Here is a 72,089-nt window from a genome sequence, read left to right as displayed (position 1 = left end):
CGGAAATAATACTGGAAGGCACCCCGTGCAATCGAACTATCTCCCTTATATACAACTGCGTCAGCTTCTCTAAGGACCACTTGATGTTGACAGACAAGAAATGCGCACACTTGGTCAACCGATCAACAATCACCCAGATAGCATCACTATTCCTAGATGACCTAGGCAACCCCACGATGAAATCCATAGTAATGCTATCCCATTTCCACTCGGGAGTCTCAATCTGTTGCATTAACCCACTAGGCTTTTGATGTTCAACCTTTGCCTTCTGACAGGTTAAACAGGCCGCCACATACTCAGCTATCTCTCTCTTCATACCAGACCACCAGAAAGTCTTCTTGAGGTCTTGGTACATCTTAGTCATACCTGGATGTATGCTAAGTTTGCTCTTGTGACCTTCCTCTAGCACAGCTCTCCTTAGCTCAGCATCCTGAGGTAGGCAAATCCTGCCTCTGAACCTTAAGATCCCATCCTCTCCCAGCTCAAAGCCTACAGCTTTATCGGTACCCAACATCCCAAGAAGCTTCACCAGTTCGGTGTCTTGCAACTGCTTAAGTCCAACTTGCCTCAAGAACTCATTAGTTATGGTAACTGCCCCACAACTAATGTGATCCTGAGCTAACTCCACACAGAGATTCAAATCTCTGAACTTCTCAACCAACTCCAGCTCTCTAATCATCATACTTGTCATGTGGATGGATTTCCTACTCAGCGCATCTGCCACCACATTGGCCTTGCCTGGATGATACATCAACTGAAAATCAAAATCCTTCAGAAACTCCATCCATCGCCTCTGTCTCATGTTCAGCTCCTTCTGATCAAACAGATACTTCAGACTTTTGTGATCACTGAAGACACTGAATCGAGCTCCATACAAGTAATGCCTCCAAGTCTTTAAGGCAAACACCACAGCTGCTAACTCCAGATCATGAGTGGGATAGTTCCTCTCATGAGTCTTCAGTTGCCTTGAAGCATACGCCACCACTTTCCCGTTTTGCATCAACACACACCCCAGACCCTGATGAGAAGCATCACAGTACACATCAAAAGGCTCACCAGAATTCGGTAACACCAACACAGGAGAAGTAGTCAACCTTCTCTTCAACTCCTCAAAGCTCCGTTCACAGGCATCTGTCCAAATAAACGGCTGCTCCTTCCTCGTCAACTGGGTCAGAGGCGCTACTATCCTAGAGAACCCTTCAATGAACCTCCGATAGTAACCCGCTAAGCCCACAAAGCTCCGTATATCCGTGACAGTCCTCGGGCGTTCCCACTGCAATACCGACTCCACCTTAGCCGGATCAACAGCAATCCCCTTAGCTGAAATCACGTGGCCCAAGAACTTCACCTCATCCAACCAGAACTCACATTTTGAAAGCTTAGCATACAATTGCTTCTCTTTCAAAATCTCCAACACTGTCCTCAAGTGCTCTCCATGTTCCTCCGGGGTCCTTGAATAAACTAAGATATCATCAATAAACACTACCACGAATTTATCCAAGAACGGCCGGAAGATTCTGTTCATGTAGTCCATGAACACAGCGGGGGCGTTGGTCACACCGAACGGCATCACAACATATTCATAGTGACCATACCTAGTCCTGAAAGCAGTCTTCGGTATGTCACCCTCCTTCACCCTAATCTGGTGATATCCTGACCTCAAGTCAATCTTAGAAAACACCGTCGCGCCCCTCAATTGATCCATTAAGTCATCTATCCGGGGAAGTGGATATTTGTTCTTAATGGTCAATTTGTTCAGCTGCCTGTAATCAACACACAGTCGACTACCCCCATCCTTCTTCTTTACCAACAACACAGGAGCACCCCACGGCGAAACACTCGGTCGCACCAACTGCTTTTCCAATAAGTCCTCCAACTGATCTTTCAGCTCAGCCAGCTCAGCAGGAGCCATCCTATAGGGAGCTACTGACACTGGTCCCGCACTTGGAACCAGGTCAATGCTGAACTCCATCTCCCTAACAGGAGGCAACCCAGGCACCTCGTCAGGGAACACCTCGGCATACTCCTTCACCACATCGATACCAGCTAAGATCCTCTCGGTCTCCACACTCGTGGTAGCAAGCAGAAGACAGCACTCTGCCCCATCCCTCAGCAAGGACTCAGCTTGAACAGCTGAGATCAACAGCTCATCCTCCTCTTGAGGGAAGATTAACCGCCTATTGGCACAGTCTATAAGGATGCGATTGGCAGACAACCAATCCATCCCTAAGATTATGTCAATATCCACCAAAGGTAAACAAATCAAGTTCACCTTGTACTTCTTCTCATCCACCACAACTGGACAACCCACGCACAATTCAGAAGCAATCACAGAAGTAGAAGCGGGCGTCGACACAAGTAGTCTCAACCCCATCTCACACACAGGCACACCCAACAAAGCAGCACATGCATATGATATAAATGAATGCGTAGCACCAGAGTCAAATAGAATCATCACATCCTTACCAGCGGCCTTGCCCTTCCCCTTCACAAGATCAGAAGAAGTCGAAGCCTCAGCACCCGTCAAAGCAAATACCCTACCAGCAGTAGTAGGTCTGTCACCCCTCTGTGTATCAGCTCTCTGTGCACCACTCCTCTGAGTATCAGCCCTCTGTACATTACTCCTCTGAGTGCTCCTCTCTGGTCTATCCCCCGTAGGACAATTTGCCGATTCGTGGCCCATCTGATGACATCTGAAGCAACGGTTCTCCGTGTGCGGACAGTCCCTGATAAAGTGGGGCCCAGCACACCTGAAACATCTCAGAGTGGCACCTCCACTCTGTCTATCTCCACTAGCAGCACTGAAAGATTGCCTATAAACAGAACCCCCTCGCTGTGGTTGGGGCCTGTCATATGGTTTCCTCTGACTCTCACCCTTCTTGGACCCATATGGTCCCCCAATAGTCCTTACAGTACGGTTGCAACCTTCCAACTGCTCAACCACCTTCGCCTTCTCCACTAAGGCTGGGAACTCCGTGATGGCCATAGGCACCACCATCCTCTTCAGCTCATATCTCAATCCATCTGCAAATTTCCTGCATTTCCAAGCCTCAGGCATAACCTGCGAATAAAAACGGGCCAGGTGCTCGAATTTTATCGCATACTCAGAAACTGTCATCCCACCCTGATGCAGTCGCATAAATTCAACCTCCTTGGCGTGCCTTACACTGTCAGGAAAGTATTTCTCCATGAACATTGTCCTGAAACATTCCCAGTCAACGGTAACTCCTCTAGCAACAAGCATCTGATAGGTGCCTCTCCACCAATGCTCAGCCTCTCCCACAAGCATGTACACAGCATATGCTAACCTCCTCTCTGGAGGACATCCCAGTACAGTAAAGATCTTCTCCAATTCACGGATCCAGCGGTCAGCTACCTCTGAATCCCCATCTCCAGTAAACTGCGGAGGGTTACACTTTCGGAACTCAGCAAGATCCCGGCTCTCCTGTGACCCTGCAGGTCTTGCTGCACTAACTGCAGCTCTCTCAACCTCCATCCTAGCAAAATAGGTATTTTGTTGTTGCATAGCCATGGCCAACATCTCGAGGGCACGGGCTATCTGCTCATTTGTCCTAGTCATCTTCTACAAAGATAACAACTTCTTTAGTAAACAGTAACTAAGCCACACAAAATCAATAGCACAACAAATCACCACAACAATTTCAGCACAGCAGACATCACAGCAAAACAACACAGCACAGAGCTAACACAGCAAAAAGCCTAAAGGAACTACCCCCAAAGAGTGTCCACTAGACTCTAACTGCTCTGATACCATTAAGTGTAACGACCCGGCTGGTCTCTACACACGGTATAGCACACTAAAACACCAGACAGATAGAACAAGTATATAAATACAGGATCTAGAATATATAAATATACAAGATTCCAGTCTGACTAGAGTTAAAGTGTACCAAGGAAAATTACAACCAAATGCTACTATCCCAAGTAGCTACAAGCAAAATATCCACACAAGCAAATTAGCTCCAAAGTCCGCCGGAGACTCATCCCAAGACGCCCACCTATTTCTGCTCTGCTCCCATACATAGTATGATCATCGCAGTTCCAACCACATGGAAAACATGCAAGGGTAAGCTAGTATTTTAAAAATCAAAACATACTAGCAAAGGATTAGCAATGTAAATAAATTCATCGTTATAATTATCAACACATCTGCACAGCTTATATTGCTCAACAACATCAGCACCATAATGCGGTTATATCAACACTGCTTAGTAGCAGCAACAGCACCACTCTAGTGGCTATAACAACACCGACTTAGCGGCAACAACAACACCACTCTAGTGGCTATAACAACACCGACTTAGCGGCAACAACAGCACCACTCTAGTGGCTATAACAACACCGACTTAGCGGCAACAACAGCACCACTCTAGTGGCTATAACAACACCGACTTAGCGGCAACAACAGCACCACAATAGTGGCTATAACAACACCGACATAGCGGCTATAACAGCAGCAACAACACCACCTCAAGTGGGTATAATCAGCATACAGCTCAGCATTATATAGTACAGCAAATCAGCATACAACACAGCTAAGTAGTATTCAACACAACTTACTACTCATAACTCAGTTCAACATCTTTATAGTACAATACTGTTAAAAATCAACATATAATTCAGCTCGACTCAACAACAAAATTTGACACAGTTCAAAAATATTCATTTATTATTAATCATCAAACAATTAATAATTTCAAAAACTAACTTCCCTTACTTGGATAATCCTGAACCAAAACTCGGGCAGAACCTCCTCCTCTCTCTTCCTTAGATAGGAACCGAAATTTGAGCAGAACCTCCTCCTCTTTCTCCTCTTTTCTTTATTCTGACAGAACCACCTCTACCGGATTTCTCTTCCTCTTTCTCCTCCTTTCCTTTCCTCCCTCTTTCTCTAAGGATTTTCTCTTCCCAAGGTATGAATTTTCGTAACTCCCCAAGCCCCTATTTATAGCAATTCTGGCTCACCTACCCGGTACGGCCGTTCCAAAAATCGGAACGCCCGTTCTGGGCTCGAAAAATCTACGCAAATTTTTGAACTGGAACGGCCCGTTCCAAATCCGGAACGGCCCGTTCCCAATTTCCAGCAGAACGGCCCGTACTCCTTTTGAAACGGCCTGTTCTCCCTTTAGAACGACCCGTTTCACAATCAGAACGGCCCGTTCTCCTTGTCGGAACGGCCGTTCTGAGCCCGTTCTCACTCAAGATTTTTAGTTAAAATTTAAAGCTTGGAACGGCCCGTTTTGCTTTTGGAACGGCCCGTTCCAAGTTACCAAAATACCCTTCAAACTTTTTGAAAATTGCGAAAATGCCATCAATAATTACAATAATACCCCTATACCTTTATAAAATTCACGAAAATGCCATTTTAATAATAAATAATAATAATAAATAAAAAATAAGGTATTACACATAAGTTTTTTCTTTAATCAAATACAACACATCTTTCTAGTGAATTCATTCACAAAAGTCATGAAATATTTATTACCTCTCAATAATGGAGTCTCAATCGGGCCATATACATCTAAATGGGCACTTCTAATGGTTGTTTTGCATGAAAAGTTGTGTAAGACTTGAAAGCTTTCCCTAGTTTCTTACTCATAAGACATCATTCACAAACTTGTTCTAATGGTTTAATGGAAGGCATCCTAATCATCATCTACTTCACTCCAAGTTGATTCAGACTTTTAAAATTTGAGTGTCCAAATTTGTAATGCCACAACCACCTTTCATCCTTAGTATTTGTGGTTAACAAACATTGCACCTTTGATGCATTCAAATTCGCTTAGAAGATTTTTTTCTTGTAAAAAGAAGTCTTTAACATCAATCTTTGCTTCAAATCAAATATCTTTATATGATTTTCCTTCATATTCATTAAGAAGTCATTCTCTAACAAATGTTCCAAACTGAGTAAATTAGTCTTCATTGATGGTACATCCAAGACATTAGTCACATATGCAAATTTTTCATCCTTCCTCTTGATCACAACCTTTCTTATTCCTTAACTTTTACTATAATGGTATTGTTATATGCAAATTTCACTTTATTCCTGACACTTGCATCAAAATCAAGTAACCAATCTCGATGCTCTGTCATATAATTTGAATGACTTGTGTCAAGATACCAAGACTTAAAGTTATCATCATCAAAATTTGTGGTTACCATAAACAACACTTGATTAGAATCTAACCATTTGTCTTGAGAAAGATATGCTTTACCATTAGGCTTTCCCTTTCTTTCTTTCCCACTTTTGTATTTTTTTCGCAAAATCCCCCATAAAATTGTAACACTGAATTTTATTCTTATCAAACTTATTATTTCCCTAATTTCTTTGACCTATATTACCCCCTCATCTATTTTTAAATTTGACTTGATTATGTTTAATTTGACATTGATCTTGATTATTTGATGAGTCACCATCTCCACCACTCTTGCCACCTTTCCAAATGTCTTTTCCTTTCTTGTTCTAGCCACCTGCACCTTTCTTCTTGTAGTTGGTTTGAGGTAGCAATATTTTTTCTTGAATCTTTTCACTATTTCTCCTCTTATTTAGCATATATTTATGAGCTTTAAGGGAATTATGCAACTCTTTTACCTTCATCGTCTCAAGATCTTTGGATTCCTAGATTGCCACCATAGTATTATTAAAACGAGGAGTCAAAGTTTTGAACACCTTATCTATAATCTGTTGATTTGTAAACTTCTTATTACAAGATTTCATTGAATTAGCCAGGGCTTGAATTCAATTGAAATAATCAATTGTGGACTCTTGTTCATTCATAAACAACAATTTACATTGCCTTCGAAGAGATTGAAACTTCACAAGCTTTATGCAAAATATCCCAAGGTTCTTTTGTTAAACTAGATGAGCAAATTTTCTCAAAATTTGCAAAATCCACACATTGATGGATCATGAAGAGAGCTTCACATTCTTCCTTCTTGGACTCTCTTTAAGTTGTCTATTGCACCTCTATAGCACTTTATTCCACTTTTGAATCTTGTTCCTCAAAATTTCCAACACTTCTTGGAAATGAAAAATGACACTCATCTTCACACACCATTGCTCGAAGTGTTTGCCATAAAAAAACTAGTAAGTTGACAAGGAAAGACTTATAAGAAGGAGCCATGATTCACTCTTCCAACATTATGTAAGAAAGTAGAAGTATCCATACACAGATAGTAGAAACTCACATAAGAAAGGGTTTCTCTAGTAGTAGAACGCCTTGCAACCTAGTGGATTTCACATGTACCACCCATATATCCCTTGTAATCAACAAGCTCTTAATACTAATTTGTTGGGAATGACACACATATACTTACACAACAAAAATAAGAACAAATAACAGAGAGTAAAAACTAATTATAGAAAAATTTTATTCTCATTCTTGTATATTACACATGACTACTCATCCCTTATATATAGCAATAATATAAACACATTTATAGAATACATTTATAGATGATACAAATATATAATACTAACATACTAAGATATATAGATAATACCTACAAATTATACCATCAAATTATATATATAGATTAAACATGCGGATAATACATTGAATTCCACTAAGCAAAAATAACAAATGGCTGAAAATTAAGCTATCCACTTCAGCCACGAATTAAAGCATATTTTTAACAACAATTACACTTCTGATACACACAAAAAACATGACAATAAAAATATTATTGAAAAAAAACTAATTTTAATTCTACATATCCACGAGCCAATTATTAGTACCTAATTAATATCTTGTCCATTTGTTGTTCTTCATCTAATCATCCACCATATTGGTAGTGTTTGTTTTCTAATTGATCGATCAATTGATGCAACATCTTTTTATACTTGTTCGTCATATGATCAAATATCATCCCTTTTGAAAGTCTAAGTTTCCCATATAATTGTTTAGGCGTTTCATATAAGTAGAGATGTTTCTCATCTGGACCATTGTGGTTTGAACTTAAATTTCCAAATGAACGTGAAGGGACAATATGCATAATCCTGCCCGGAGGATAAAGAGGATGTTTACCCGAGTTGTCTAACGTTGAAATTGCACCAACTTTTTCTTCATTATGAACAACACGATTCTCTTCTGTGATTTCTTTGGTTGTGGCTTCTTTTTTTTCCTGAACATTCATGTTAAGTGTAATATCTTGACTCTCCAATTCAAGCTTCTCCAATAGCTTCAACAACTCTTCTCCAGATATGACTTGTTCATCATCTTCATCAAATGCGTCATCATCATAGTCAGATTCATCACTAGAAAAATTAGATTCGTCTTCATTACTTGATTTAGAGTTTGACGATGAGACAATATTCTCATGTTGGGACCAATGTAATATCGAGTGAACTCTTTTTTTATGCTTCATCAACCGCTGTAGACATTATTAAGAAGAATCAATATCAACATAGGATAATTAATATATATATATATATATATATATATATATATATATATATAATGTGAGAAATCCCTATTCAAAAAAATGATATATAATTATAAAAATAGCCAGAACTATAGCATTAATTTATCAAGATCGATGGTCAATTATTCACTCATATTTTATTAACTGCACAAGCAAACTTTTGTTAGAGTTTAGTGAAACTAACATAGAAGACCGTATTCCCATAGAGCGTTGACTACTTTTTGAAATAACATGAATAGAAAGCAAATTAAAAAAAAAATTAAATGTTTATAATCCCTTAAATTTAGGATTAGTTTATTTTTGTCTTTCAAATTTAAAAATAAATATCTTTTTTTTTTTTCAATTCTTGTTGCTGAATCTAACACAAAATTCATCTTGTCAGAATTTTTTTTACCCTTTTTAATGATCAAAGATAGTTCTGATCAGAGAATAGTAAATTTGAGTCTAACTCAATATTACAAAATTAACTTATAAGATGAGAATTACTCTTCACTTATATATTATTTTATTACTTTATCTTTAGTCGATGTGGAACTTAGATTTTTCTCGATATCATCTTAATATATATGTTGTATTTTGAATGTCGGAAGAAAATAAGGAAAAAAAAGAATTTAAGAATTTAAATGGAAGGAAAAAACTTTGAATTTTTATTTTGTTTTTGAACCGACGAAAAAAAAATAATTATCTGTCTTTTTCTTTTTCCTATTTAATTATTTTGTTTTCCAAGATCCAAACATACTAATAATGTGGACACATATATACAAGGGAACTTGAAGCTACCTTGGCGCCACTGGTTACTGCATGATTTGCAATTGCTTTAGCACCAGATACAAGTGGTAAGTGAGATTCAATGGCAGTTATAGCTCTATGAGCAGCATTTAGCAATGCTTTGTGCTTAATCTTAACCTGTAATTATTCAGTCAATATTATGCAGTGAGTCAGTGACCTAATAAAATTTAACTCGAGCAAAAAAACGAAACATTTTCTAACAAAAAGCATCTTCAGAAATTAGAAATTATATTTACTTAAATTAATATTTTCCAAACTATCTTAAGTTGGGAGAACTATAGTTGGAGCACCTCAGAAATGAAATCACTAATGGAAGAAGCTGATAATGTAGGCACTATGTCAGAATCATTTATAACAGAAATGATAAAGGGCTTCCCAAATTCTGCCAACTCCAATGATACACAAGCAGCTGCAAAAATTACAATTATAAAACTAAGACTTAGAAATAATATTGATCATCAAAATTGGGCCGGGGAAAGGACTTTGCAATATGAAATAATTTATATCTTTTCAACGTAGTTACCCAAAATTAAGACTACAAATTATAATTTTGTTATTAAATTAAAGTTAATATAGTTTTAAGTACATGCCTGGGCCAAACGTGACACAAGTGCAGGTAGAGAGTTCTCGTGTTTCTCTAAGCCTATATGTCAACAGTGCAGCGGTACCACCACCAAGCGAGTGTCCAACGATCTATGGAAATTAAGATTATTATAATTATAATATGTAATGTAAAAATGAAATATTGGATAGCAATTATTACATGATTAGATAAAATGAAAGTTGAAGCAAGAATATGGCATTCAAAGTGAAAACATAGGAATAAAGATATGGAATGAAAAAGGGAATACAATAGTTTTAATTTTTTATAAGTGCATGTTTTTGTAGAAATTTGTCTGATTCAAAGCTAATAAGAAACTAAGTAATAATTAAGAATATATAACCTTGACTTTATAGTCGGGGTAATCACGAAGAGCACGAAGTAGTATAGAAGTGCAATGCTGTTCAATCCAATCAGCTGCAGCAACCATGCCACAGTGTGCTTGTCCTGAAATTGTGTTCCTCGTAACCTCACCATCATGACTGATACTGCAAATGAATTTATGTTGGAAGGGAACAGGAGCACCCATTGCATCTGTCAGTGTGTCTTCTAAGCTTTGAGTTCCACGGATGAACACGAACAAACATTTTGATTCTCTATCACGTACAACTGTGAAAGCCGGCACTAGAATCTGACAAATTATTATTTTCAGTTAATCAACCTACATATCAAACATGACACCAATTCGGACACCCAATATAACTAATGTTCAAAATATATCCAACACAATATATATACACACATTTAAGCTTTACAATTTTTATACGGTAATAATCTTCGCAAGATGAATTATATTTTTTAACAGTTAAAATATATAATTTTTACAAAAAATAGGTCTCACAAAAGATTAAAAAAATATTATCAATATTGCAATATTTGTAAATTAATTAATTTTTTTTAAAAATATTTAGGTTCAAATATTTTTTTAGTTCTTACAATTTACTAAATTTATTTTTTCGTCGTTATAATTTAAAATAAGTCTTTTTAGTTTATATAATTATCTTTCAATATTTTTTAATCTTTATACTTGTATATAGATATTTATATTTTTTTAACCATTTTAGTCATTATTATTAATTTTTTTTTATAAAATTGTCTCTTTTGTATTGACGTAATAAATGTATTAATTAATTCAATTTTATATATTTGATATCACATTTGTTTTGTTAGAATTAGTTTAAATTAAATTATTCATACTTTATATCTCTTTTTAATTCTTATTTGCTATGTTCATTGTGAAGACATTATTTTTCTTACTCTCACACAATTAAATAATTTTATTACGTAAATACAAAACAACAGATAACATTAAAAAAAAATAACAATAGCGGCTAAAATAATTAAAAAACTATAAATATAAAGATTAAAAAAATTATCTTAAATTATAAGGATTAAAAAAATAAATATAAAAACTTTTTTTTTTAACTATAAAAATTAAAAAATAAAATAAATAAAATTAAAAAATTAAAAAAATACTTTAACCAAGTATTTATAATAGATGTTTATATAGCTAAAAACATATATATGAACTCACTTATATGTTCAAAATAAATAAATAAATAAAAATTTAATTATACCACAACAAAAGAATATTGGGTATATATATCCATGTTGGAAAGGGTACAAGAAGTAAAGATTAGATGCATGAAGTGAAATTTTGATTGTTAATGAAGGAAAAAAATTATAATAAGGCAAGTTAATTACCTCACAATTCTCCCTGAGAAGGACATCCTCCTCAACGAATCCAGCATCGGATAATCTGGAATGATACCTTTTTTTGCTAAAAAGCATGGTCCGTGTCAAGCATCTTTTAAGCTCATATAAGTCCTTTAACATGTCGGGGTCTTTTAGTTGCAGACAATCACTTCTTTCACCACATTCCATGGGAACTGTTTTCTTACCCTGCAAGCGTCACACTGAATATATAAGAAGAAGAAAAATAAATTTAAAGAAGAGAATTAAATTAAATATTAATAGGTGATGGATGACCTTGTCCATGATGGCATAAAGGATGGCTCTGGACAAGTCCCAGAGGTGCCATTTGCCGAGTGTCTCGGAGTAAACGAATATCATGGCCTTCGCTAACGTCAGCACTAAGCCCATCAAATTTTGGGGTGGTACTGCTGGCCTCTGCTCAACCTTCTTGGCAACCCCCTTAACCACTCTCGACAATATCATTTTTACAACTTTCAAATGCAAGGAAAGAACAAAGGTAGATTATCGGGTTCAAGTTCGAAGGAGAGTGTGTGACCTTCTGAACCCAGAAGCTTGCTTTTATAATCACTATAGACTGCAAATAAATAAATAAATAATTCTACAATTCATTAAATAAAGACGTATGCAGGTTAAGATTGATGATGTCATACAAAGGAATAATAATAAATAAATAAATAAACAATGTTACAAAAATATGCTTTTTGTAACACGTGGAGAATTAAAAATTACAAGAGCAGGGAGGTACTAACTTTTTTTAATTAGAGTAAAATTTAATGACTAATAATGCATTCTACTAAAATTTATTTAAGAGACTAATACATATTTAAGGAACTAATACACAATTCTTATCTAGATAATTATATTATATTTATTAATTATATATGTCATATTTTATTAGTTGGACCATTGGAAAGTACTAACTAGTTTAGTTGTAGATTTTTGTTCTTTTTATCAGCAAAACAATTAAGCATATGTTATAATATGAAGGGTGCAAGGATACCTAAATATAATCATCCACAAAATACACATTTCTTTGAGTTCACCTTTGTCTTTAACCGCCCTGAAATTTTGACTAAATCATTTATTCTAATTTAAATATGATATTTTAACTTAATATATCAATAAGCGTAATTAAATAGCTGAATAAAAAATGTAAGATATATTTTATAATACGTATATATATTTAAATAAATAATATCACTGATGTTATGGTATATAAAATATTATCTATTAAATAAAATGACTTTATTATTAATATATCATTGTTCAAAACAAAATATTTTATCAAAGAACCTAGGACATAAAATCATATTGGAATGACTTGATGGATATTTTGAGCTCATCCTATAAAACACATCACATCTTATTTTAAAATTAGTTTAATTATTTTTTTATATGTATAATTTCATAAATTTTTATAGTAAAAAATGTTTCATTATAATCTTATACATATTTTGTTAGAAATTTTGAGAACTAATAATAGAAATAAAAATTAAATTTTGTTAAATTTTATCACATTGATTTTTGTTGTAAGAAGATCTTTTTCTGCCCAGTCTTCCTATATAGTTGATGTTTCAGTCTGCCAACTGCCAAGCAGTAAATTAGTGGCTGAGAGCTCCCAAGTCCAAGCACAAGGACGCAATTATCGGCAAAACAAAGACCAAAAGGCTTTGTTGGCAATCCTTATTATAAATAAATGAAAGTCTTCAATTTAGACTTTTCATTTGTTTGAACTGGTCTCGCTCATCACAGTTACAGGATAATCATTTTAGTCCTTATTATAAATATTTAGGATGTCCGTGGACTCCTTCCATTTGTTTTTTTTTAATTGTAAATAAATGTACATTGATGTGTACATTACAAAACTTGTCTTGAGAGGTAGATGCGGTCATATCACATGACGTGGTTCACATTACGTCAATCTTATCCAATGAAATTATTATATATATATATATATATAAAGAGTTAATCACCTATACACTATGTGTAAAATTTTTTACACAGACAACTAATCATATCTTTTAAAATTACTTATTTTATTATTATTTCATTAAACAAACAACTGATATGATACTATTAAAAGATATGATTGGTTATCAGTGAAAAAATTTTACACTAGTAATATATAAGTGATTAACTCATATATATATATATATATATATATATATATATATATATATATATATATATATATAAAGAGAGATCTACTTACTGAAAAAAAATTGATAGACTTATTTGGTTTAATAATCTAATGTTCTATATAAATTTTAACAATTCAATCATTTAGTTATAAATTTTTAATGCATAAATCAAGTTTACAAATTTTTTAAAAAAATAAAAATTATATAATACTTTATTTTATAAATTTAAATTGATAGATAATCATAAAAATATTTTATATGTTGATTTGCATCTATATAAGGAGATATCATATAATTTTCAATATTTTTAAAAATTTGCATACTTGATCTATATATTAAAAATTTTTAATTTACTAGTTACACTACAAGAAAAATGACTTATGCCTACACACAAAAAATGTAACTAAAAATCTAAATTCCATAGATAAAAGTATCATGGACTTTGACCTACACACATTGAAGTTATCAACTTTGAGGGGACATATAGCTACAACTAATAGCCTATCACTATAAGTTTTACCTATAGACATAATTTTACCTACAACTACATTTGACTGTCACTATAAGAGCTACCTACAATTTGTATGCGTGGGTAAAAGTCATTGACTTATATTTACACTCCCTACTATAGGTAAATACCATTAAGTTGTACTTACATGTTATGACCGTAGGTAAAAGTCATTAACTTATTCTTACATTCTCTGACTATAGGTAAAAGTATTTTTTATTTTATTTATTATTATTACTATTATTATTATTATTATTATTATTGTACCTATATATATATATATAATATCTCTTATAGAGAATATGTGTACTCTATACGAAGTGTAGTTCAAATTTTATTATTATCTTGTATACAAAAAATGACATTAAAATATAAAAAAAAGTCAAATTTCATTAACTGATATATTGATATATCTAATTTAATATTTTGTTCTTGCTTAAATTTCATTAAATAATAAAAACTATATATACAAAACATAAAAACAAAGGAAAAGATAAGTAAATGACTTAACAAAAGTTGTTTTTTGATTATATTAAAATAACATGAAAATTTTTACTTATTCACATACTACATACTGAGTGAAAACTTGGAGAGCTAGAAGGGTTCGGCACATTCACTATCAAGCATTCTGCATTGCACTTAGCAATATTATCATTATCTGGTTCTTGGCTTACAGATGTAAAACTGCGATCAGATATATAGCCATTGACTTTACCCCTAGAAAATGTTGTAAGGGCCTCTAAGGGATAAAAAAGTGCCATGACTAGGGTATTTGCCAAATCTTTGATTTTGACTATCCTTAAGATGCAACAAAGTAAGTAGAGAGAAGTGACAACACCACTTTGCATGTCCTGGATTAATGTGCTACTAAACATTAATAAGAACACACTGTATAATATTAAATCAAAATCCATCCAAGAAAGATCTTTTAGAGATCCTTGAACAGATGCAAATTAGATCACAGTGAACATAGAAACCAGAAAATGAAGTTTCATACATTAACATCCAGTAATCTCAGGGAAGGAAGAAGAATTGGAAAATCCAGAAGCATCAGAATGCTGTCTGTTATTAGCCTCCCAACATCAGGAATTCCAGCAGAGATAACGTCACTAAAGTAATACAGGTTATCCTCAATTTCATCTACAGCAGCAATAATTGCAGAGGTTGAATCTGGACCTGGATTTCTGTCTCAGTAACAATAATTTCTCTATCAGGAAAAAAGGAAATCTGAAGTTAATATACTAAAGAGAAAAGAAGCAATGATGTCTTACTTCAGTGTCTCAGAGACCAGTCTATTTAAATCCATACATTGATTCCTAAAGAATGAAACCAGGTTTGAGAAGTAATCAGTGTGAGGTGCGCTGGCTATATATCTATTAACACATTCATCCCCAACTGAAAATTGCACAGACAATTGTCAGAAAATTTAGTATTTTGCATCGTAATATAACTGAGTTCAGGAAAGAAACTTGGAGGGAGAAAGGCCACATAAAACAGTAAATCTTAGTATCTTACCATGATAAACATTAAGGGTCACAGTACGGACAGCAGTACGAACCATGCTCTCCTCATGAAAGGCAAAGCGCATTGCTTCAACATAGATCTTTAAAATTTGATATAAAACATAAATTATAAAATGTAGTAAGTTTAAGTAGACTTACTCTTAATGTAATTTTTTTTTTATAAAGATAGGAAAGATTATAAAGATAGTCGCAATGAAAATTGAACCTATATAATGTAATTTTCATGCTTGTAAGTAGACTTACTCTTAATGTAATTGAATATCTCTTTTATATATATATATATATATAATCAATTAATTGGTGTATTAAAAATATTTTTAGTATAAATTTTTTAAGAGATTCTTAAGACAAATTTTTAGAGAAATATTTTTAAAAAAATTATGACAGATTTTAAGATATAATTCATGTATTTGTAAAGAGGTGAAGGATAGAACAAGACAGTTCTTTTTCAAAAATTAGAGTTCTTTATCATCTTTAATAATTTAACAATATAAACATTAATTTTATGAATTATTAAAAATTAGTATGTTTAATAGAAGCTCAAGAGGTCGAATATTTGGAGTGGAATTAATCTTCAATGCTATATATGCATAAGTCAAACTGGATCTAGTAGTGCAGTTGCAATGCTAGCACCCACTCTTAAAAGGAGTGTTTGTAAGAGGATTTGAGGAGATGATAGTGCGTGTGAAAGTAGATAGTTATACTTTGGGTGCATTAAACTTATTAAAGGGATTTTATGTGACCAAGATAATTCTCGCATGCATGTCGATGTGCGAGAAAAGAAAAAAGTGTCTCTGTATTTAATCTCTTGATTTTTAATGTTTATTTTATTATTTCTTTATCATCGTTATTGGTTGCTTAATTTGCACTTGTATTTTGTCTCATACATTCAAGAGAAACGTTCCTCAACCACGAGGAGCATTATGCTGGTTGAGTTTTTAATATTGGATCTATATATATTTTGCTTTATTGACTTACTTTAGGTAACCAAACTAGATCTCACACACATATATATAAAATAATCCGATAGGTGAATCAAGTTATTAATTTTTAATTCTATTAAAATATAGTTACCCCCACCACCAAAAAAATTGTCAACTTTAATTTTTAATTTTTAAATAAAAATAGACATTTTAAATTAATTTATATTCACATTTCAATTTTATTTAACGATTTAAAAATAAATTTAGTAAAATTAATTACATTAAACCCTAAATCAAACATATAATTAATAATATTGCATTGATTTCTAGATTGTCAAGTGATGAATGAAACTATCTATCTTAAATAATAATTAAGAACAAGAAAGTGAAGTTTAACTTATTATTTATTTTAATAATGGTGACAACTCTCCTTGTGTAACACTATACATTTTTGTTTTATTTCAATAATTGTGAGTTGAGGTGTTTTGGGTGTCTTATGTTGAGAAGCTCTAAGAATTAAGGAATTCTCATAAGTTTAGATTGTTTTGAGGGTTTTTCGTGACAGAGGTGCAGTCAATCTTGAGAGAGAAAAGATATATAAAATTTCTTCTAAGGATTGAATTTCTTAAACTCATTTTCTCAAGAGCCTTAGAGAGTGAATAGAATGAGAAATTCTAGGAATAGGAGGTGAATTTTCTTTCTCTTGATTTTTGCAAGGAATCTTTGATCCTTCCCCTATTGATCTTGAGTGTAATGTTGGTCATTTGAAGCCCCTAGAGTTGAGAATCAGAGTTAGTGTGGAGCTTCAATAACAGCTTAGTTTGTCTTTCTTCCCTTTTCCAATTCTCCTTGGTTTGGAGATCTTTAGAGGTAAAGGAAGTTAGAAACATCTTCTTGATGATTTGTATGACTTGCATTTTGTTTGATTGTCATCAAATCTGGTTGCATTAATTATTTTTAGATTTTACTATGGAAGAGTTGCGGTTGGAATGTTTGAACAATGTTGAAAATGATGTTGGGGGATTTTACCAAGTTAGTTGGTTGCATGTGGTGAATTTTGTGTAGTATGAGTTGTTGATGATGTATAAGTGCAATAGATTATATTTCATGCCGGTTTCTTGATTTTTAGGTGAAGATTGGGTCAATTTGTGAGTTTATTATGTGCAGAACTCACGACGTTCCTTTTAGGCATCAAGTGCGGCCTCAACTTGAAGGTCTTTGTCTTGCTCACGTCGGGCGCATGATTTATGGCATTAGACATGAGGAGAGAGAATCATCTCAGGTTGAAATCACGTAAGTAAGATTTGAATGACACTAGGCGTGAAGTGAGAAAATTGTCTCGAGTTAGATTAATGTCGGGCACTAAAGAAGTGACATCGAGCATGATGAAAGAGAATCATCTTAGGTTGGTTTGGGGTTGAGGTGGGGCCTTTCCACGCTAAACATGAAGACCTAGGGTTCTCTACCTAATCCATGTTGGGTGTGAGTTGTATGGCGTCGGGTGAGGTCAAGACAGAGAGCTCCTTGCCTCAATGGTGTCGAACGTAGGTTGGATAATGTTAGGCATGGGTTAACTTGTAATGATGAGTTGTTTGCATGATTAAATGGTAAACTTGGATAGGTTAGGTGAATCTATTGCATGTTGTGTGTTGATTGGTAATGCATGTTCTATGTATATTGATTTGAGATAATATATATAGATGATTGTATGGTTGAATTTGTGAGATGCATTAGTATGTTGTAAATTCAATAATGGTGTTACATCTATATATATCCATTGACCTAAGGTAATATGTATATAGATGATGATTCTTGAGATGTTGATGTTGAGAATTCTACAAGGATTAAAGCATGTTGATTGACTTAGGACTAGAAGACATGTTGTTTTGGAAAGTTGGATATCTCATAGTGTAAATATTGGTGTGGCATTCTGGGAGGCCAATTATTGAAAAATCCTTCCTAAGTAAGTGATAGATCTCGGAATGAGTCTCCTAAAGATTCTTAGTCAATATTGGAGTAAAGTATAAAGTTGAGGATTACAACCATTAACTAATTATTGCAAAGGTGCATGGTATCGCGATGATAGTTAGTGGGTTAATTCCATAAGTGACTTGATTAATGAATGTCAATGTCGTGGTGGACTCACATCCAACCTATATTGTACCTGACGGTGGTACTAGACTTTCCTAATTTAGATGACAACATTTGAGAAATCATGTGGTAAGGATGAACATCCCAATTTAGCTATCGATCTAGTAGCCATGTAAAGCATGAAAACGATTGATTGATTCGATAGAATTAAGACACTTGGACTGCTCATCTTGGTGTAGGAGATCTTCGTAGATGAATGCATAACAACACATTAGTAGAGGTTTATGTATATGATGTAGTGTTGTTTTGTGTTGTTCATATGCTTGGTTGAGGATGTTGTTGAATGGCATTAATGCTGTGATATATGAATGTTCATATGTGTTGAATTGATTACTTTTGTAAGGTGTTGAATGCCAAGTTGAAGTGTTGAGTTGTAGACCATGGTGTAATTTTGTTGTATGACTTACACGTTGAGATTATTGATAGTATAAATGCATTTTTCTTCTATACTTATATAGTTATTTCTTTTGAAATTTAGTTTATCCTTACTTATTTTTTTAGTTGTTGGATTGTGACTATATTAATCCTATACTAATTATTTTTCGCTACTAATTAGTGATTTATAAATAAAATGATCATGGAAAATTATTACACCTTATATTTTATATTATTTTTATCAATATTTTTTTCCTTAATAATTATCTATTATATATGAAACTAATTTCCTACATATCTCATATATTTAACCTTCAATTACTATGAATCACTTTAACCTTTCTCTTCTTTGTCATTTATCAATTGTAAGGACGGAATATTTTTTTCATTAGTTAATTATTATAACGTCATCATTAATTAAGCTATGTTTAGTTAAAAAGAAAATGGAAGAAAGAAAAAGGATAGGAGGGAAAAAAATAATTTATTATTTTGTAAAAATATATCTTTGTTAAAAGATTAATTATAACATCTCATTTATTACTTGAGATTATTTATAACAATTTATATATATGTTTTCTTTTCTTTCACATCTTACACAATCAAAAGAGCAAAGACAAATTTTAACTTTCTTAATTTTCATTTTTTTTCTTGTCAAACTAACCAAAATAATTTTGTCTCACTTTTCAATATCTTTCTTTGTTTTTCCTTCATTTCACTTCTCTCCCAGACCAAACAATATGATTGATTTAATCCTCTCATGCAAATCAAGAATTAATAATGCGATATTTGTTAAATATTTTAAAATTCAAAATAAAAGGCTATAAAATAAAATTTTAAAAAATTATTAGGAACATTTAGCTTAGAAATTCGTTCCAATTTTTTAAAAAAATTATATGTCAATTGTTTATTTATGAGAAGAAAAAAAGAATAAAGTCGCTGCATGTAACTTTTTTTTTTTTATCAAGAGTAAATTTATATGAATATATATTATCAATTAACTGAAATTACTATTGATAAAATAATGATTATAAAATAATTAAATTTATCATACATAGTTTAGTTATTTACATTGTGTACATACTATTTACTTTTCAAAAAGCTTTTTATTATAAAAAAAGTTCTATTTTCTTAAAAAAAAACTTTTCTCTAAATATATTTAGTGCAAATTTCCTTCTTTTTTTTTTAAGCAAACAAAAAGAAAAGCACATAGATGAGAGTAGTTGGTTGCATTTGGCATGATTTGCCAGCTATGGTCCACTTTAATTTCTAATCCTGCATCATTTTATTTTAATAAACTTACTAAAACAATGTAAAGTCTCGTCAACTTTAATAATCCTCCATGTCGTCTTTTCATTTATTGAAACGACCACTTCTAAATTTCTAATCAGACAACAAAATGTAAAGTCGCCTCAACTTTAACAATGTCGCATACTCTTTCATAGCTTTATCATCCTACATTTTTTTTTCCCTTACAAATCAACACCAGAATAATATACACTTAAAATTCTTTTCTATTTATATAAAACATACTCACTTTTAAATAAAAATCCTTACTCTTACAATTTTTTTATTTAAATAAATAACACTTTTATTTAAATATATTTTCTTTCAATATCTATAGTTACTTTGTGAGAATTAATAAACTTAAAATAAAGAAGTTGATTTCGGGGAAAAAAAATCTGGAGGTGATAACTGCGAAAGATTCATCTGTAAAACTTACTTTTAATTATAATAACAATAACAATTTTCATCCAACTTTAATTGTTATAAATTAACATTTAAATACGGATTTATTTCAATATTCTATATTTTACATAGCTTCTAGACATGGTTTACTCAAATTGCTTTAAAAAAATTACTAAAAATATTTATTATTTGCTGCTCAATTAATTAAATAATGAAAATTACAGACAAAGTTATTCTTAAATGAAAAATGTTTCATTTACATTTTTTTCACTCCTTTGCATTCTCTTTATAAAATGTTACATCACGTGATTCACGTGGAAATAAGAAAAGAGCAAAATTAAAAAATATATATTATTTTGCAAATGGGTACAAATGTGAATATATAAATAACTAAGAAAACAATATTAGTTACACCAAAAACAAATATTAGCGTTTCCATCTACCACCAACTTGTTCATTTTTTATATACACCAACTTGGCAACTTGTTCCTTTTAAATAATAGCCTTTGCTTCTCTTTTTTTTTTTTTTAAATTATTTTTATTTGTTTTAAACAGGTAACTTGTTTTGTATTGGGTTGATTTGAAAATCCTCATGCAAATTAAGAATTCCTGGGTTAGTGAAACAGAGTGGTTGAAATTGGGTTGATCTATAATACAAGAAAACAGCTATCATTTACATTATAGCAGTTATATAGACATGTATAATTTGTCTTTTAATCGAATTATAAAGGTCTCGTCAACGTTAACAATCATGCATTATTTGTGAATTAATAAGTGGTTCACTGGTACTGCCACGAAAGTCTACGATACTCGTCGCTAAATAAATATTATTTTCTATGTTATTCAGTAAATAAATGTTATTTTAATATGTTAATGATATTTTATTTAAAATTATAAAATAATAGATAAACCATTGTAACAATATTTATGATTTGTGATAATATTTAATCATTTGTTAAATTTAAATACCAAGACGAGAGAATGACATAATTAATTTTGTTGGTTATGACTTGACAAAGAATAGAGCGATGAAAATCTAACAAACAATCTTTAATATTTGATGTCTTTCCTCTTAAATTTCAAATCTTAGTTAAAAAAAATTGAACTAAGTACTACTTTGATGATTTGTTGATATAGTGATAATTTATTTACAATAATGTTTATTTATAATTTTCTAATTAATATTTCTTAGTGAGATTATTGCGCGGTTACTGCAGCAGGGTTTTTTTTTATTTTTATTTTTTATTACCCAATGGTCGAACCATTTGGTTCACATCCTCGTGCTAGAATTCACCTAATTTTTTGAACTTTTAATTTTTTTTTCATAGTCCAACAATATATATAAAAGAAACAACAATTACAAATGAATAAAATTCACTCATGTTATTGAAAAGTAAAAATAGAAGAATATTGCATTGAGAAAATGATTTATCTTAAAAGCAAATTCTATGTAACATTTCTAAAACTTGATATTTGGTTTGCTCTTCAAAGGTTTAACATTGGAATGTTTTTTATGAAATTTTTTTTTGGCATGTTTAGAGCTGTCCATTCAATGTTAGAAGCACATCGGAGATTAATAAATAATATCAACAAAAAAGAGAAGAAGAAAAATTATACAAATAATTAATATTGAAATAAAAATGGATAATTGATCATATAACCTCTAAAATCAACTTATGTAATTATCAACTTCGGAAGTTTTTTTCTTCTTCTCCGAAATCAACTTCTTTATTAAGTTTACTCTCATGTAAGTAAACATAAAAAAGTTTACTCTCACATAGTTACATAATAACTACATATAATTGAATATAACCTCTAAAATTAATGACAACTCTACTAACTTGGGTTCACGTGAGCAATAAAAAACTCACATCACTTAACCAAATAATATTAATTTAAAAAAAATATTTATCTATTAAAGAAGGTTATTTTCGTATTCAACAAAGAATATTTAGTAATGAAAAAAATTAATAAGAACTCTACAAATTAATTAAAAATATATATCACAAATTAGTGCATTTAATTTATATTGTTATAGACTATAAATGCTTCAACTCGAAGAATCAATCAAAATACATTCAAATTTTAAATAAAAAAAAATTCAAATTTTCATAATCAATTTTGAGAGATCTGTAATTGATATCAACGTGATTGAAAAAATACCATGATGGTAAAGCTTTTGTGAGCTGTACGTATCCATGGCTTTCATAGACAGAAAAAATATATTCATGAATTTGGTAATATTCATGACAGATGAAAACTATTTTGCTCTTGTTCAGCATGCTGGGTGATTCAAATAACATAATTAGTCATGGTTGGTTCTTCTAATCTTCTATTCCTGAAACTCCATAATTCCATTCAGATTATTGGGACACTTTGGGACATTGGGCTGAACGACTAACAAGTCCCAAATTCTAAGTTTGTTGTTCTACACACAAAAAATAAATTCAAAGCTAACAATATAGCACAGATGCACTACGAGTTAGTGATTTCAATTCATTGCATTTTGGTTGTAAAAGGTATAAATAGATGGAGGAAATATTTGTATAGGAGACACACAATGCATCAACACTATATGCTTTTTAGCAACTTTATTGTTGGCGCTAAAATATTTAGGGCCTTCCTTTTAACTTTGGGTCATATGATAATGGGGCCAACTCTCACTCGTCCTAGATTCATTCTTAATTTTAGGCTCACATAGCCATATTACACCACACTTGTTACACATGAGATACCAACCAAAAGTTTGTACATAAATATCTTTTAACTGTAAGGTGTAATTATGTCATAATCTAACATAAAAAAATTAATTATTTAGTTTAAAATAATGCATGATCAATTTATATATAATTAAACTATACGTAAATTTTCAATAAATCAAATTGTAAAATATAATTTCATGGTTTATCATAATAAGAAAAAGAATTAAATTAACAATAGAAATAACAATTAAAATTAAAATAAAAGTAAATTAGAAAACAATAAAAATGTAACGTTATTTTACTTAAATAATTTGTTAAATTTAGAAACTAAATCGTAATAAAAAATTAACAATGCAATTTTATAATTTATAAACTTGAAATAACTATAAAATACTATATCTTATAAAAGTTATATGATTATATTATTAGATTAAGGAGAAAAGTGATAAAAGCCAAATAGTAATTCCTACCTGATAATAATAAAATATTTTATAATAAAAAATACTGTAAAATAATTTATTAAAAGTTTATACTATATCTCATGAATTATTTAATTTAATTTATATTTTAATTAATTAATAAAATTAATGTGCTTTTGTATTTATTGTTCAAGCGATAATAGATAAAAAAATATTAATTAGAAATAATATGATCTTTTTACATACATAAAAAGTTTTTTATAACTCGAAAAAATTAGATTTTCATTTCTCATAAAAATATTTTTGTGTAAAAATGAGATAAAAATAATTCATCAGAAATTATGTTTTCTGAGAATCTTTTATTTTCAAATAATTATTAAATATAGAAAATCAAGATTCTCGGTTTAAGATTTTTTAAAAAGTTAAAAAAAAATCCAAACACGAATAATTTTCTATATTATTACACAATCTTTTTATATCACAATCATCATTATTTCGAAATGAGTATTCTAAAAGAAAAATGACGGGTGCAGAATCTAAAAAGAAGGGTGAAAGAAGCAAAGCCCCCGTGCAAGCATCACATAAATTTTGGATTTGTACACATGGCATAGGATCCAAGTCAGCAATCAATTTGGGTTTTTTGAATGCTTTGATCTTCAAAAACAAACTCCAATTGTTCTTGTATCTTGGGTGGAGGGCCAAAAGGCAACTGTATAATCTTTGCTGTTCTCTGTATGCTTACTGGGTTTCGGGCATTATTTTGCTTTGTATTGTCATGAAGAACTTTTTTTTTTCCTCATCTTCAGAATCATGAGAGTAATCACATGGGGGTGAAGGTGGAGTTTAAGATGGTGGAGAATTAAAATTTGATACGTTGAGCATCAAAGTGCATTGAAGAGTAGTTGCTTGGAAAAGAGTTGGGGTACATGTAGAATTTTAGTTTTTTAGAGGTGAATATATAAATTTCAATAATTTGGATCCAACCTCTGATAACATGGAAAGTCAAAGTCCTAGTTGGTAGGTAAGTTTAAAACTTCCCACCTTAGAATGACCCTAACATTCCACAAGTGGGCTTTCAATTTGAAGGCCTCAATGCTTAGGTTAGGTTTGGATGCATATGTCAAAAACTCTCCTTATTCTCCGCAAGGCATCTAAGGTTAGCCCAAACAAAAGGCTCTAGTGGGAAGTGAGACTAGCACTAGCCCTATTGTCTCCCCACGTTTGTGTTATCTGACAATCCTAGGAATGTGAGTGCATCATGCACGATTTGCCTTAAAAATTAAGACTTTGCTTCTTTCATCCATTTTTTGATCTTACCCTAATTATTATTTTTAACACCTTCCAAAACAATGATGATGAGTGCATATATAATATAAAAAGATGGTGCAATAAACAATTCTCCTCACACAATCATATCCCATTATATTGTGTAATCACATGTTGATGTATGAGGCTAAAATATCATATGTAATTATAAATTAAACTATTTTTTTTTCTATATGTTAACAATCTTTTTTTTTCTTCTCTTTATTTAAATAGAATTGTATTTCTCATACTAGAAATAACATAAACGCCAAATCCCCTTCCCCCACTACTATCATCACCTTGATCAATGAATATTTTATTATAACACATACTTATCAAAACACAAGCACCAAGCTAGGGTCTCGTATTAACACATAACTGCTAAAAATTACAAAGTGCTAGGCTAAGACTTAATTAGAATTACAATTAATACACAACAAAAATGATAATTAGAATCTAGAGGTTCTATGATCCACGAGCCAAGTAGTATCAACACATTTGGTATTAATTAATTCTTTTGACTCATGACCCACCACATTGATCTTCTCTTTCTCTAGTTGATTGATTAATTGTTGTAACACCTTCAAATACTTTTTCATCATATGATCGAGTATCATCCTTCTTGAAAGTCTGAGCTTTTCGTATAATTCTTTAGACGTTTCATATAAGTAAACATGTTTCTCATCAAGTTCATTGTCGTTTGTATCAGAACTTTTAATCAAAGGTGCAGGGACAATATGCATGATCCTACCTGGAGGATAAAGATGTCTATCCAAGGTCTTTGGTGTTGTGACTGTACCAACACTTTCTTCATAGTGAACAACCTTGTTGATCTCTTCAACGGTGTCTTTGGTTGTGCTTGTTTCTTTTTCCTTAGCATGAATGCTAGGGATATCATCACGTGCCTCTAGTTCAAGCTCCTTCAATTTCTTCAACAATTCATCGATAGAGATACTGCAATTAGTGGGAGTAGTAATGTTTTGAGTAGAAGATGTGATTTGTTTCTCTTCATCCGTGTCATCATGGTCAGATTCTTCATTAAATGAATTACATTCGTCCTCATCATCACTTGTAGACTCAGGAATCAACTCTTGAGTCAAAAGAGATTCATAATATGGCTTGGATGATTGAGAAGTTTCATCAAGATTCTCAGATTTTGATTGTGGCATTGTGAGAGTCTTCTCACGCCGAGTCCAGAGAAACCACGATGGAGTTCTTTGTTTATTCTTCAACCCAACCTTTAAATTAATTTAAAATATCTCTATGTAAGATAATGAAAAGATATATATTATATGAGAAATTCATATGCAAATAGGAGACATATAAGCATTTGTCAAGATCAATGGATCAATACATTGTTCCTCATATTATTATGTGTAAAATAAATGCAAGAGAAAACACTTTAGTGAATACAATTATTGTCAAATGTAAACAAGGGAACTTGAAACTACCTTAGTGTCACGGGTTACCAAACGAGACCCAAATGCATTGATAGAGCGACGAGTATCCTTTAGGAAAATTTTACGCTTATTTCGACCTTGTAACTCATGCAATCAATATTATGCATTGCCCTAATGAAAGTTAACTTGAGCAAAGATCAAACCATTTTTTAACGGATAATGTTATATAAAAAATTATTTAGCAATTAACATAAATTCATATTTGCCAAAGTCACGATAGATTGGGAGAACTAGATTAGGCACCTCGGAAATGAAATCATGAATAGAAGAAGCTGACAGTGTAGGCACTATGTCACAACCATTTATAATGGAAGTGATAAAGGGCTTTCCAAATTCAGCTAACTCCGATGTCATGCAGGCAGCTGTAAAGATTATAATTAACAAAGACTTAACAATAACGATTATTACAAGACAGACAAATTTCAGGAAAGGATCATTTCATACATATGATATGTCCGCTTGAAATCTTGTACCTATCTCTTTTTTAAATTTTAATAAATACTATTAAGTAAGCTTCACTTATTTTGCATTACTAGATAAAAAATTTATATTAACTCTCATTGTTATTACTAGAAAATTTGAGACATTTCGTATCTCTAATAATTACATAAATAAATATTAAAAATTACAGATAATTATTCAAAAAAGATATAAAAAGATTTTTTTTTATTCTAAGGGGTATAATAGTTTACTAAAAAATAAAAATTAAAAAGGTAATAATTACTAAAATATATCTTTTATAATAAGTATAAATAAAATGTATTTTTTTAACTATATTATTAATATGAAATATTTGGTTGTATTATTTCATTATTTCAGTATTTTAAATGAGAATAGCATATCATGGTTGAAATAACTTCTTTTCATTTTTTTTTCTTTCAACACTTATTCATTCAATGTCGTATCTGCATAATAACGCACTATTCTACATGTGGTTAACACTAATTATAGTACAAAGCCTATTGAATTAATTAGTTACTACTGAATCGAACAAATTAGAACTTTAGGTGTAATTAAATTAAAGAAGTTATTATAGTTTTAAGTACATGCCTGGGCCAAACGTGACACAAGTGCATGAAGAGAGCTCTTTTATTTCTCTAAGCTTATATGTCAACAGTGCAGGGGTGCCACCACCAAGTGCCCCACGATCTATGAAAAGATAATATTATATGTGGCATTACAAGGGTGCATTAATTAAAATCAATGAACGTAAATTCTTCCAAAAGAGTTTGGCAGTATAATTAACAGGGTGACAATTAATACCTTGATTTGGAAACCAGGGTATTGACGAAGAGCATCTTGTAATATATGGGTGCAGCGCTTTCTAATCCAATCTGCTGCAGAAACCATACCACGGTGTGCATGTCCTGAAATAGTGTTCCTTCTCACCTCACCATCACTGCAAATGAATTTATGTTCGAAGGAAACGGAAGCACCCATTGCATCTGTCAGCGTGTCTGTTAAACTACAAGTTCCACGGATGAACACCAACAAACATTTTGCTTCTTTATCAAGTATAACTGTCAAAGCTGGCTTTAGAATCTGATAAAAATTCATTTCAAGTTAAACATCTTGTTGCTTATAAAAGGATGACTGAAATAAAAAAAAAAAAAATATCATATAGTGACCATATCCCCTATAATGATACAATAGTTGTTACTAAAGCTTATTTTTACCTATATTATAGATGTAATATATATTAATATATTATTAAAAAATATAGGTAAAGACTATAGTAATATACAATATATATTATTGAATCTCATTTAAAATCAATACTAAAATTATGTGTAATTATATGATAAATAAATTTATATCTACATATATCGTATCTAGGAGAGGGTAGATGGACTTGGATTCGCAAACCGATTCGTAAGCTCGCAGACTTCGCAGATAATAGATTCATTTTTTTTCAAATTTGTATGATTATGTTTAATTTTTTAGTTCGGTTTAAGAAGTCCGCGCACTTAACGAATTTAATTTGCAGGTTCGCGAGCTAATCCGCTTACTTCATTAATTAATGTTTTTAGATATTAAGACTTTAATATTAAGTTGTGTACACTACTAGAATTTCTCTTATTACATGTCACTTTTCCTGCGAATTTTTCATAAAAATTCGCAGGAAATGTTGTTCTTGCAAATTTTTCTGTGAATTTTTATCTACAGGTAATACCTTCGTGGATAATATATTTTTGCAAATTTTAAAATTCGCAGGAAATTTTCCTGCGAAATTTCTTGCAAAAGAAATTTCGCAGGAAAATTTGCAGGAAAGTTTCCTGCAAATTTTTTCGCAAGAAATTTTGCAGGAATATTTTTTACGAAAAAAATTAAAGAAATTACTATAAATTCTATCAATAATTTTTCAACTTTCAAATGCTCACAATGAATTTATCCGAAGCATTTGTTTCCATGTCTCCAACATGTAATACATAATCTTTAAATTCTAAGATTGTAGATTATAAGTCTAACACTCAACCATACAAATCAACTTGTAAGGTAATTAAGTGTTGTTCCAACTTATATACTCTTTAATTTCTTTATTTTCGATCGATGTGAGACTTGAAGTTTTTTTAAAATATTAAACTTATAAATTTAAATATATTTTTTTTTTATTTTTCCTGCGGATTAAAATTTGTAGGAAAATTCGCAGGAAAAGTTACTTGCAATTTTTTTTTACCATTTAATAAACATTACTTGCGAATTTATTTTTGCAAGAAAATCTGTAAGAAAAAAAAATTCTTACAATATTTTCTGTAAATTTTTACCATGGAAAAAAAATTCTATAATTATTAAAATTGTAGCAAAATTTGTAAGAAGTATCTGTAAATTATTTTTCGCAAATAAATTCGCAAAAAATTTCTGAAAATATTTTTTCGCAGGAAAATTCGCAAAAAATTTCTGCGAATATTTTTTTGCAAGAAAATGATACTTTTCTAGTAGTGGTATTTAATCTTTTAAATTATTATAACTTCAAAATTATGTTTAATTGGTATGTATTTGTCATTTGAATTATTTTTTTGATATTTTAATGATTTTATATATTATTGAAAGTTTGGTACTATTATATAAATATTTGTAATTATTTTTATTTTAACATTTTAATATTTATTATTTTAAATTTTAGTGTGATAAAATTTAGCTTATAAATAAAAAAATACTTTTTTCTTCTAATTTTATGTATTTTTATTTTAAAAAAAAAATTTGAATCGACCGATCTGTTATCCGTGAATTTTGACGGATTGGATACGAACTTAAAAAATAAGTCCATTTATTTTATGGGTTAGATTTTATCCGGTTTGTATAAAATGTAGATTTTACGAACTGACATGGACATTAAACGTGTCAAACTGTTCTGTGTATCCATCCCTAACTATATCTATATCGACACTTTTTATATATTATGTAATAGTATTTTTGGGTAGCGGAAGTAAAATTGTAAGAAGTAACGTACCCGAGTTCTTCTCTTCCTTAGGAGAACATCCTCATTGACAAAGCCAGCAGCAAATAATTTGGCACGAAAGCGTTTTTTGCTGACAAGCATGGTTCGTGTCAAGCATCTTTTGATCTCATATAAGTCCTTTAACATTTCGGGGTCTTTCAGTTGTACACAATCACTTCTTTGGCCACATTCCATTGCAACTGTTTTCTTACCCTGCGATGCTTGCACGTAAATATATTATATATAGAGAATAAGAAGAAGAATTGAATAAAGAAGTTATTGGAAATGCATGGACCTTATCGATGAGAGCTGTATAAATGAGGGCTCTGGGAGGGTCTAAGACGGGCCACTTGCCGAGTGTCTCAGCGTAACAGAATCTGACGGCTTCTGCTAAGGAGAGAACTATGTCCTTAAAATCATTGGGTGCCTCAGCTGGTCTCCGTTTAAGGTTAGAGGCAGCCTTCTCAACCACTTTCCGCAAAATACAACGCTTCTTTTTATTCTTCCCCGCCATTCTCCAACCCTATATAGATCAAGCTCCAAAAATGGCAGAGGAAACAACCTACAAAAGCCAAGGAGAGAGTGTGACTTTATAGGACATCATAAGCTTTGGTTTTTCACTAAGCTTGAATATATATACAAGACAAAACTTAAGACATAGTTCTCCTTCTACCGCAGGTAACTTCCACTCGATTGCCTCGTAGGCTACTAGGGTCATTAAAGATTTATAAGAAAGATTTCATCTGTAACATAAAAAATAAAAAATAAAAAGTTTTAAACTAATATATTTAAAATAAAATTTTAATGGTTATTATACCGGATATAGATAAGACCAAAGTACCATAAGAGAAAATAGGAGAATCCTCAAAATAGATATTTTACGGAGTGCGCAGTTTACAAGAGTCTAAATCACTCTACACATACTAAGATTATTGGATCCTAATGGGCTTGGTTGTGGGCCTAAATCCATTAAGGTTAGTATAAATAAGTGTAATCAGCGATTGATAAAAATACGTTTTCATAATTACCAATTTGATTAGCATTGATATCTCTGAGACCGATCCACTTTATTTTCCCCAGGATACATCATGGAAAACAAAGAACCCGCAGGAGTAGCAAAATTACCAAAGTACCATCGTGCAGGTACAGTTATATTAGGTGTGAAATTCACCTCATAACAACCCATAATGATAAGTAACATTAAAAAGAGAAGATTTTGATTAGAATATTATAAATAAAAAATAATGTGATTAAAAATAATTTAATAAACATAGTGGATCAATTCTTTTTAATATAAATATTAACTATCAATAAAATTGATAAATAATTTATGATCATAATAAGATTAAAAAGTGAACGGTAACAACAAAAATAGTAAAATACATGACGAAAACTGTATCTAAATTGTCCAGTTTCAGCAACTTCATCACTTCTATGTTGAGAAATGAGAGAGTGGAGAGTGTGCTCTACGGTATGGCCTTGCAAGAGAGGCGGCGGGGTTAGGAGGTGGCGTCTGCGGTGGTGCTCGGAGGTGGCGTGACGGTGGCAGAACGGGAACAGAACTTGGAGCAACTGAAGGGAGACGAGAGAAGAGCAATGATATCCCTAAATCATTTCAGAAAAAAAACATTCATAAATTAAATTATTATTTTTTTAAAAAAAATATAATGTACCATAATAACTATTTAAAAATTATTATTAAAAATATACATGAAAATTTACTCAATCTATTAATAATAGTGTACTTTTCTTACATATATTAAGAAAAATTAATAAATAAATGAAAGAAAATAATGATTTCAATTACAAAGTTAATCTTATTTTTAATTTTTTATTTAATTAAAAATAATATAACACACTAATTTTATAAAATAATATTATTAATAATATAAATAAAAATATACTATTATAATAAAAAAAATTAATTATATTAAAAGATTAAAATGACACTTATTATGATTTAGAGAGAATAATTAATAATGAGTTAATCACCTATATACACTATCAGTGTAAAGTTTTTTTACACTGACAACCAATCATATCTTTTAATAGTACCATGTCATTTACTTATTTAATTAAATAAAAATAAAATAAAATAATTTAAAAATTATGATTAGTTGTCAATGTAAAAAACTTTACACCGATAATGTATGGATGATTAACTCATTAATTATGTATAATAAAAATTAAAATAATCCTTATTTTAAAACTTCTAATTTTTTTACCACAAAAAAATATCATGAGACATAAAATTATATAAAGAAAGTGTGCAGGGAAGCTGATAATTATTATGATCAGTTGATCCCTGTGCACCAGAGTAGAGATTTTAATTTTTAGGATGTCCCTATCGATATGTATGGACATATCAGAAGATATGGTACACATTATCAATCTTACAGTTTGTTTTTGATAATTCAACCATACAAATATCACTTATTTTTTAATTATCTATCTTACTCATCACATAAATATATAAATGAGATGAATTATTGGTGAATTATTTAAGTTTTCTAAATATTCGATTGAATTTAGTTATTTAATTAAACAAGCTAAGCAATGTTAGAAAAACATATTAAAATTAATTACTTTTGCAGTGAAAATTTTATGTAATTTATATAATTTTTTAAATTCAAATCTCATTACTACTATTATGTACTAAAAAAAAACTACAATAAATTTAACTTTTTTGATTTGATCAAAACATGCATCCAACCAATATATATGATCAATCATTCACGGGTACTAATAAAAGATAAAAATGTCAAAGCAGATAAAAAGGCCAAGATTGAATTGGGATAAACACCCAGGTCCCATCATTCACATCAGAGACAACTAACAAATAGATAGGATAAATTTTTTAATCAGGTTACAATGTATTTAATAAAAATAATTTATTAATTTATTTGATAAATTTATATATTTATTATTCATTTAATAAAATTTATTCAATCTATTTATTAATATTATTTTAAAAGTTTAATGGATATGCATTGAATCATTAATAATTTATTAAGAATTATGTAAAAAAACATACATCATTAATTAATTAAAATTTATTTTAATATTCTTTTTAAAATAATAATTATTAAATTCAATAAATTTATTATGGATAATAATTTTTATTAAATAATAATGTAAAAAAATTATGCATGGTTATCGATGTACATATTATATTTTTATTTTTTGATGAAAGAATATTTAAGCATTATGATAATATTTAAAAGTTAAATATTTTTTTATTTCTATTTTTCCTCTCTTTCTTTTTGATAATACAAGGGATTTAAAATCGGAAACTAAGACCGGTAACATTTTTGTCGATGAAAATAATAGTGTCTCAAATCTTATAATTAATGAGTAATACAAATTTATAATACATAATTTTCATTATTCAAATATTATTTTAACATAAATGGTAAGTAAATATGGGAGTACTAGGTTGATCCTTAAGTCCTAAGATAGTTCTTATAATTACTAGGTTAAGAGACTTGATAGTATGAGAATTATTATAAAATTAAGAATTTTATTTTTTATTTAATTTATTATAAACTCTAAGAAAAAAGTTTCAAATAAACTTATATTTTATTTTGGATAAGTTTAAATACTAGGAAAAACTTTATTTATGGAGCATAATACGATCTAATGACATAAGTTAACTTGATATCATATCTTAATTTAAAACCTTAAGATATTATATTTATGAGTTTTTCTTACTTATAAATTATTCAACATATTTATTTTTATCCAATTTATTTAAGATTTAGACTTTTTATACAATTATAACCTTCAACTCTAAATCTAGGGCTTAAGGTTTATGGTTTATGTAACGTAGTTAGTAGACTGGAACGGGGCGTTCCTAAATTGGAACGGGTCGTTCCAAACTACTAAAATAAGGGTGATTTAGTAGCCCAGAACGGGCCATTCCAAACTACTAAATAGGCGTATGAATCTTGCACTGGAACGGGCCGTTCCAAAATGGTCATTGTGATTTAAATTTCACTCCAAAACGGGTTGTTGTGATTTTAGAACGGGTCGTTCTAAACGTGCTAGAACGGGCCATTTTGGTTTCAGAACGGGCCGTTCTACACATGTGAATTTTACATATAATGAATGAGCCCAAAATGGGTCGTTCCGGATTTGAAACGGGCCGTTCTGGCCAGTTCAGACTTCTATAAATGGAGGTTGTGGGCAGTTGAGGAAAATGGAGGTTTTTAGAGAGAAGTTTTAGAGAGAATGACTCTGGATTAGGAAGTTTGCTTTAGGTGGATTGAAGTCCCGGGTTGAGCTTCGGAAAGGGAATTCCGCTTCTTCTTAATTCTTGGAAGAAGAACATCAAATCCCGTTAAGAAATCCAGTAATTTAGCTAATTAAGAAAGATCATTGCATTAAAAAATTATTTTGTTACAATTTTTTGGTCAACGTCAATGTATACATGTATGTGTTATTAACCTTAACTCTGTAATTTGAGACAACGATTCTTAATATTGATTAATGAAAAAATTTTATTTAGCTTAAAAAAATTTATCTCAATAATAAGATGAAATGACCGAACGAACTTGTTGGAGTAAGCGTCTTCTCTGTTAGACTTTACCTATTAGCAAGGGCTGGACTAAATCTGTTAGCTCTTTTTTGGTAGCTGTCCAGTATAGTTCACACATTAATTATATCTTACTATGTTTCTTCTTGTAATTTTGGGTTTGTGGCACCCCACTGCCACATATTCAATATATTATTGTGTGGTCAAGAAAAAAAACGAGTAAAAGACAAAAAGTTGACTAAACATGATTATTCCCACAACTTAAAAACAACGCAATGCAATTGGATTCCGAGGTTGTGGTTGTATATCAAATGATTGGGTATATTATCAATAATTTGCCATTAATAATCCCATCGTTTAACTATACAGTGGTGGAGTATATACTTTAAATGATTCTACACATATACATGATATAAAAATGAGTTTAATTATCCATGAATTATTTAAGTTAATTAAATTTTCGGTTGAACTGATTTATTTAACTAAATAAATAGGTAAGAATTGAAGAAAATTATGCTTAATTATTTAAATAAATCAAATCCAAATTATTTAATTTTCTTAACACTTTAATAATTCACGAATATAGTTTATATATGTATTATAATTCTATTTTAATATATTTATTTAAAAACCATAATTTTATTTATTATCATTATATATATATATATATATATCGTTTACTTAATTTTAATTTATAAAAATCATATTTTTAGTTAGTGATTAACAAAATATTCTCAAATGATAGCGTCCCTTCTTTGTAAATTAATGCTTAGATACAACACGTACAACAATTCAAAATTAATTGTTCTTTAACACTTGTGAACTATTACAATTTTATTCTAAGTGTGAGAGTTGGATTAAAGGAGGAAAGTGTTTATAAATTATTTTTGACATTAATCTTAAATAATGTAATTTTTTTATAATTTTGTTAACACAAATAATCTATTTAAGGTTAAGATATGTCATCTTCTAGCATTAGTCTTTCGACCTCAAACTTGTTGATGTAACGACCCGCCATGATCGTCACACTGCGAATAACCTTACACACTACTGAAATATATATATTAAAAGAGTATAATAAAATATTTTTATAACACAAGTTGCTAATCAAGAAACCAATAACAACCAATTATATACAATAAAATATGTTACTATAAGGTAACCTACAAAAAAATCTATCTCCAGGCACCTCCTGTGACCTCTAGCAGCTATCTCCAGTCTATCCCTGCCCTGCTCCCATACAACGTATGATCATCGCAGTCCAAACCTCATGGAAACATGCAAGGGGTAAGCTAGAGATAATAAACAACTCATAATAATTTAATCTGCAACATAACAACTATAAAATTATCTTCGCATTCGACACATGAGACAAACAACATATATATTATACATCTTAACATCATTTCAACTTACAACATAACAACACTATCATTATCCTCAACAAGGTCAACATACAACACAATCACAGCTTAACAACACAACAACGAATATACAACTCATATCAACAACAAATCAACTCATCAACAACTTATGCGTCGTCACGCATTTCGACTCGGAGATCTCCTACAACATGGTAAGTAGTCTAAGTGGTTAGGTCCTACCGAACCGACAACACAGCAAATTGGATATCAATCCACAACACGATAATGGTTTCTCAGACCTTGCCACTTAAACAAGGAAGTATAGTACTCGGTTAGGAACTAAGTTCCTGACTTCGTACTTTACTCAAATTGGCCACTTGTAATCGGTATAGGTCGACCTGACCCCTATACCGTGGTCGCTTTATAATCGGTATACCTCGACCTTGCCCCTATACCGTGGTCGCTTTGTACACGTGTGCCTCGACCTTGCCCACACACGAGATCAACTAAGTCCTAGAGGAGAACAACACAACGACCACTCCAAGGGACAACTTTCCAAGGAGGGTTTTTCAACAAATTGGGCTCTCAGAGCACCACAGCTATCTCAATCCACACAATGGGATGAGCAACTTCGAAAACATCTCCCCTAGTCCTAGTGATCAACAACTTATCATAACAGCTTAATCAGGTTACAACTCAACAACACAGTTTTACAGCAATAAGCAACTTAACAACTTTACAACAATAAGCAAATATAGTCATCAATCTCAACTTTAACAACTTTAAACAACATAGCAACTTTTGAACTCATCATCTTAATCAACTTTCAACTTAAACAACATGGTATATCAGCACAACAACTCATCAACGTTATTTAACAACACATTTTAACAACACAACAACTCATTTCAACTTTAAACAACACAATATTAGCTCAACTCATAATTTACAACTCAATCATCATAAAGTAATCTCTTTTCAACACATGACACAACATATAATTTTATAGTAACATACAACTCTCTTCTAACAACTTAACAATATTATCATCATGCACTTCACAACATATACATGTCCACACATAACATATAACAACTTTATCAACTTAATTTCAACTAGCTTCAACAATATCATAGATCAACACACAACTTGTAAACAACTTCACAACTTAACTACAACATGCATCTCCAACAACCTCATTAATAAATATTTAATCATATATTAGCAACACACAATATTTTCATCACATAATACAATCCATACTAATCAACCTAAGTACCCAAATGAGTTCCAAACTCACATATACAACCAACAACTATACAATCTAGCTTCCCTTACCTGAAGATTGGCTCAAAATAGCCAAGAAGCGGAATTCCCTTTTCGAAGCTTAACCCGAAACTTCAATCCACCCAAAGCAAGCTTCCTAGTCCAGAGTCCTTCTCTCTAAAAACCTCCATTTCTCTTCAACCATCCAACTCTATTTATAGACATTCAGGAGTGGCCAGAACGGCCTGTTCCGAATTCGGAACGGCCCGTTCTGCACCCCTTTATCATGTGTAAAAATCACATGCAGAACGGCCCGTTCCAGAACGGTCTGTACTCCCTCCAAAATGGCCCGTACTCCATCCAGAACGGCCCCCGTACTGTCCAATCAATTCTTTTTCTAATGGTTACCATTGTACGGTCCAATATATTTATTTTAATATAACCCTAGTTGTGACATAATAATATATGATAATATCATATTTAAGAAGGATAGTTACTACTTAGGATTTAATGAATACATACATTTTAAAAAGTTATTTACTGTAATTAATAAGTTTGTTAATTTTCATAATAATTATTTTAAAGTCATATAATTAATAATTTTTATCAGGTAATTCTTTTACACCGATAATTTATCATCATTAAACTCAAATACTTAATATAACTGAGATAAGATTGGTTATTCAAACTTTGGATGCAGCAGTCAAATATGTCATAAAATGTTAAGATAATGAAACGAGAAAACCAACTTAGTTGTCGGAATGTGTTTTTGGAGTGTTCTCCATTCATATGAATTCAGAGAACGATATTTACCCAAACAAATATTAGAGAGAAAGACAAACAAGATTTGAAGACGTTTCTTTATTCAGAATTGGTCATGACATTTTGTGAGTTGAAAGAGATATAAAATCTTAATATATAATTATTTTTAAAATTAAATATGTATTATATATATATATATAAAATAAACGTGTAATTTTAATTAAAAAATAAATGTACTTTTTTACACGATGTGAACAAGATTTTTAACAAATCTTAATAATATGTATTATTTTTTTCTTCTTTCAAAATATTTTTATGTTATCTTTTATCATCAACAAAATATGTTCTCTAAAATTTTTGTATTATGCATTAGCAACAAAACAGATGATTTATCATAAGTGTCGTTTATAATTTAGTATGTAAAAAATGTAATCTTCTTTTATATTTTATATATTTTTATGTTGAAAAAAAATTATTTTTGTTATCACTAATTTAGGAAATGATAAAAGTTTATTTTTAATTTCTTAGAAAAAAATAAATGTTTAATCTATTAAAAATTTAGAATTTGTAATTAATTAATTTAAAATTCAAAAAGAGAAAAAAACTAAAAATAGAATTACTAATAATACACTCTTTTAAACATTATCTAATTGATTGAAATTACTAAAAAAATATAAAATTTGATAAGTCTCACATAATAGCTGTCTTTCTTTTGATGATTTTATAGTTATAAGTTATAATCAATAAAATTATATAACCCCAAGCGTGTGGTTCAGCAGTAGGGGTTGATCCACGCTTAAGCAAGGTCAGGGGTTCGAATCCTGCCTTGTGTATGCAGCCGCGTTAAATCTTGGGGCCAGCTATCCCACCCTTTGAGGTGCCTCCAACGTAGCGAGGTGATTAGTCACTACTATCAGCGGTGGATACTCTAAGGACGAACCAAAAAAAAAAATCAATAAAATTATATATGGTAAGAAGAGTGTGTTGAAAAATATGTTAATAGCACTCAATTGAAAAATTAACATTAATTATTAGGTTTTGTTTTTGAAAAATTAGAACTTTATTTTATCTTTAAGCTCCTAGCAATGATGAGTCCAGAGCAGTTACCCATTTTTTCTTACCTGAGAGCTTGCCATGCTGTTTATCTTGGGGAAGAAGTACTATATTTTTGTAAGTACATTATTGGCATCCATGCACCGAAGATTTCAATCCTACGATATATCCATTTTATGATTCATATAACAAAAGGTTATTGCTAAGATGAAGTATAATTGGATAATGCACAGGTTTCACTATAAATCGTTTGAAATAATAATTTTATAAAGTGTTTTAAACATAATTTAAAACATGCTGGGCAATATAATCCTTTTTCCCAATGGCTATATTATACATCAGTACTTCATCAATTACCCACGCCTTGTATGACAAAAGTTATTTTTCTTAAACATTTTTTTAAGGTTTTATCAAACATTAATATCTAAATTATTTTACTTTTTAAATGTCATTGAGTTTCGAATTTTGAGGAGGCTACGAGACTTCCGTTTATCCTTTTATTCTAATTAGATGATATATAAAATTCTTATAATTATTGTTATTTATCACACTAGAAATGACATAAACACCAAACAACCTTCGTAACTAAACCTTTCATCTCAGTAAAACGAGAATTTATTAGATTGTTTAGAATTATTACGTGACTATGGATTCAATCAATTATTATATAAAATGTATTTAAAATTTTTAATTTATGAAAAGAAATTAATAACACTTGATACATGTTATATTGTTAAGATACAGGTTAAATTTTACATCGTTCAAATAAAAAAAATAAACATGAATTTATACATACATATATGTCACTATTATTAAAAGGCATTTTGGGTGACATTTAAAAGTGAAATTGTGAGGACTTAGATCTAAAGTGAATAATATATTTGTCATTGAAGAGATATGTGTGTGTGATCACCCTGGTGTACAACAATGTATTAGAGTCAATGGTCAACTAGGTGACCGACCGGTTCAACAAGTATGATAGAGTTGGTTGGTAGATCTAAGTATAATTAAGATCTCTTATTTCAAAAGTCTTCCTAAAAGTGGGTCAATGTGGAGGAGAGTCTTTTTGGTAACATGAATGGTTAAGAGATGTGTCCTAATATCGTGAGTTAATGATGAAACGATGATGCAAGTATTTAAAGTGTAATTGAGCTCTATGGCCTACCATTAGATAATACTCATGAATTAGCTTCCGTTACAAGGAGGTAGATCCTTTGTTTGAGGGAAGATCGTTGAAATATAAGTAAAGTCTCACATCGTTTTCAAACAAAAAAGACATGAATTAATTTATATACACACATATGTTTCCATTGTTGAGAGACTTTTTGACCGATGTCCAAAAATAAAATTATAAGGATTTAAGTTCAAATCAAATAATATCTTATTATTGTAGAGACATGAGTAGTCACCTCAATACACAACACTTATAGAGACTAATTAGAAATTTTGTGCTTGAAAACCACCTAATAATTTCTCCACCAAAACACACAAGCACCAAACTAAGTCTCATTATTGACAAGTCGTTATAACGTGCTATAGGCTGAGACTTAGTAAGAATTACAATTAATACACACAACAAACACGATAACTAAAGAAAAAAAAACTCAAAGGTTTTAAGGTCCCACAATCAAGAGGTTCTAAGGTTCCATAATCAAGAGTTTTTAAGGTTCCACAAGCCAATTAGTATTGAATATCACTCCATTTCTTGCTATTGACTCTTTGTCTCATCATCCATCATATTGGAGCTTCTCTTTCTCTAGTTGATTGATTAGTTGCTCTAACACCTTCAAATACTTGCTTGTCATATGATCAAGTATCATCCCTCTTGAAAGTCTGAGCTTTCCATACAGTTGTCTAGGTGTTTCATATAAGTAGACATGTTTCTCAAGATCATGATGGTTTGAATTAGAATTTGCAAATAAAGATGCAGGGATAATATGCATGATCCTTCCTGGAGGATAAAGAGGATGTGTACCTGAGTTGTCTGAACTTGTTGGGACTACGCCAACACTTTCTTCGATATGAACAACTTGGTCATTGAATCTCTCTTCTTCAGTGATGTCTTTGGTCATGGCTTCTTCTTTTTCCTTGGCATGAACACTAGGGATATCATCTTGTGTCTCTAGTTCAATGTCCTTAAATTGATTCAACAATTCATCGTCAGAGATAGTGGGAGTAGTAATTTTCTGAGCAGCAGATATGATTTGTTCCTCTTCATCATCAAGGTCAGATCCTTCACTAGAGGATTTAGATCCATCTTCATCACTTGTATACTCTGAGATTATTATCTCTTCAACAACTTCATAATTTGTATTGGTTGGTCGTGAAGCTTCTGCCAAGTTATCTGATTTAGAGTTTGACAATACAACATTGTTCTCACGTCGAGACGAAAGTAATAGTGAGCGAGTTCTTCGTTTATGCTTCATCACAACCTTCATGTGTAAAGAAAGATATCTAGTAAGATAATTAAAATATCTATATTATATGAAAATTTTGTGGGGAAAATTAGATGTATAATGATAAAAATGGCCAAAATAGTATGCGTGTTAAAATTTGTATATTATATGAAAAATAATTTGTATGCAAAGTAGATATATAATTATAAAAACTGCAACAACCGTTGCTTTTGCATGTTACGATTAATGGATAAATGTATAGTTTCTTCATATTATGTATGGTTGATAACTGCATGATGAAACTCTTTAGTGTAGTGAATGTGATGTCAAACATAAACAAGGGAAGCTTGAATATTCTACCTGGGTGCCACGGGATATTGTACGATCTGCGATGGCTTTCGCACTAGATGCAAATGGTATATGAGATCCAATTGCAGTTATGAATTTTTTGCGCTTAATTCGACCCTGTAAATATTCGATCAATATTATATGTAGTGAACAATCTAATAAAAGCTAACTAGAGTAAAACACAAATCATTTTCTAACGGATAACATTATAGAAAATATAATTAAGCAATTAACATAATTTAACATTTGTTAAAGCTATCTTAGTTACTAATTTGAGCACCTCAACAATGAAGTCATGAACAGAAAAAGCTGACAGTGTAGGCACCATGTCATAACCATTTATAATGGAAGTGATAAAAGGCTTTCCGAATTCCGCTAACTCGAATGACATACATGCAGCTGCAAAAATTACAATCGTCAAACAAAAACTTAGCAATTATGATTGTAAGGTCTTTATTGGGATAATTAAGTTGAGTTTTTTCTTATAAGTTAAAATTAATTTATATATAACTTTAATAGGAATTCTTTTTCACTTTAAATTTTCAAAATATTCGGAAACGGATTCTTACGCACGTGATATGCAATATTTTTATTCAGCAAGTTATATTTACAGTAACATACACTACAAGAAATGTTATATATAATGACATATAAAAAATGTCACTATAGGTACAATATACGTAAGTATATATCTATTTGACATATAGTTACACACAATTTTAGTGTTGATTTTGAATAAGATTTAATAATATATTTTGTGGGTCACTATAGCTTATACCCACACTTTTTAATAATATACCAACATATATTGTAATTTTTGTGTGGGTAAAAATAATTTTTAGTGACATGTATAGTATTACTATAGGGTGTCCACATCGGTTAGGAAGGCGAACGAAGCATGCCATATATATGGGTGTGGATACCTTCCTTGTGAGGAGGCCTTTTGGGGTGGCATGCGTGTCATCGCCAAGAGCAAAACCGTGCGGCCGTGGGCCAAAGCGGACAATATCCTCATGCGGGTTGCTTGGGCTGTTACATTGGTATCAGAGCCGGTTCCCGGATCGGTGTGCCAGCGAGGGCGCTGGACTCCCTTGAGGGGGGGTGGATATAGTCCCACATCGGTTAGGAAGGCGAACGAAGCATGCCATATATATGGGTGTGGATACCTTCCTTGTGAGGAGGCCTTTTGGGGTGGCATGCGTGTCATCGCCAAGAGCAAAACCGTGCGGCCATGACAATTTTCTTGTAAAGATAGATTCGAACGTACAAGTGACATGCAGTATTGAGAAATTTTGTTGATACCTATTTTATATTTACCGGAAGAAAGATGGAATAAATTTTCTAACACAACTTTGTCGTATTGAAATTCAATATGAAAAGATTTTTTCCCAATAACATTTTCATATCCCAAGCTACTTGGGATTTCCAAAAAAAAAATTTATTTTTTCAGAATGATGTAAAAAAAATATTATCTTCTCCACCTAGCTACCCAAAATTTGAGTTTGTCGTATACTACAACTACATCTTTAGTATCAGTTTAACACACTATTAGTAAAAAACCATTGAATTAGTAACTCAATCTCGAACAAATTAAAACTTCATATGTAAATTAAAGAAGTTAGTATAAGCACATGCCTGGGCCAAACGTGACACAGGTGCATGAAGAGAACTGCTTTATTTCTCTAAGCATAAATGTCAAGAGTGCAGCAGTACCACCACCAAGCGAGTGCCCAACGACCTATGGAAATTAAGATTATTATAATTATGTTATAACTATATGAAAAAAATGTCAAATATAGGTTGAGTTACATTATTAAATGAAAAGAATGCATAATTTTAATTTATAAATTGTTGAAGCAAGAATTTTGCAATTGAAGTGAAAACATACGATTAAAGTTAGGAATAAATTAAAGAAATAAAATGAATAAGGGAGTACAGTAGTTTTTCCAATTTTTCATTAATGGGTGAACATGATGATGAAAATACCATAGAATATTATAATTATTTCATTAGTTGATTTATTTTTTATTGAATTAAGTTTATAATTTATTTTTTAAAAAAATATATTAGACCTAATGCTAACAATTTTTTATTGGACTTATTAGATTAACTATCTGTTAATAGATCATTATCAAATTATATGTAGATTTATAATCTTATAAATTTTGTATTTAAAATATCTAATCTTCTCAATTGGTGTGAAAGAGTGTATTAGAAATTTGACATTAATTAATTAAACAAACAAAATAAATATGCAAATGAGAAACAATTCCATTCTTATCTATTAATTTTATAGGATTGAGATATACTTATATCTTCTTGAAAACCAATGGTATTCCTGTAGAAAATAAGAGAGACAAGTGATACTAATATTGTGTGAACGTAGCAACTCACTGTGTATTTCATTGAATAAGAGATGACCTTTAAATAGCTATTGTACAACATACCGAATTAATCAAGACGATAACAAAATATCTTATCAAAACAGATCTTATAAAAAACTATCTTATCTAAAATGAAACAAACAACTCAAAAGAGAAAACAGATAAACTAACTCGGATATCCCTAAAATTTAAGATTATCTAACAAAACTCCCCCATAAGCTTAAATTTCTCCTTCTTCTTTCATTCCGAGTAACTTCCTTAACTCCTGAAACGTTGTTGCAGGCAATGATTTTGTAAAGATATCAGCTACTTGCTCTTTACTTCCTACGTGTTCGAGCTCCACGCTTCCTTCTTTCACCTTCTCCCTGATGAAATGAAATCGGACGTCGATGTGCTTACTTCTTTCGTGATTGATTGGATTTTTGGCTAACTCAATTGCCGACCTGTTATCTACTCGGATCAATACTTTCTCAGCTTTCATAATCTCCAGTTTGCTTAGCAAGTTTCTAAGCCAAACTGCATGTTGGACACACCAAGATGCTGCTACATACTCGACTTCACACGTTGATAAAGTTATGATTGGTTGTTTCTTTGATAGCCAAGTGAAAGCCGTGTTTCCCATGAAGAATACGTACCCAGCTGTGCTTTTCCGATCATCCACATCTCCACACCAATCACTGTCCGAGTATCCAATAAGTTGGTAGTTGTCCGACTTAGTGAAACACAGTCCAAGTGACATCGTCCCCTTCACATACCTTAGTATCCTCTTTAATGCTTTCCAATGAGAATACCTCAGATCCTCCATAAAGCGGCTTGTAATTCCCACACTTAGCATCAGGTCGGGTCTTGTACTTGTCAAATACCTTAGACTTCCGATTAGGCTTCGGTACCTGCTTGCATCAACTCTTTCTATTTCTCCATTTTTAGATAACTTCATTCCAGGTTCCATGGGAGTAGAAACTGGATTGCAATTCAGCATCTTTGCCTTGCTCAAAATCTCCTCGGCATACCTCTTTTGGGAAACAAAAATACCTTTTGTGCTTTGGTCCACCTCTAAACCCAGAAAATACTTCATGATGCCCAAATCGGTCATCTTAAACTCCCTCTTCATTACTTCTTTAAACTCCTCAACTAGCTCAGCTTTGCTTCCCATGAATATCAAGCCATCCACGTATAGAGCAACAAACAATATATCTCCTTTGCACTTCTTTAAATAGAGAGCATGTTCATACGGACATTGTTCATAACCATTTCTCTTAAAGTAGGTGTCTATTCTCTCATTCCATGCTCGAGGAGCTTGCTTCAAACCATACAACGCCTTCTTGAGCTTCAACACCTTCTTCTCTTCACCTCTCCTCATGTACCCTAGAGGTTGCTCGTAGACTTCTTCCTCCAACATCCCATTCAAGAATGATGACTTCACATCCATTTGTTGTATCTTCCATCCATGCTGAGCTGCTAAGGACAATAGTAATTGGATCGTTTCCATCCTTGCCACGGGTGCAAAGACCTCATCATAGTCAATGCCTTTCTACTGTCTATAACCCTTCACCACAAGACGACCTTTGTAACGCTCCACTTCGCCATTTGCATTTGTCTTCCTTTTGTATACCCACTTCAAACCAATTGGCCGAGCTCCTGTGGGTAAATCTGTCAGCTTCCACGTCTCACTCTTCTCAATAGATCCGATCTCCTCATCCATTGCTTTCTTCCATCTCTCATCAAGTACGGCCTCTTCAAATTTTATATCTTTTGTTCCTGTCAATAGACATACTACATGTAACTCGACAGTGGAGTTGTAGACGTCTTGCAAGCTCCGAGTTCTAAGCTGCTCAGGTTCATCATCTTCCTCGGAATGCTCATTGGTCATATCTGAGCTTCTTCCTATCATCTCCGAGCTCTCCCTCTTAGAGTTCGAGCTCCCCGAAGTCTTTTCAGAGTTACTCCAGTTCCACTCACTTTCCTCATCTACCTGGACATCTCGACTTACCAGAATTTTGCCTGTAACAGGGTTGTACAATTTGTAGGCCGAGCCTCCAAAGTTTAAATGCCCAAAATGAAAATGCCACATCATGGCTTCATCCTTCACGTCCAGCTTTAAGCACTTATTTTGAATGATGTTCAACTCCAATCTATACATCCGATTCTTTTTCATCTCTACTCGGGCTACTAAACGATCATGCTTGTCCTTCAAATAAAGTACTCGATCCTTCATCAGAACCGAGTTGCCTTTCTCCATCATCTGCCCCATGCTTAAGATGTTGCTCTTAAATTCGGGAACGTAGTAGACATTCCTTATTTCTCCAACTCGTCCATCCTTCTGCATATGCTTGATGGTTCCATGCCCTTTTACCGCCACCTTGGAATCATCCCCAAATAACACGAATCCAGCTTTCACCTTGATGAGTTCGTTGAAGAAACTTTCTTCTCCACACATATGATTGCTCGCTCTAGTTTCCAAATACCATATCGAGTTGTTTAAGCAACCCGAATCAAGCTCGGCCTCTGACTTCTCATCTGAGCTTGGAAGCTCAACTGCTGATCTCTCCACGCAACTCAAGTTTAGCTCAACCTTGGAGGCACAACTCGGACGTAGCTTGGTCTCCGAGCTTTGCGTCATCATCAAAATTCCTGCTTCCTCGTCCTCTTCTTCTGTGAGAAGATTCTTCTCTTTCTTTTCACTTCGGATTTTAACTCGGCAATACTTTGCTATGTGACCGTATTTGCCATAGTTGTAGCAATTTTCTGATCTACATTCCTTTGCGTAGTGGCCGTGTTTGCAACACTTATAACATTCCACCTCCGACCTTGGCTGACTTCCTTGGCTACGATCACCTCGTCCTTGTCCACCTCCATGATCACCTCGTCCTCTACCTCGTCCTTGATCACCTCCATGATCACCTCGTCCTTTACCTCGTCCTTGACCTTTTGAACTTCGGCCCTGAGTGTTCCGAGTTCCATTCAAATCAAGTTGCGCCTGTAATGCTTGATCAATAGTATCCTTCATCTTCCTCCTCCTTTGTTCGTGGGCTTCGAGTGACCCAGCGAGCTCTTCCACTGAGAGAATTGACAAGTCCTTTGACTCCTCAATTACGCATGCAATACTCTCGAAATCATCTGTTAGTGATCTCAAGATTTTCTCCACAATTCTACTTGCTGGCATTGGCTCTCCATTCCTTCCGAGTTGGTTAGCCAACTTCTCCACCCGAGTTATGTAGTCGGATACTCGTTCCTTATCCTCCATCTTCAAACACTCAAACTCTCCTCGGAGAGTTTGAAGTCGGATCTGTTGACACGGTGGTTACCTCTGTGCGCAACCTCCAAGATCTTCCATGCTTCCTTTGAAGACGCAGCATTTGCAATCTTCTCGAAACCTGATTCATCCACGGCATTGTACAAAAAATACAAAGCCGATTTGTCCTTTACTCGTGTCTTTTCCAATGTGGCAATCTGAGCCACAGATTGGTCTTCGTCCTCCTCGGGTTCTTGGAACCCCTTCTCCACTATGTCCCATAGACTTTGGGAACCCAACAGGGTCTTCATCTGTAAACACCAATTATCATAATTGATTTTCTTTGACAGTTGTGGTACGGTCATTCCATTAACAACCTTTGTCATCACTCTCTGTTTCTTTTTTTTCAAAACACACACAGGCGCACACTGTTTTTCCTCTCACACTCGGCACTCAGAGCATAAAGCTCTGATACCAATTTGTAGAAAATAAGAGAGACAAGTGATACTAATATTGTGTGAACGTAGCAACTCACTGTGTATTTCATTGAATAAGAGATGACCTGTAAATAGTCATTGTACAACATACCGAATTAATCGAGACGATAACAAAATATCTTATCAAAACAAATCTTATCAAAAACTATCTTATCTAAAATGAAACAAACAACTCAAAAGAGAAAACAGATAAACTAACTCGGATATCCCTAAAATTTAAGATTATCTAACAATTCCAAGATACTTTAACATGCTAACAATACCTTGATTTGGAAACCAGGGTTTTGAAGAAGAGCATCGAGTAGTTTTGGAGTGCAGCGTTCTTTAATCCAACGAGCTGCAGCAACCATACCACGGTGTCCATGTCCTGAAACCATGTTGCTCCTCTTCAGCACACCATCACTGCAAATGAAGTGCTTGAAGGACACGGGGGCACCGATTGCATCTGTTAACGTGTCTTTTAGGCTACGAGTTCCACGGATGAACACCAACAAACATTTTGATTCTCTATCACGTATAACTGTGAAAGCTGGCTTTAGAATCTGACAAAAAAAAATATTCTTCAGTCAAACTGCATGCATGGCTACAAAATTATCTCCTGAAACACTTGCGGCTGAAAGTAAGATGCAATGCAAGGTTATACGCATGCATCTTTAAATAACAAGTTCTATTAATTACTAGAACCAATGTTATGTTTGTTCTTTAAACAATACAAGTTTAAACTTTTTATTCTTTTTAACCACTGATAAGATATTTCTTGCAATAGTGGGGAAAAATTATAAGAAACTGAACGTACGTACCCGAGCTCTTCTCTTCCTTAGGAGGACATCTTCCTTGGTAAATCCAGCAACAGATAAAAAGGCACGAAACCTTGTTTTGCTGAAAAGCATGGTCCGTGTCAAGCATTTTTTGAGCTCATATAAGTCCTTCAACATTTCGGGGTCCTTCAGTTGTATACAATCAGTTCTTTCATCACATTCCATTGCAACTGTTTTCTTACGCTACAATACAATTGTCACACTCCAATAATTAAGGATAAGGACAGTCCACTTTGACATTAATTAAGAACCAAGAATTTGCATGCGCGCACACACACACTGCAACATCATTATTAAATGGAAATGTAAGTACCTTGTCGGTGATAGAGTAAAGGATTGCTCTTGGTAAGTCTAAGAGGTGCCACTTGCCAAGTGTCTCGGCATAACCAAACCTCATGGCTTCTGCTAAGGTGAGCACTATGTCACTCAAACTTTTGGGTGCCTCAGCTGGCCTCCGTTCCAGCTTCCCTGCAGCACCCCTAAGCACTTTCGACAACAACATTTTTGGCAACAAGAAAGGAAAATGAAACAACAAAGAAGATAAAGATAATCCTTCAAGTTGGAGTCTCAGCGTACTGCATGCAAAGGAGAATGTCACCTCATTTATAGGACAGTGAGTGACACGATCGACAACCTTGGTTTTACTTTAAAAAATTTGTAACTACCAAACAATGAAACAAAATTGATTTTTCTAGGCAAAATCGAATCTCGAGACCATTTAATCCATAAAATATGAGACACCATCATATAGTTTAAATCAACTCTCCATTCCATGCAATAGCAACATTTTTTTTAAAGTTGACGAGACCTTTTCCTTTGTATCTTTAGGTCATCGATGATACTTATTTTACTGAATTAAGACGTGAAATTATACAGGCAATATTAACGCGTCAGTGATTCGAGACCGATTAATGAAATTGGATTTTTTGAATAAAGTTTTGAATTTAAATCTTATTTATAGATGAGAAAACGTGATTAAAATATAGAAATTTCACTAAAATGGTCAGTTAAATATCTAATAAAAATTATCATTAATAAAATTATTAGATATTTTTTTTTTATGAATTTAGAAGATATTTTGTATTACTAATATAATTATGAAAAAAAAACACTGCTATTTAGAATGAATAATTGATGCACGAAGTAATAGGAAAACAGGTGGGCAGTGATGATTAGAAACTTTAAAGTAAATAAATATTAAAATAAGTTGAAATCAAGAAATATTCTGATGGTCACAATTTATTCGTCAACTTTCATGCAAATTTTTTTGTACTATTTATCGATCATTATCCTAAAAAAAAGACATGAAATTTTGGAGGGATATAGCGATATTTATAATAACATGCAGTTTTACTATATATTCTATGATTAATAGAGAAGAGAAGATAAGATGAAAAGTGTACATAATACAACATAAAATAAGTTTATTTAGCAGAATAGACAAAGATAAACAGTTATAATAGAATTAGGTAATAATAAAATTGGATAAGAATATGAATTGATATTTAAAAAAAAATAACTCTAATACATTCCTCTTAATACATTTACTCTCATTTGTTAAAATTTATTATAAACTACAAAATAGGAGACAATCCTATTTAAGTTGAGTATAATTAATATATAGACAACAAAACTTTCATTCCAAATATTCAACATAGCTACTACATACTTAAAATTCAAACTTGTTGAGATAAAAAAAATAAAGATATTTAACAAATTAGTAGAGAAAAGTTGAAAAATTCAAAAACTAGGTAAAATCTAAAATCCAAAAATAAAGAATGGCAAAGAAACGCATGAGGATAACAAAAGTGACAGTATAATAAACAACAGTTTCATTATTTAAGTAAAAATGATATATATATATATATATATATATATATATATATACTATTATATTTAATTATTTAAAACATACAAATATTAAATATATTTCAAAATTAAAAGAATAACTTAATTACCTGATTTTTATGTTAAATATTTTATGGTGGAAATGAATCTGGCTAATTTCAATAAGAAAATAATGCATTATTATTAAGGTTGACGAGGCTTCCTTTTTTCTTGGGTCGTAGTTCTTGTTTTATTGAGTTAAAAAAAAATCTACTTGCATTACAAGAAATACTATATATAATAAAATATAAAAAGTGTCTATTTGACATATAGTTACATATAATTTTAATGTTGATTTTGAATGAGATTTAACAACATATTTTGTGTGTCACTATAACTTATATTAACACTTTTAACAATATATTTAATGTCGACTGTGTGTTGATTACCGGCAGCTGAACAAGTTGACCATTAAGAACAAATATCCACTTCCCCGGATAGATGATTTAATGGATCAATTGAAGAGAGCATCGATATTCTTTAAGATTGACTTGAGGTCAGGATATTACTAGATCAGGATGAAGGAAGGTGACATACCTAAGACCGCTTTCAGGACTAGGTATGGTCACTATGAATATGTTATGATGCCGTTTGGTGTGACCAACGCCCCGACAGTGTTCATGGATTACATGAACAGGATCTTCCGGCCCTTTTTGGATGAATTTGTGGTGGTGTTTATTGATGACATCCTTATTTATTCAAGGACCCTAGATGAGCATGGAGAACAGTTGAGGTTGGTGTTGGAGATTTTGAAGGCAAAACAATTGTATGCCAAGCTGTCTAAGTGTGATTTCTGGTTAGAAGAGGTGAAGTTCTTGGGCCATGTTATTTTAGCTGAGGGGATTGTTGTGGATCCGGCTAAGGTGGAGTCGGTGTTGCAGTGGGAGCATCCAAGAACTGTCACAGATATTCAGAGTTTTGTGGGTCTAGCGGGTTACTATAGGAGGTTCATTGAGGGATTCTCCAAGATAGTAGCGCCTCTAACCCAGTTGACAAGAAATGATCAGCCTTTCATTTGGACAGATGCTTGTGAGCGGAGCTTTGAAGAGCTGAAGAGGAGGTTGACTACTTCTCTTGTGTTGGTGTTGCCTAACTCTGGTGAGCCCTTTGATGTGTATTGTGATGCTTCTCACCAGGGATTGGGGTGTGTGCTGATGCAGAATAGGAAAGTAGTGGCATATGCTTCAAGGCAACTGAAGAACAATGAGAGGAATTATCCTACTTATGACTTGGAGTTAGTAGTAGTTATTTTTTCCTTGAAGATATGGAGACATTATTTGTATGGTGCTCAGTTCAGCGTCTTCAGCGATCACAAGAGTCTGAAGTACCTGTTTGATCAGAAGGAGCTGAACATGAGGTAGAGATGGTGGATGGAATTTCTGAAAGATTATGACTTTCAACTGATGTATCACCCTGGGAAGGCCAATGTTGTGGCGGATGCGCTGAGTAGAAAATCCATCCACATTTCTCGTATGATGGTGAAAGAGCTGGAGCTGGTGGAGGAATTCAGAGATTTGAATCTCTATGTGGAGTTAGCTCAGGATCACATTAGTTGTGGGATGACTATCATAACTAGTGAGTTCTTGAGGCATGTTAGATTGAAGCAGTTGCAGGATGTAGAGCTGGTGAAGATTCTTGGTTTGCTGGGTACCAAGAAGGCAGTGAGTTTTGACTTGGGTAGAGATGGGATCTTGAGGTTTAAGGGCAAAATTTGCCTACCTCATGATTCTGAGCTGAAGAAAGTTGTGATGGAGGAAGGCTACAAGAGTAGACTTAGCATACATTCTGGTATGACTAAGATGTACCAAGACCTCAAGAAGACTTTTTGGTGGTCTGGTATGAAGAGAGACATTGTTGAATATGTGTGGTGGCCTGTCTGACTTATCAAAAGGCAAAGGTGGAGCATCAGAAGCCGAGTGGTTTGATGCAGCAGATGGAGATTCTGGAATGGAAGTGGGATAGTATCACTATGGATTTCATTATGGGATTGCCTAGGTCTGCTAGGAATAGTGATGCTATCTGGGTGATTGTTGATCGGTTGACCAAGTGTGCACATTTCTTGCCTGTCAACATCAAGTGGTCCTTGGAGAAGTTGATACAGTTGTATGTGAGGGAAATAGTACGGTTGCACGGGGTGCCTTCCAGTATTATTTCAGACAGAGATCTGAGGTTCACTTCCAGATTTTGGCAGAGTCTACATCAAGCCTTAGGCACAAAGTTGAGGTTGAGTTCTGCTTATCATCCACAGACGGATGGTCAGTCAGAGAGGACAATTCAGTCCTTGGAGGATTTGTTGAGGCTTGTGTGTTAGACCACTTGGAAAGTTGGGAGGAAGTCCTACCGTGGTGGAGTTTACGTACAATAATAGCTTTCATGCTAGTATTGGGATGGCACCGTTTGAAGCCCTGTATGGTAGGAGGTGTAGGACTCCTCTGTGCTGGTATCAAGATGGTGAGTTAGTGGTTGTGGGGCCGGAACTGATCCTATAGACTACTGAGAAGGTGAAGCTGATTCAAGAGAGGATGAAGACTACTTAGAGTAGGCAGAAATCATATGTTGACAAAAAGTGAAAGCCTTTGAAGTTTGTTGAAGGGGAGCATGTGTTTTTGAAGGTGATCCCAACCTCTAGTGTGGGAAGGGCGTTGAAGGCAAAGAAGTTGACACCTAGGTTTGTTGGTCCCTATCAGATCATCCATCGTGTGGGTCCAGTCGCTTATCGGTTGGCTTTTCCACCGTCTCTCTCAAACCTACACGATGTGTTTCATGTATCCCAGCTGAGGAAGTATGTTCATGACCCTGGTCATGTGGTTGAGTTGGATGATGTGCAGGTGAAGGAGAATCTGACTTTTGAGAAGTCGCTTGTAGCTGTAGTTGACTTCAAGCTAAAAGAGTTGAAAGGCAAGTCTATTGGCTTGGAGAAAGTGTTGTGGGATGCATCTATTGGTGAAGCTACTTGGGAAGTTGAGCAGCAGTGCAGGGAGCGATACCCTTTCCTATTCCCAAGTAAGTCTATTTTCGAGGACGAAAATTCCTGTTGTTGGGGAGGTTGTGAGACCCCACTTCCGTTTTCCTTTTTCTTCTCCCAACCTTCATCACTCTCACTCTCATTTTCCTTTCCTCTCAAGCCCTTAACCCTTGTTGCTGATTTCCTTTCTCTCTAGCTGAAGCAATGGACACCTAGGGGTTGAAATCCTCAAACGTGAAGCCGTGCGGAGCTTTCTTTTCTCCTTCTTCTCCATTCAAGCTTCTACATCCATTTCTCCACTTCCCGAAAGCTTGGATTTCTTCTCACCGAGGTAAGGGAAGCTAGATTAGTGCTGTTTATTGAGAATGAGTTTAGAAAATCATGAGATGTTTGATGTTGGACGATTTAGGGGCTAATTTGGTGGAAAACGTGTTTTCGGGGTTTTGGGTGAAAATTTGGGGTTTTTGATGATTTATGGTTGCATGTTGAAAAAGCTGTGATTTTTTAGATGTTTGGTGAAAATGTGGAGTTTTGGATGGTTTGCATGTGCTTGGGCTGTTTGATTTTTCAGGTTTTGATGAAAATTTTCGAAGTTTGGGGGTTGTTGTGTGCTAGTGCGCCGGGCGTAGTTATTGGCGCCGGGCGTAGTTATTGGCGCCGGGCGTGTGTTCATCAGGGGGCTCCATTGGTCGAGCACGCCAGGCGTAAGGTTGGTTGCGCCTGGCGAGCTTGGGAATAGAGGTCTCTGAATGGCTCACGTCGAGCGTGGGAGAACCAAGCCAGGCGTGATATCAGATAGGGACTCACATTTTTTGGGTTCTAGTATGGCGCCAGGCGTGATTTGGTCTCGCCTGGGAGTCTTTGCTAGAGGTGGCGCAGGGCGCAATTGGTATTGCATCGCGCGTGAGACCTTGGGGAGGTCTCTGGCTTCCCTGCGCCGAGCGCGGGTTTGGCACGCCGGGCGTGTAAGGCCCTTTGGAGTCTTTACCTCCTCGCACGCTGGGCGCAATAGGAATTGCGTCGGGCGCGTTTGAGCCCTGGAGCTCTCTGGTTGGGCCACGCCGGGTGCAACCATGAGTGCACCGAGCACGGACATGTACTTTCTTTGCATGCTGATTTGAGCTGTTAGTGATGAATGTTGTTGAGCTAAGTGATGATTGTGCTGAGCCGTGAGATGTTGTTGAGCTAAATTATGATGTTAAGCTGTATTGTTGTAAAAGTTGAGTTGTGCTGTATGTTGTATGCTGTTAATGCTGCTATATTGTGTTGTGCTGCATGCTGATATAAACTGTTGTAGGCCGTAAGATTGAGCTGTTGTAGGCCGTAAGGCTGAGCTGTTGTAGGCCGTAAGGCTGAGCTGTTGTAGGCCGTAAGGCTGAGCTGTTATAGGAGATCTCCGAGTTGATATGCGTGACGACGCATTGTTTGTTTAATGTTGTTATTGCTGAATGATGTGAGTTGTATATTGATGTGTTGTATGCTGATCTTGCTGAACTTAATGATGTGCTGATAAGCTGTAGTTGTTTATAATTTTTGTAATTATATATGTATATGGTGATTCTTTTCACTAGCTTACCCTTGTTGTTTCCATGTGGTTTGGACTGCAATGATCATACTGTGTATGGGAGCATAGCAGGGATAGGTTGGTGTGTTGAGGCGGGTCTGTAGCTGGTAGATGAAGATGATATTTTTGATGTTTTAGCTACTTAGTGTAGCAATTTGGTTGTATTTTGTACTTTGATTTTGAGCCCCCAAGCTAGACATATATGTATATATTTTACTTTATATGTGTATGCTCTATTCTGTGTGGTGTTGTTTGCTGTGTGACGACCATGTAAGTTGTTACACGGAGAGTGTGCTCTGCGGTATGGCCTTGCAAGAGAGGCGGTGGGGTTAGGAGGTGGCATCTGTGGTGGTGCTCGAAGGCGGGGTGATGGTGGCAGATCGGGAACAGGACTTGGAGCAACTGAAGGGAGACGAGAGACGAAAGAAAATAATGATTTCAATTACAAAGTTAATATTATTATTAAATTTTTACCTAAAAATAATATAACACAATAATTTTATAAAATTATATTATTAATAATATAAATGAAAATATACTGTTATAATAAAAAGTTTTTTTTAATCATATTCAAAGATTAAAATGATACTTATTATAATTTAGAGAGAATAATTAATAATATATATTAAAAATTAAAATAACCCTTATTTTAAAACTTGCAATTTTTTTAACACAAAAAAAAATATAAAATGAGACTTAAAATTATAGGAAGAAAGTGTGCAGGGAAGCTAATAATTAAGATCAGTTCATACCTATGCACCAGAGTAGAGATTTTAAATTTTAGGATGCCCCTATCGATATGTATAGCCTTATCAGAAGATATGGTACACATTATCAATCTTACAATTTGTTTTTGATAATTCAACCATACAAATATCACTTAGTTTTTAATTATCTATCTTACTCATCACATAAATATATAAATGAGATGAATTATTGGTGAATTATTTAAGTTTGCTAAATATTCGATTGAATTTAGTTATTTAATTAAACAATCTAACTAATGTTAGAAAAACATGCTAAAATTAATTTTTCAGTGAAATTTTTACATAATTTATATAATTTTTTAAACTCAAATCTCATTACTACTATTATGTACTTTTAAAAAATTAAACTACTATAAATTTAACTTTTTTGACTTGATTAAAACATGCATCCAACCAATATATATGATCAATCATTCACGGGTACTAATAAAAGATCAAAATGCCAAAGCAGAGAAAAAGGCTAAGTTTGAATTAGGATACACCCAGGTCCCATCATTCACATCAGAGACAACTAACAAATAGATAGGATAAATTTTTTAATCAGATTACAATGTATTTAATAAAAAATAATTTATTAATTTATTTGATAAATTTATATATTTACTATTCATTTAATAAAATTTATTCAATCTATTTATTAATATTATTTTAAAAGTTTAATGAATATGCATTGAATCATTAATAATTTATTAATAATGTAAAAAACATACATTATTAATTAATTAAAATTTATTTTGATATAATTTTTAAAATAATTATTATTAAAGTCAATAAATTTATTATGTATAATAATTTTTATTAAATAATGATGTAAAAAAATTATGCATGGTTATCGATGTATATATTATATTTTTATTTTTTAATAAAAGAATATTTAAGCATTATGATAATATTTAAAAATTAAATAATTTCTTCTTTTTTTTTCTCTCTTTCCTTTTAATAGATAATACAAGGGATTTAAAATCGGAAACAAAGACAGGTAACTTTTTTGGTTTAGGGTTTAGATAATGTCTCAAATCTTATAATCAATGACTTACATGAATTTATAAGACATAACTTTCATTGTTTAAATATTATTTTAACATAAATGATAATTAAATATGGGAGTACCAGGTCAATCTCTATATCTTAAGACAGGTCTTATAATTACTAGGTTAAGAAACTTGAAAATATGAGAACTATTATAAAATTGAGAATTTTATTTTTTTATTTAATTTATTATAAACTCAAAGAAAAAACTTCAAATAAACTTATATTTTATTTTGGATAAGTTTAAATACTAAAAAATACTTTATTAATGGGACATGATACGATCTAATAACATAAGTTAACTTGATATTATATCTTAATTTAAAATCTTAAGATATTATATTTATAAATTTTTCTCACTTATAAATTACTTAACATATTTATCTTTATCTAATTCATTTTAGATTTAGACATTTTATACAATTATAACCTTCAACCCTAAATTTGGGATTTAGGCTTTCTGTTCATGTTTATACATTAATAAATTTAAAAAAAATTATTCTCTTTTATATTCTTTTGTGTGGACTTGTGATAATGATGATGGGTAAGTGACCCAATCTCATTTTAAAATTCTCAAAAAGATTAATAATTAAGTCTAACCTCACAAGATTGTCCCTTATCCTAGTTTAAATGTTTATATTATAAAAAAAAAAATAGATTCTAAAAGTTTTTTTTTTCTTAAATTATCACATTCTTTAAAATGCTTTTTCTAAAATTTTCTTGTATCAGAAAGAGGGAGGAAAGGAGAGAAGAAACAAAGATGAGGGAGACAAAGAGAGGAAGAAGAGAGACGGGTCTGTAGACATAAAAGACTACTCCATTATTTCACTCTGCTGCATTGATTATCGCATAGGTTTAACTCTAGTCTAGACGTACTACCTAATTAAATAAAGAGTGATGCATAAATATTATACTTACACATACATTAATGGCTTATGCAGTGTTCTTAGTTGACGAAAAATAGCATGTCTATGGTTTGATTGATATGGTCCACAAGCAATGAAACTTTAATATATATATATATATATATATATATATATATAGAGAGAGAAAGAGAGATAAGCCTCACTCTGTCCTTATTTGTGGAAAAATCGACAATCATTCACCTCCATTAATACCTTTATCAGCCACATGAACCTCACCAATATGGTTAATGATGAATGTCCATGCATTAGTGACCACAAATAAGATATTATAGGATTGTTTACTTGTGTAAAAACAAGAGAAGAGAGGGAGAAAAGTGTGGAATTACACTTTTTTTTCCCACAAAATTAAACAAGTCAATTTTTTGTAGCTGTTAAAAATAATCAAAATTAATATTTCATGATGGTAGTTTATATTTTTTTTCTATTTTATTTTTCACTTATTTTTCTTTTTCTTCCCCATAACTATGCATCACGTCAAAAGAGAAGAATAGTGCATGTCACACTCCACGGACACACAAAACAAAAAAGTTGGAAAAGGATGAGACTTATTGGGAGTAATTATTTATTTATAGTTGGCGTTATTTCCCTATCATGTATATATATAATCCAATAAAACACCTATCGTCAACTTTAATTCAATAATTGGTATTCGTGCGTCATTCATGTGACGTTTTATTTAGATTAGTTATGTTTTAAGCTTTAAAACTTGAAGTAATTATTTTTTTAATCTTTTAAGCCTAAAATTTATGTTTTTAGTTTACGTAGTTTTAAAAATGAAATTTAATTTTTGTATATATTTTTTTAGACCTGAAATTTAAAATTTAATTTTTAGTATTTAAAATATATAAATTATTTTTTGAATTAATCAAATTAAATTATTTTTTAACCCTCAAATTAACAATTTTTTTTTAATTTTAAGAACTAAAAAATGTTAAAAACACGTCTACTTTAATGAATCTGTATTTCTTTTTTTACAAGATTATTACGCATGACTTTAATAAATGCTATTTATTTTATTTTTAATTAAAATTAAAATTTTATTTTAGTAATTTGTGCAATGAAAATTTGCATTAAAAATTATCAAACTATTAAAGTAAATACTCAATTTTGTAGTTGAAACGACGTTTCTAAGCAGACAATAAGTAAAAGTTAAATGAACTTTAAAAATATCTGAAGTCTGCGTCAACTTTAATAATTCAGCAAACAGCATTCTTTCCATATTGAAACGACAGCCTCTAATCAAATGAAAAGATAAGTAAAATTAAATAAATTTAAATAATCATACTGTTTCAAATAGGCTTAATATATTATTTTAAGATAAAATTTTAATTAGATCTTTAAATATAAATAATTTGTAATTATGTTGTTGATTTTCTTTATAACTTTTATAATTTAATCTTTTGAGTTAATTTATAACTTTAGTAACTTGAAATCACTATAAAAATAATAATAACTTGTAGTAATTTTACTAATTTCCGAAATCGAATTATTGGTATTGTACAAGATCAGTAACTTAATTGTAATTTTTTTTCGCTGAATATATTTTAAGAAGTAAATTATAAGCATTTAAATAAATTATATATTTTTAACTGAAAAAAATACAATTTTAAAAGAAAATTTGTAAATTGAAAAGTATGAACAATATTTAAAATAATAAAAATAATATTCTTCATAACATATTAAAAATTAAAATAAATTATATGTAATTATCTTGTTTATGTAAAGATTTAAATGCACTTTTAGTTATCCTATTTTTATTAATTTACAATTTTTATTCTCCTATTTTAAAATAAAGATATTTAGTTCTATATTTTTTTAAGTACAAAATTTTTCATATAAAAGATTTTTATAATAATTAAAAAATAACATACAAAATATTTTTGTTTGTATTTATTTTAACGAATATTTTTTTAGAGTATTTTAACAAATAATTGATATTTTTTTAATAAATCTTATTTACATAATTTAAAAAAAAATTATCTTTAAATATTATGTCATTAAATATTATATTACTTAAATATAATAAACTTTAAATTTTAGCTATTAATTAATGTCAACTTGACAAAAGATCTTAATTTATGTAATATTAAATTAGAGGAATTAAATGTTTTTATCTTAAAATAGAAAAAATAAATTACGGATTGATAAAAATAAAAGAGTTAAAATTATAATTTAGTTTTATATAAAAATAAATACATTACTTAGTTAAATTATCCATATAAGAACAATTTTAATTATTTGTTATCTTAACTATTTTAATTAATATTCTTTATTTTATGTCATTTTAGTACTAAATGAACATCAATCTAGAGCAAGAAGAAAATGTCACCTAAAAATAACAATTTTTTTTTTTGTTACAAGAACTAAAACAAAACTGAGCCATATTTGCAAGAGCACTTAGCAATGTCTAGAACTTAAAACATATTTAAATATTTTCTTTTTAATGTAGACACCAAAATTAAATTCTCAAAATCCTCAAGAACCTACCGATAATTGCTTGTACTTGAAATTTGAATATTAAATATTATTTGATTAATTTTAATTTTAAAAATACAACGTTCAACGATATAAAAAAAAATTATGTTCAGTAATACAAGAATTACAAGTAATATCAATAATATTTTACGAGCAATGCACGTGCTTAAAAAAATATTACAATCTTTTTATATAATTTATTATTTTTAGTGAAGTATAAATTATTTTTTAAAATTTAATTAATATACGTCAATGCAAAAATAATAATAAAAACCCTAAATAGACGTTTAATAAAATTTCATTACCTTATTATATTCTATTCAATAATGAGGTTGCAATATGGTAAATTTCATTTGAATATACGTATGAAAATGTTTTATACTAACAACGCATATAACTTAACTTTTGGTTTTTGTTTGTACTTTTTTTGGACATGAAATGTGTTTATTTTTTTAAAAATATTAAGATATTTAATATTATAATATAAATGTATTCATACATAATACTATTATGTTGATATTTTTTTGCTTAAATATACATTTCTTTTTAAACTTATTTCAGTTTAAATGATTTTATTTTGTGTTAATAATAATCGATGTTTATTAGTAACTATTATTTTAACATATACAATAGGTGGGATAAATCTTTATTTTTCTTTTGGGATAAAAATTAAAATTTTCTATAATCATATCACACATCGCTAATGGCAGTGGCTGAGATGTTCATTTTTGGCAACTTCTCTTCATCTAACTTTTATGAACTTTTATGATTCAATAGTTCAAGATAGGTTCAATCAAGCATGATAAAAATAGTTCAATGTATGAAACGTGAGCTGACAACTTCAAAACATGGAAAGAATTTTCTATTTCTTTTCTTGAGCTAATGATCAGAGAACCTTAATAGTTTACTTAATTATCACATTGTCAATTACGCATTCCTATTCAACAACTGTGTGAGGTAAACACAAAATGCATGGCCAATACGCCAGCAACCAAAAATATCATACACAAACAAAGCTGACCAACTTCAACGACAGGCACAAAAGCACCAGTCCAACGCATTTGAAGGAGAGAAAAGCTCCTTCAATCATAAGATGGAGCAAGACATTCATCAACCATATCCAAAAGATTTGGGTTTTCCAGTGCAGCTGCCACACGCTCTTTATCATTTAATTGTTTGTTAACTGCGTATATATTTGTGACAAAGAAATAAAAATTAAAATGAAATACTATGAATTTCCAGTCATGATCAATGATTTATAAAAGAATTCTAAAATAGTCTGGAGGCAAAATCAACAACTCATTGACTAGTGTGTTTCAGAAGACACTTTAAGAGCTTATAAGCTGGTTTGATAAAAAAATTAAAGCATGTTTGTTCATGTGGCAGGAATGCTTGTGTTTGAAAAGGGGAAGGGAGCACAGGAAAGCAGGAATGCTGGGTTTGAGGGCAGAGCTATTTGTATAAAACAAATAATCATCAAATAAAATGAAATACTAAATCTAATTCTTTCACCCCAAAAGTCTAAATTCTAAACCAAAGTCAGGAGTGTTGTAACAGGTCTGTCAACAGCATGCTTTAATCTAAGAAAGAAATGCCATGGCAATCATTCAAGTAGTAGGACATTCCTAGATCAATATTTGAAGGACAGCAGAATGCTTCAGTACACAGAGAATTCAAATCAAGAACATCGGTGCAGTAAAGTAACACATAAGAAAGAGAAAAAAGTAAGAAATTAAAACCTGCAGCTTCAGTGGCATGAGATCCAGGTGCTACTCTGATATCCACCTAACCAGAATTAATTAGTAAACATAAATAACATAGGATTCAAAGATTGGTTGAATATTTGATTTAATTAGTAAATACTATAAATAGTATTTCAGTATTCCCTACATTCACAGAAACACGAAAGTACATATTATGCTTTATAAACATCGTAGTTTGACAATATATAGTATCATACAATTAGGTAACAATACAAAAATATTAGACAAGAAAAAAAATGTGGATTATGGTTAAGATGTCAAATAGTATTGCAGGTGTAAGAGATATCATGAGTGGAACAGCTATACCAATGGCAGGAGCTAGCATGTCCTCCTCTATAAATCTTGTGAAGTAGCACCAGTTCAACTTATTTTAAGAGAGCATTGGCATAACAAAGGATGCTCTGAATAGGCATGAGAGTTTGGAGAGAAAAATAAATCTAACCCCATTACCATCGGGTTTGGAGAAATATGTGGAGCATCTGTCCCATTCTATTTTATTTCTTAATTCAACTCACTTATATATTTTTAAAATAAATATATGAAATACATTTTAATTAAAATATATAAAAAAAGATGTCAAGAATCTAATAAAAACAAGAAAATTCAGAAGTAAGCATTAAATCATACCTTTAACAAAATGTGTGATATCAACTTTATCACTGAACTATGATTACAATGATCAAAATTACTTTACTATTTTCAATGATTATGAGAAATGTGAGTGGAAATAAAATCATAGCTCTACTTCTCACAACATGTGGGACTGAAGGCAGATGGGTATTTATAGTTTATATAGTTTATACCCCCAAACCCTTCCGTGCCTTAACAAATTGAGAAGAACCTAACCCAATTAAAGTGAATTTTTTCATCAAAAATCAGTTAGATTCAGACATGTACCCACAGGCTCAGATCAATTACTATGTCTAGTTATGAGTCAACAAAAGCATTGTGACTGACTAGTCAAAGCCTAAACCCTAAATATATTATATGAATCACTTTCATGGATCAAGCTTAGGTTCCAGGATTTTTAACAAGAACTCTCTAAAGCTTGTTTTATTAGATGTTTTGCGGCTTCTGGTTTCAGCTCATGGGTTATTTTAAGGGTCTACAATCTACATATCTTTATCTGGTATGCAAAGGTGATACTCTGAACAGAGTTTTCTTGATTCTGCTTTAGAAGGATTTCTGATCCTCCTGCATCATTTCCATCTACTATTGACTTCTAAAGAACAAGGGAAGCAAAAACAATTTTATACTAATGAAAAAATTGAGTGCTGCCTCTACTGCAATAGGTGTCCCACATATTTAGTATTGATTATTTTGTAAGAAGCCAGAAATCATTCAAGCAAGAATAAGGGATTCAGAATTGTTGCATGTTGTTCAATATTGAAGTCACAGACTCACAATTCACATTCACTACCACGTTTTTTTGCAACATATCATAAATCATGATTGCAATTAAGCAATTCATTGCTGTTTTAATCCATCTCTCTAGTTAGTATTAACAATCTATAAGTTAAACAGTACTTTAACTTAAAGCAGTTATCTACTCAACTGTGTGCCCATTGACACATAGTATGAACACATTAAATACACCGTATGAATTGTTTTAAATTACTTTAAAAAACTAGTAAAGAAGTTTAGTATTTATTTTATATAAACAAATAGCTTTTTCTTTGTTAGGAAATGTCTAATTTGAAGTTTTTACTATGTGCCCATGGACACACATAACAGGAAGTCCCTTCTATTAATCATATAAGAAAATAACCCATCAATACATTTTTGCCTCTCCAACTCCACGTAGCATTTATCAGAGCAATTTATTAAACTCAGAAAAATGGAGAATACCTTGTATCGCAAAGGCAAGCTTCTCATGAGTTTGACACGTAAGCATAGACCTATAATTGTTGCCATACTGCAATGTTCCACTGTAGGAGTAAATGTAACCCTGAAGAATAACCCAGTCACCATCCAATAAAACAAGGAAATTAAATATTCCATAATCCACATAAAGTGTGTATCAAAAAATCTAGAAACTCAATAAATGAAAATAATAGTAATAATAATAAATTAGTAACAGTAATAATTATTATAATCACAAATACCTAACATAATTACGCTGATCATCAACTTCAACTGCTTCCTCTGTGATCACCTTAAGCTCTTCCAAGGAGTATGGATGCTCAGGGTCCTTTATATCTCTTATATGATTTGAGAATGTTAAGAAAATATTAGTGTTACAATTATCAACTTTTCTTTTATTTTCTGAGTAATTACTGGAAAAAAAATGAAATTTGAAATTTAAAAAAAGGATATCAAAAATCTCTTGTTGGTCAATTGGTTCCACAGCATACTCATCATGGGGAGCAGATGGAGAAGTTCGAGCTCGACGCTCTTTCTTTTCGTATATGACAGGGTTCGCATTGATTAACCCAGATACCATTTTGGCCAAGATTGCAACTTGCTCGGTAAGGCAACAACAAGAAGGATGATTCAAGTATTCAACCGGAATTTATCAATTTACTATTACAAAACTGTCCCAAATATGATAGCTGGAACTTGGTAGGAAGGAACCTCAGTCCTAAATACGACTTTCTATGCTGCATTCAGGAAAAAAATTTTAAAAAATTATAATTAAATAATAATATGATAACTAAAAAATTATAAAATTTATAATTTATCATGATAACTAAAAATAATAATATGATTAAATGTACATTAAATTATTTTATCTGTACACATCAAATTATTTCCCAACACTCGAGCAAAACAATATTTATTGACCTCAGAAACTGCTCAGAAAAGGAAATGGCACCTTGAAACTGAACATTGCACGCAAATATTCTTTCCTAGACATGTGGTATATTCGCTTGCCATCTAAACAAAACCCATTAGTTGTCACTTGCCATTCAAATAAAATAGCTCTTTCCTTACCAACTCATCCCCAATATCTTTTCCGGCATCAGCATGCCTTTCAAGATTATGAGTCTATTTGAATTCAAACTTAGAAGTGCTTCCGGGAGCTTCTTTACTAGAAAATATTCTTTATTTTCAGTAAAAGAAGTTTTCAAAAACACTTTTAACTTGTATTCAAACATCCTGTATATGGTTAAGCTTACTTATCCTTACCATTATAGCCTAAACCTATTTGTCACGTAGTAGGTGAACTTAAGATTATCTCTATCCATATGCAGTGAAAGAAAAGTAATAAAAAGCTAATAATAAATGGATTGTACACCCTAGACATAAACTTATAACATAGCCTAAACAATAATATGGTTTCTTTCTTTCTCAAATTTCATCATCAGGCTCAAGCAATTCACGAGACCTTCACTTATCCAACCTAAGAGGGATAGCAGGCACAAAATGTCACACAAACACAATCCACCATGGCATGAATTTTTCATCCTAATCCAACGCTAACAACTTGTGTGCAAAAAATATCAAAATTAAGAAAACCCAGCTCATGTAAAATTGAAAAACCGCAACTGTGACAAAGCAATCGAATGGCGGAAAAGTGGTGAAAAATCAAAGCAGGTGGTATTAGAGTTGAGCAAGCTCTCACCTTTTGTCGTTGAATTTGAAAAGTTGGGGTTTCCAGAATACGTGCCTTCGGAGTTGGGAAAAGTAGGTTCGGAGCGGTGATTGGTTTGGTTGGAGAAGATGGCGCACGCAGCACCGATGAAGATGGTTACGGGGAACGCAAATGGCGAATTATAAGGTCGAATAATGTAAACAAATCTCGCCCTTTCATTTCCCTTAAAAACAAATCAACGGCTGCAAATAAGAGTGTTACAAAAATGAGGTTTCACAATTCTGAAAATCAGTATTTTGTGTACCTAAAAATAATAATTAATCTTTGTTGAGAACTTTAAAATATTAGTTAATTAATAGAAAAATAAAGAAAACTCTCGCTAAAAAAAGAATATAGTAACAATTAAATAAAGTCGAGAAATAAGTTGTTATAGCATCATAGTTCAAAGACTTTGTTATAGTTCTATTTTCATTTTGATTTAGTTTATCATAGTTATATTGTAATATTTTATTACACTAATTTAATATTATGTTAATTAAATTATTTTATTTCATAAATTAATCTTCCATTAAACTAAACAACTAATTTAAATAAAATTAAAGTTTTTAATTTTATAAAATAACTTCTATTGAGAAAAAGAAACTTCTTATCTAAAACTTTTACTTTGGTGTCTGTTCAAAAACGCTTTTACTTTAGTTTAATTAAAAAATAGTAGTAATATATTATTATCCGGTGATAAAATAAAAAGAAAATTGTCACCAAAAATAATAAAAAAAAGAAAAAAGAAAATTGTCTTAGACGCACACACGTTTCACGCTTGTGGTATACTGGTATCCGTGTTCTTCTCTCCATCCCAAAATTTCGGCGGTGCTCGTGCGCCATCTTCTCCGAACAATCACCACTTTACCTAACTCCCAACCCAAAATTTTGGTTTCGCCACCTCACTTTCCCAATTTTAAGAGACAAGGTACCAACGCTTTTTCCTTCCCTTATCTTCAATTTTCAATGTCAGCTTATAAGCCTTTCTTTTTTCTTGCTCAATTTTCTGCAACACTTTCGGGACTCAATAATTATATAGGGAATTTTTTTTTAATAATTTATTTGTTTTATGCTCGAAATTTCTGAAAGAGCTTTGAAACTGAGCAGATTTTTGTTTGGTGTGTTTATTTTCCGAAAATCGCATTTATTTTTTATGTTTGTTAAAAAAAAAACTGTTTTTAACGACCCGCTAACTGTTTCTAAACCCTTCCTTTCCCTGTCCGCTATAAATAGCCCTAATCATTGGAGCGGGAAAGCCACGATTCTGAAAATGCAGGTCTCGGGTGCCATCAGCGACGTTTTGGTGGTGCTTCCTCCTTCGGCATCTTTCAGGCAACCAGAATTTCGCCATTTGCATGCTTTTGCCGTTTCTGACACCAAGGGTTTTCTTTCTGGTGGATTTCTTAAAGTAAGCTTTCTATCATTTTCGTTTTTACTTTCTTGTTAACCGCATCATCTTATTATACTATTAATTGTGGATAAACGTTTATGTATAGAAATTTAAGTTGTATCCACATAAACATGAATGTATAAAGATTGGCATAATATTAGCTCACAAGTTCAATTGACCATGCCAGAAATGACAGAAAGATGCAGCAAGACACCTGTTGCAATAGCCGGAGTCATAATTTCAGTCCTAAGAATTTGCAATGCTATAGAAATTATGGAACTATAATGGCTATTTAATTGCACTGTTATGACTTGTAACAATTTGTGAGGTTTGGGGATGGGGATTTGTCATCTTCCCTTGGAAGCTAACTGAACCGCCAAATTTTGGCAGTTTATCAAAATTTAGGAGACACGGAACTTGTAACAATTGATTCCTTAGCTTATATAATATAGGTTAGATTGTAAATTAAAATGGGTTCTATGTTCTTGCTTGCTATATGAGTGTTGTGATAACTGTGGATTGAATATGCTCCACTCTTTGTTCTGTCACTTGGTTTTTTTTTTTGTTGAATGGTACTTACTCTACTCTTGCTAATTTAGCTTATGTAAGTTGCTAAGGCATTAGCTTTTGCTTCATCTTTAACATGTTAATTATATTGACACAGCTACACTTCTTTTTTCCTTTTGGCTTCAAGCTTGATTGGCCCTTAACTTGAGAAAAATTGCTTTAATGTACCTTGTTGATGCTTAATTTTTCCCAGTATATTACTTTACACTTTTCATTAAAAGGTAGTCCATTTTCCTGCGTACAACTTGTGTCTTATTCTTTAGTCTTGATTTATCTTTTTCTTCTATTTTTCTTTTTCCTGTTATAACTTGGGTACTTCTATTCTTTTAGACATTGTTGTTAGGATAGTCAGATCGTAAGAGTTGAGCTGCCTTTTCCATGTTGAGTTAGTTGTGGGATTTCCTGTGAGTGGGATCATAGTAGAATAACGACTTTTATCGTGGGGTTGTTGATCCCTGGTGAGGCCTGCAGTCCTGAATTTTCGGGTCAGATCCCTTTTTGACCAGGTTTTGAAAAACCCTAAATTCCCTTTTCTCCTTCATACCTTCTCTGTTTGTCTCTTCATCTACAACCCTAAGTTCTCTCCGCCAATGCCAACTGCAACCACCCCATCTCCACCATGTGCTGCATCTTTTGCTTTATGAAGTGCAAACTGCAAACAGATGGTTCTGCACTCCTAGGCGAATTGCGGAGTGGAGAACTTTGACTCTATGAAGTTCAAACTGCGAACAATTGGCTCTACTTATGTTTTGTGAATGTATTATTAACTTATGTGTTGTGACTTAATTACTTATGTTGAGTTGTGTGTTTTGTTATGTATTGAATATGAATCTTATGACTTATTATGATTATGATTTTTCAATTTAAGTTTGTTTAATATTGTGATTTAGAGGTTATTTTCTTTATCTATTTTTTTATGCATATGTATATATATATATATATATATATATATATATATATAAATATATAGGTATAGGTATAGGTTTTCATTTAGGTAGGATCTTATGAGCTGAGTTACAATTCCCAAGTTTTGAGTTTTCACCTCCTGCCGATCTTAGGTAAAATCTCGAGTTTTACAACATTGGTTTTAGAAGTGCCCATTACTGCATACACAAATTCATTAAATAATGTATAGCCTTTATATTGTTACTGAACTCTCTTCTAGCTATTTATCTTGAAATTGTACAACAAAGTCAGTTAAAGTAAAGAAGATGCTAGTTGGACTTATAGCTGCTAAAGAATTAATATGGCTGAGGAATTGTCTTTTCAAACTGGTTTTGAGATATTACTAAATCATATGCCTTTTTGTGATATGAAAAGTGAAAACAAAGTAACAAATAGAAGAATATCATCCTTTTTCAATGAAACTATTAATTTGCTGCAAAATAAAGCTATAAGCACATAATTTCACTTCAAGGCAACAGGTAATTGGAGAAAAATTTTAATCAAAGAGTTGAATAAAAATTGCAATGTATTATATACCATGAACAAAGGAATTGAAGTCAAAATTTCCCTGTTTATTATGTATCATGATGGGATTTGAAAAGCAATAATTTTCTATCCAAGCTTGTTCTACCTCCTATTGCAGTGCTTGTATGTTAATACTACTTTTAGGCAGATATTTTTGTGATTTAGTAATTATTATCTCCGGTTGTTCTTGACTTCGCACCTCCAAAATGTTATATTCTTTGCAGAGCTGTCCTCCATCTTACAGTCCCAAGCACTACAATGAACTCTACAATTTCCGAGCTAGAGGCTTAGTTGCAAGAGCATCAGCAGATTCAAGGGATAATTTGGTGCCTTTTGCTCCTCTTCAATTTGAGTCACCAGTTGGTCAGCTTTTGGAACAAATTTCAAATACCCATCCTCATCTACTGCCAGCAGCCATTGATCAGCAACTAGAGAATCTTCAGACCGCTAAAGATGCCAATACAGAATCTTCTACTTCATCTCCTGATTCCCTTTACAGGTACGTCGAACAATCTTTTCTCTTTTTTCTCTTTACTTTGATTTGACTAGAAGTACCCATGTGGTAAAGAAAACTTGAGAAAATCAAAGTACTTTTTAGGATTACTATAGGAAATTTAGGTTCACAGAGTTGTAATTACCTGCGAAGTCAATCTCTTGGAAGCTTTGGCTATAGATTTCATTTTCTCGACTGCTGTATCTGGAAATTACACCATTCTATATGTACCATCTTTCCTGCATTGCATTGTTTTAAGTATTAGACTTTCCTCTATAATGCTTTTATTTTTTTTGTGTTGAATTTTATCATTTTCTTACTAAAAATGCTGAAATGATCAATAATTTCAGGGCTTAGTGGAATAAAATATACATCTCTGGTTTTAGACAAGCTACTCTGAAAGTCTATTTGTGTCTATTGCATGACTGAGGAAAAATCTTAAATATTAATGGCACTAATTAGCAACATGCCAACATATAAGAATATTGAAGCAACTTGGATACATTTTTATTGAGTCCATATTTTCCGTTTGATACCACACTTAGTGCATTACTTTTCATACCCGTAAGATATTTTTCTGTCATCTTTATGTGAGATCTACTTCTGTTGTTTATATAAACACATGCTTATGCACTTCACACACACCCATTCATACCCACAAGATCTTTCCCTGTCAGCTTTATGGGACTTGCCACATATTTTCGTCAGCTTTATGGAACAGCTACTTATGTTTATATAAACACATGCTTTGGTTTGGCACGCACGCACTCATGAAAAAATTGATAGCATGCTTAGCGCATTACTATTCATACCCACAGGATGCTATCTTGTCAGCTTTATGGGATGAGCTAGTTATTTTGTTTATACAAAAAAATGTTTGACTCTCTTCTCTTGTACCCCATCTTTTCTGCATTTCATGCTAATGCAAATTAATTTGGAATTTTATGATCTTCATTCTTCAACTTTCCAGTGTCAAACCTCTGGAAGATTTGAAACAATTTATAGCAAGAATATATTTGCATTATTTGGTTGCTTATTTAGTTACTTACTAGTAGTTCAAAAGTGATCAATTTTGTCAAAATCTGAATTTTAGGAGGATAGCTGAAGTCAAAGAGAAAGAGAAGCGTACAACATTGGAAGAAATATTGTATTGCTCAGTTGTACATAAATTTTTAGAAAACAACATTTCAATGATCCCAAAAATATCAGCAACATCAGATCCTACTGGTCGAGTGGATTTATGGCCAAATCAAGAGCTAAAACTAGAAGCTGTTCACTCTCCAGAGGCATTCGAGATGATTCAGAGTCACTTATCTCTGGTACTAGGAGATCGGCTTGTGGGTCCTCTTCAAACAATTGTTCAGATTAGTAAAATTAAACTGGGAAAGTTTTATGCTGCTTCCATAATGTACGGATACTTTCTCAAACGAGTCGATGAACGGTTTCAACTTGAGAGGTCCATGGGAACCCTCCCCAAGGATTTCGGAAAAGCTAAAAGTTTTGATGAACCATCGCCGGGTATCAAGCTCTGGGATCCTGATTCCTTGATCACAGTTCAAGATTATGATGACGATAGTTACAATGACAGTGATTACATGAATAATGATGAAGGCAAATCTTTCAAACTGAGAGCTTATGTAATGCAGTTGGATGGAGAGACGCTTCAGAGACTTGCTACTGTACGATCAAAGGAAGCTATATCATTGATTGAAAAGCAAACTCAGGCCCTGTTTGGAAGGCCCGATATCCGTGTCTCCGACGATGGTTCAATTGAAACCTCCAGTGATGAATTGTTTTCACTCACATTCTCGGGCTTGACCATGCTAGTTCTGGAGGCTGTTGCTTTTGGATCATTCCTGTGGGACAAGGAAAACTATGTTGAATCCAAGTATCCTTTTCTTAATAACTAGACTAGATGACTGTACTCCTAGATAATTTTTACTGCACCTTTTAGAATGTAAATGTAACGCATGGAACCTGGTCGTCAAAGAATTGCTTGCTATGTTTCAAAATATTATAGAGCCCAAGAAAAAACCGCATGTGAGTGGAGGTACATAGGAAAATGTATATTGATCCAATAGGCAGGATAATAATCTACGGAAGCGTGGACTTGTAAATGATATAGAATCTCAACCAAGTGAATTTTCATATTTGCTTTTTAACTGCTGAAAATCTGGCGGTGTGAGGGGCTAAAATATAATTCCGGATGCTAACTTTCTTTGACTGACATTTGCCTTAATATTTTCATTCCGGATGCTAACTTTGTTTCACTGGCGGTGTGACGGGCTAAAATATCTTCATTCCGGATGCTAATTTTCATATTTTCATATTTGGTTTTTATATTGACTAATATTTCAGACTTTTGGATTTTTTGCCTAACTT

General features: G+C 32.0%; 6 protein-coding genes across 8 annotated transcripts; 1 reads left to right on the top strand and 5 right to left on the bottom strand.

The window, feature by feature from the left end:
• Positions 1-7,531: 7,531 nt before the first annotated feature.
• On the bottom strand, positions 7,532-12,099 carry LOC114916016 (uncharacterized). The gene is made up of 7 exons (XM_029271869.2): positions 11,825-12,099; positions 11,540-11,737; positions 10,179-10,466; positions 9,825-9,927; positions 9,525-9,643; positions 9,226-9,351; positions 7,532-8,394 (listed from the first exon to the last, which is right to left on the bottom strand). The coding sequence occupies exons 1-7, from the start codon at positions 12,011-12,013 to the stop codon at positions 7,798-7,800; spliced, it is 1,620 nt and encodes a 539-aa protein (XP_029127702.1). The 5' UTR covers positions 12,014-12,099; the 3' UTR covers positions 7,532-7,797.
• A 2,942-nt stretch (positions 12,100-15,041) lies between these two features.
• Positions 15,042-15,796, bottom strand: LOC145953289 (protein TRANSPARENT TESTA 9-like). The gene is made up of 3 exons (XM_083067220.1): positions 15,716-15,796; positions 15,472-15,595; positions 15,042-15,384 (listed from the first exon to the last, which is right to left on the bottom strand). Exons 1-3 carry the CDS (start codon positions 15,786-15,788, stop codon positions 15,192-15,194), a joined length of 390 nt encoding a protein of 129 aa, XP_082923346.1. The 5' UTR covers positions 15,789-15,796; the 3' UTR covers positions 15,042-15,191.
• An 11,726-nt stretch (positions 15,797-27,522) lies between these two features.
• LOC109800453 (uncharacterized) lies at positions 27,523-30,914 on the bottom strand. The gene is made up of 3 exons (XM_029271856.2): positions 30,479-30,914; positions 30,196-30,396; positions 27,523-28,286 (listed from the first exon to the last, which is right to left on the bottom strand). Exons 1-3 carry the CDS (start codon positions 30,695-30,697, stop codon positions 27,945-27,947), a joined length of 762 nt encoding a protein of 253 aa, XP_029127689.1. The 5' UTR covers positions 30,698-30,914; the 3' UTR covers positions 27,523-27,944.
• Positions 30,915-40,519: 9,605 nt separating this feature from the next.
• Positions 40,520-49,709, bottom strand: LOC109800933 (uncharacterized). 3 transcript variants are annotated; one of them, XM_083066810.1, is made up of 8 exons: positions 49,151-49,709; positions 48,820-49,020; positions 48,283-48,561; positions 43,542-43,644; positions 42,187-42,305; positions 41,919-42,023; positions 41,138-41,594; positions 40,520-41,016 (listed from the first exon to the last, which is right to left on the bottom strand). In XM_083066810.1, exons 1-8 carry the CDS (start codon positions 49,337-49,339, stop codon positions 40,979-40,981), a joined length of 1,491 nt encoding a protein of 496 aa, XP_082922936.1. In that variant the 5' UTR covers positions 49,340-49,709; the 3' UTR covers positions 40,520-40,978. The 3 variants fall into 3 exon arrangements, 2 of the variants coding, with proteins under 2 accessions (XP_082922936.1, XP_020217458.1); XM_020361869.3 differs by having other exon boundaries at positions 40,520-41,594; positions 49,151-49,706; XR_014430685.1 differs by lacking the exons at positions 40,520-41,016; positions 41,138-41,594; positions 41,919-42,023; ... (1 more) ...; positions 48,820-49,020; positions 49,151-49,709 and adding an exon at positions 44,301-47,929 and having other exon boundaries at positions 42,270-42,305.
• An 11,574-nt stretch (positions 49,710-61,283) lies between these two features.
• Positions 61,284-65,938, bottom strand: LOC109801601 (protein AE7). The gene is made up of 6 exons (XM_020362713.3): positions 65,779-65,938; positions 64,530-64,813; positions 64,319-64,424; positions 64,062-64,161; positions 62,190-62,235; positions 61,284-61,633 (listed from the first exon to the last, which is right to left on the bottom strand). The coding sequence occupies exons 2-6, from the start codon at positions 64,654-64,656 to the stop codon at positions 61,533-61,535; spliced, it is 480 nt and encodes a 159-aa protein (XP_020218302.2). The 5' UTR covers positions 64,657-64,813; positions 65,779-65,938; the 3' UTR covers positions 61,284-61,532.
• Positions 65,939-66,546: 608 nt separating this feature from the next.
• Positions 66,547-71,879, top strand: LOC109801627 (beta-casein (DUF760)). Its single transcript, XM_020362740.3, has 4 exons — positions 66,547-66,715; positions 67,021-67,195; positions 69,439-69,713; positions 70,801-71,879. Exons 2-4 carry the CDS (start codon positions 67,058-67,060, stop codon positions 71,615-71,617), a joined length of 1,230 nt encoding a protein of 409 aa, XP_020218329.1. The 5' UTR covers positions 66,547-66,715; positions 67,021-67,057; the 3' UTR covers positions 71,618-71,879.
• Positions 71,880-72,089: the final 210 nt, after the last annotated feature.

This window comes from Cajanus cajan, chromosome 11, assembly GCF_000230855.2.
Source record: "Cajanus cajan strain Asha chromosome 11, NIPB_CcT2T_4, whole genome shotgun sequence".
In the NCBI taxonomy this organism is placed as follows: domain Eukaryota; kingdom Viridiplantae; phylum Streptophyta; class Magnoliopsida; order Fabales; family Fabaceae; genus Cajanus; species Cajanus cajan.
Note: the sequence above shows the minus strand (reverse complement) of the source record. Positions and strands in the feature narration are given on the sequence as shown.

Excerpts from the sequence above, each read along its gene's own strand:
- LOC114916016 (XM_029271869.2), bottom strand. The coding sequence starts at position 12,013 with ATGATATTGTCGAGAGTGGTTAAGGGGGTTGCCAAGAAGGTTGAGCAG. Across the intron at positions 9,928-10,178 it reads ACCCCGACTATAAAGTCAAG|ATCGTTGGACACTCGCTTGG; the intron begins GTTATATATTCT and ends TAATTTCCATAG. Across the intron at positions 9,644-9,824 it reads TTGTGTCACGTTTGGCCCAG|CTGCTTGTGTATCATTGGAG; the intron begins GCATGTACTTAA and ends TAATTTTTGCAG.
- LOC109801601 (XM_020362713.3), bottom strand. The coding sequence starts at position 64,656 with ATGGTATCTGGGTTAATCAATGCGAACCCTGTCATATACGAAAAGAAA. Across the intron at positions 64,162-64,318 it reads GATCAGCGTAATTATGTTAG|GGTTACATTTACTCCTACAG; the intron begins GTATTTGTGATT and ends GTTATTCTTCAG. Across the intron at positions 62,236-64,061 it reads GCTTGCCTTTGCGATACAAG|GTGGATATCAGAGTAGCACC; the intron begins GTATTCTCCATT and ends AATTCTGGTTAG.
- LOC109800933 (XM_020361869.3), bottom strand. The coding sequence starts at position 49,339 with ATGTTGTTGTCGAAAGTGCTTAGGGGTGCTGCAGGGAAGCTGGAACGG. Across the intron at positions 43,645-48,282 it reads ACCCTGGTTTCCAAATCAAG|GTCGTTGGGCACTCGCTTGG; the intron begins GTATTGTTAGCA and ends TAATTTCCATAG. Across the intron at positions 41,595-41,918 it reads CAATATCCCGTGGCACCCAG|GTTGTGATGAAGCATAAACG; the intron begins GTAGAATATTCA and ends TTACACATGAAG.
- LOC145953289 (XM_083067220.1), bottom strand. The coding sequence starts at position 15,788 with ATGCGCTTTGCCTTTCATGAGGAGAGCATGGTTCGTACTGCTGTCCGT. Across the intron at positions 15,596-15,715 it reads GACCCTTAATGTTTATCATG|TTGGGGATGAATGTGTTAAT; the intron begins GTAAGATACTAA and ends TGCAATTTTCAG. Across the intron at positions 15,385-15,471 it reads CTGGTCTCTGAGACACTGAA|AAATCCAGGTCCAGATTCAA; the intron begins GTAAGACATCAT and ends TTACTGAGACAG.
- LOC109801627 (XM_020362740.3), top strand. The coding sequence starts at position 67,058 with ATGCAGGTCTCGGGTGCCATCAGCGACGTTTTGGTGGTGCTTCCTCCT. Across the intron at positions 67,196-69,438 it reads TTTCTGGTGGATTTCTTAAA|AGCTGTCCTCCATCTTACAG; the intron begins GTAAGCTTTCTA and ends TATTCTTTGCAG. Across the intron at positions 69,714-70,800 it reads TCTCCTGATTCCCTTTACAG|GAGGATAGCTGAAGTCAAAG; the intron begins GTACGTCGAACA and ends TCTGAATTTTAG.
- LOC109800453 (XM_029271856.2), bottom strand. The coding sequence starts at position 30,697 with ATGGCGGGGAAGAATAAAAAGAAGCGTTGTATTTTGCGGAAAGTGGTT. Across the intron at positions 30,397-30,478 it reads ATACAGCTCTCATCGATAAG|GGTAAGAAAACAGTTGCAAT; the intron begins GTCCATGCATTT and ends CAAGCATCGCAG. Across the intron at positions 28,287-30,195 it reads TAAGGAAGAGAAGAACTCGG|ATTCTAAAGCCAGCTTTGAC; the intron begins GTACGTTACTTC and ends AATTTTTATCAG.